This window comes from Argopecten irradians, chromosome 15, assembly GCF_041381155.1.
Source record: "Argopecten irradians isolate NY chromosome 15, Ai_NY, whole genome shotgun sequence".
Classification (NCBI taxonomy): domain Eukaryota; kingdom Metazoa; phylum Mollusca; class Bivalvia; order Pectinida; family Pectinidae; genus Argopecten; species Argopecten irradians.
In genome coordinates, this window is record NC_091148.1 from 956,438 (window position 1) to 1,028,526 (window position 72,089).

The 72,089-nt window shown below is 35.1% G+C and overlaps 1 protein-coding gene across 1 annotated transcript; it reads right to left on the reverse strand.

The window, feature by feature from the left end:
• Positions 1 to 23,944: 23,944 nt before the first annotated feature.
• On the reverse strand, positions 23,945 to 39,499 carry LOC138309511 (uncharacterized). Its single transcript, XM_069250733.1, has 8 exons — positions 38,764 to 39,499; positions 37,829 to 38,094; positions 37,320 to 37,478; positions 36,191 to 36,464; positions 29,457 to 29,624; positions 27,653 to 27,751; positions 26,790 to 26,881; positions 23,945 to 25,491 (listed from the first exon to the last, which is right to left on the reverse strand). The coding sequence occupies exons 1-8, from the start codon at positions 39,497 to 39,499 to the stop codon at positions 25,393 to 25,395; spliced, it is 1,893 nt and encodes a 630-aa protein (XP_069106834.1). The 3' UTR covers positions 23,945 to 25,392.
• Positions 39,500 to 72,089: the final 32,590 nt, after the last annotated feature.

Genomic DNA, 72,089 nt, shown 5'->3' on the forward strand with positions numbered 1-72,089 from the left:
GACTGTTACCTGTAACAACATAACAAGAACTCTGTGATTGGTGTGACAATCTCCCGCCGCGCAATTCCATTCGAAACGAACCCTTTCTGTTTCCGCAGGGTGTAATTCATTGTATTTGATTAATTCTTGTGAAATCTTTAACATAGTGTCTTACATCTATTAATCCTTTGATGTTTATAGGTGTGTTAATTACGATGCTAATTAAACCTTGGGTTGTAGGTTACGTTTCAGGGCAATGGATATAGTTAATGAGCTCACCCGTCTGAGAGCACTGACCATTCAAATCACTTTGTATATCCATCGTGTCGTGTCAAAATTCGATACCTACTGTGGGCGACTTCGAAATATATAATCTACAACTCGGAATGAACGAGTCGATTTCACATACCAGAAACATAACAAAATATAACAATAGTAAGATTAAGTAGATGACAATGATATGTTCAAACACGAACAATAATGTTTCTTTAAAGCCACATTATATGTAACTATTAACAAAAATTCAAGTTAAATTCGACTACGATATTGTTAGTATTTGAAGATGAAGTTGAAATTAAGATATATTAAAGAATATTTATAATGTTTTTTCTAAATAACTTTGGTACAGCAGTTGTTGAAAATCGATACATGTAAACATGCCTTCATTTTAAACTGGTCGCCATAGAAGTTACGATTATTGCCGAACGGAAATCGGAAAGTTCATGACCCGTTTTCGGAAAAGTCCGCACAGACGTTACGTAGTTACGGTAGTCACATGACGTTCTCGGCAACGACGTTACAATGTCGGCTAACTTCGGCTTGTTTGACTAAGTGGGACCCACCTAGTGATATTTAATATTTATTTGATTTTTATCAAAATATTCCGAATCATAATCGCTCATCTTGACTTCGATTTAGTCCTGTCTCTGCATGATTTACAACAGGATTTTTTTTCGACATTCTTCTCAAATCATGAAAAAAAATAAGAAAGATACGGATATTGGGCCTTTAAGACAATTGTACACGAAAAGAAAAGGCATACTTCAACTCTACCACTGACTATCGATCTCTGATTTGTAATTTTGGTTGGCTAATATATGTGACATTCTACCACTAACTCTAGATCTCTGATTTGTAATTTTGGTTGTCTAATATGACTGACATTCTACCACTAACTTTAGATCTCTGATTTGTAATTTTGGTTGGCTAATATGTCTGACATTCTACCACTAACTCTCGATCTCTGATTTGTAATTTTGGTTGGCTAATATGTCTGACATTCTACCACTAACTCTAGATCTCTGATTTGTAATTTTGGTTGGCTAATATGTCTGACATTCTACCACTAACTCTAGATCTCTGATTTGTAATTTTGGTTGGCTAATGTGTCTGACATTCTACCACTAACTCTCTATCTCTGATTTGTAATTTAGGTTGGCTAATGTGTCTGACATTCTACCACTAACTCTAGATCTCTGATTTGTAATTTTGGTTGGCTAATATGTCTGATATTCTACCACTAACTATCGACCTCTGATTTGTAATTTTGGTTGGCTAATGTGTCTGACATTCTACCGCTAACTCTCGACCTCTGATTTGTAATTTTGGTTGGCTAATGTGTCTGACATTCTACCGCTAACTCTAGATCTCTGATTTGTAATTTTGGTTGGCTAATGTGTCTGACATTCTACCACTAACTCTAGATCTCTGATTTGTAATTTTGGTTGGCTAATGTGTCTGACATTCTACCACTAACTCTCGATCTCTGATTTGTAATTTTGGTTGGCTAATGTGTCTCACATTCTACCACTAACTCTAGATCTCTGATTTGTAATTTTGGCTGGCTAATGTGTCTGACATTCTACCACTAATCTTCGATCTCTGATTTGTAATTTTGATTGCCTAATATGTCTGACATTCTACCACTAATCCTCGATCTCTGATTTGTAATTTTGGTTGGCTAATGTGTCTCACATTCTACCACTAACTCTAGATCTCTGATTTGTAATTTTGGCTGGCTAATGTGTCTGACATTCTACCACTAATCTTCGATCTCTGATTTGTAATTTTGATTGCCTAATATATCTGACATTCTACCACTAAATCTCTATCTCTGATTTGTAATTTAGGTTGGCTAATGTGTCTGACATTCTACCACTAACTCTAGATCTCTGATTTGTAATTTTGGTTGGCTAATATGTCTGATTTTCTACCACTAACTATCGACCTCTGATTTGTAATTTTGGTTGGCTAATGTGTCTGACATTCTACCACTAACTCTCGACCTCTGATTTGTAATTTTGGTTGGCTAATGTGTCTGATATTCTACCACTAACTCTAGATCTCTGATTTGTAATTTTGGTTGGCTAATATGTCTGATATTCTACCACTAACTCTCGACCTCTGATTTGTAATTTTGGTTGGCTAATGTGTCTCACATTCTACCACTAACTCTAGATCTCTGATTTGTAATTTTGGTTGCCTAATGTGTCTGACATTCTACCACTAATCTTCGATCTCTGATTTGTAATTTTGGTTGGCTAATGTGTCTGACATTCTACCACTAATCTTCGATCTCTGATTTGTAATTTTGGTTGGCTAATGTGTCTGACATTCTACCACTAACTCTGGACCTCTGATTTGTAATTTTTGTTGACTAATATATCTGACATTCTACCACTAACTCTAGATCTCTTATTTGTAATTTTGGCTGGCTAATGTGTCTGACATTCTACCACTAATCTTCGATCTCTGATTTGTAATTTTGATTGCCTAATATGTCTGATATTCTACCACTAACTCTAGATCTCTGATTTGTAATTTTGGTTGGCTAATGTGTCTGACATTCTACCACTAACTCTAGATCTCTGATTTGTAATTTTGGTTGGCTAATATGTCTGACATTCTACCACTAACTCTCGATCTCTGATTTGTAATTTTGGTTGGCTAATATGTCTGACATTCTACCACTAACTCTAGATCTCTGATTCGTAATTTTGGTTGGCTAATATGTCTGACATTCTACCACTAACTCTAGATCTCTGATTTGTAATTTTGGTTGGCTAATATGTCTGACATTCTACCACTAACTCTAGATCTCTGATTTGTAATTTTGGTTGGCTAATGTGTCTGACATTCTACCACTAACTCTAGATCTCTGATTTGTAATTTTGGTTGGCTAATATGTCTGACATTCTACCACTAACTCTAGATCTCTGATTTGTAATTTTGGTTGGCTAATGTGTCTGACATTCTACCACTAACTCTAGATCTCTGATTTGTAATTTTGGTTGGCTAATGTGTCTGACATTCTACCACTAACTCTCGATCTCTGATTTGTAATTTTGGTTGGCTAATGTGTCTGACATTCTACCACTAACTCTAGATCTCTGATTTGTAATTTTGGTTGGCTAATGTGTCTGACATTCTACCACTAACTCTCGATCTCTGATTCGTAATTTTGGTTGCCTAATGTGTCTGACATTCTACCACTAATCTTCGATCTCTGATTTGTAATTTTGGTTGGCTAATGTGTCTGACATTCTACCACTATTCCTCGATCTCTGATTTGTAATTAAGGTTGCCTAATGTGTCTGACATTCTACCACTAACTCTAGATCTCTGATTTGTAATTTTGGTTGGCTAATATGTCTGACATTCTACCACTAATCTTCGATCTCTGATTTGTAATTTTGGTTGGCTAATGTGTCTGACATTCTACAACTAATCTTCGATCTCTGATTTATAAAGTTTTTATTTGCTAATGTGTCTGACATTCTACCACTATTCCTCGATCTCTGATTCGTTATTTTGATTGCCTAATGTGTCTGACATTCTACCACTAACTCTCGATTTCTGATTCGTAATTTTGGTTGGCTAATATGTCTGACATTCTACCACTATTCCTCGATCTCTGATTCGTAATTTTGGTTGGCTAATATGTCTGACATTCTACCACTATTCCTCGATCTCTGATCCGTAATTTTGGTTGCCTAATGTGTCTGACATTCTACCACTAACTCTAGATCTCTAATTTGTAATTTTGGTTGGCTAATGTGTCTGACATTCTACCACTAACTCTAGATCTCTGATTCGTAATTTTGATTGGCTAATGTGTCTGACATTCTACCACTAACTCTCGATCTCTGATTCGTAATTTTGGTTGGCTAATGTGTCTGACATTCTACCACTAACTCTCGATCTCTGATTCGTAATTTTGATTGGCTAATATGTCTGACATTCTACCACTAATCTTCAACGCTGATTTATAACGCTTTAAAAGTTTGTTTGTGTGTAACATTCTACCATTTCAATCTATTCGCGGATATTTGGGTTCGCAAAAAACAATTTGAAGGTGAATATAGGGAAGTTCAATATCCCGTGAATTATACAATCAGCGTTAGTCGGTATACAAGATTATAGCCTAAAAGTATATATCGTTTCGCTGCAATCAGAAATATCCGCTTCTTATCACAGATCATCTCCTATATCTCAATGCAAAACATGAATTGCTGTATCGATTTTCTCGGCTAGCTAGCCTTATCAAAAACAGGGAAATCAACACTATAGTAATGGGTTGTTAAAAATGACAGAATTTAAACGAAACGATTGAGAAAAAAATATCAAAGAAAATAATTTACTACCCGAAATCGTGAAATATCTTCTTTTTTTTTTTACATTATCTTTTTTTTTTTACATTATCGGAAGTTGGGGAAAACATAATTTATTAACAAAGTGTCCTACTTCTTTTACGTAAATGTGGTTTTTTTTTGTTATCGTAAGGTGACGTTATATGTGCTTCTCTCCCGGTAAGTCATTAAAATTGAAAATCAGATCGATCTCGGGTGACAGACAAGGCAGCAACTAAGATTACTGTCAATTTGGTAACTGGAGAATAGACAGGATTAAATATCGGTATTAATGGCTTTATTGATCATACATACAGGAAAGTGTATTCAGGGGATTTTCTGGTCTCCAGACGGATTAATGTCGACTGGGTAGACAGGCTATTAAAAGTGTCCCTTATCTATTAAATCGTGTTCAGGAGTAATAATTATTTCGTTTCTTCTGCGACAAAGTCATTGTTTAAGAATAGATGTAACACTACATTATGGCACATGCGTACTTAAAAGTTCGATAACTCTATTGTTTACACGGCTCAACATCTAATGTCATTACTGGGCGGTATCAAATCTTATTGATAGAAATGATGAACTTGAACTTGAGGGATGTCTGTGTGACGTGTAGAAAGTTGCGGTATAATCTTTTTACTTTGACCCATCACATGCACTAACGATCATATCGATATTGATATTAATGCGGATTCGTTAACACTAACAAACATTTCTTCTATCGTTGATGAACATAATGTGTTTACGTTATACGTGCTATCTGACCAGTATCAAGGCCTGCATAGACTTTCTGTGAAGACTACTGAGAGGGACGCCTAACTTCAAAGCCACACAGTCAACCACGATGTACCGTTATAATATTCTGTTGATGTATAGCGAAGGAACAAATAACCTATTATGTTCTGTTGCCTCCAGTTTTACTATGATATAGTCCAGGGGTTGATATAACGGCAGTGATAGTAACCCCTGGAGTATCGAGGTCAGATGACACGGATGTATGCACTGTGATGTAGTTTTTTTGTCCTTGGTGCATGTCAAAGCTGAGAAAGGTTATCATGATATTCCTCGAGGCCGAAGGCCGAGGGAAATATTACCATTCAAAGGTATAACAATTCCTCGTATCAAACTATACAAAAAGCCAATAATTGTTTTGTTATATGAGACGATACAATGATACAAGTTTTGCTACTTGGAACAATTTTAAAGCAAGGACAGCGCAATGATTAGTTAATAAAAAAATCAAGAAAATCTTCATCCACGTATCATCAGTAAGTTCTTTTAATACTTCTGCTGTACTTCTTCACAATATCACTTTCGAACATATAGCTATATTTAAAAATGTGTAAAAGCATCTTTCCTAATCCTACTTCACTGTTGTCTGCCATCTTGGATTTGGCTATTGCCCGATGATCGGCAATGCTCTATTTTGATTGGTCAAAAATGTGGAAGAGACAGGGAATTCCCTGTATCTATTTATAGCCAGGTTACCGGATTTGCAATGTCAACCTCTGAACTGGTGTTCATCGGTCTCAGGTTGACATTGCATTTTGTCAAGACCTGTCCGAGCGGTCTAGACCAATCAGAAAACGGCAAAACTCACAGTCATATAACACCACCATTTATACCATATGTGAGATAATAGTTATGAAACTAATTTACTTAATATCTTAATTTCTGATGAGTTCTACAACTGTAAATCGGCGAAGGCTAGGCGACATTATATGCCCACTGATTTTGCGAACTGCGAAAAGCAAATGTTTGCGGATTCGTGTTTCGTCCACTCTAATAAAACAATTCAATGAAAAATATTAGTCACAAATTAGAAAAACGCGAAATCTTCACGAAAAATATGACTCTTTTATGCATTCTTACTGCTTAGGAACTTACTTCGCCATATAGTTTGATCATGGTTTATTGGGGTTAAGATCTTGTTACATATGTAAGGACGCATGCAGACTCCTTGTATAACATCTAACGAAAATGTAAAAGAATACAGATAACATAACAGCGTTCGATGATAGGTTTATGTCTTTTTTACCCAATCATCTTAAGATATCGTCTTGCATTGAATCTTTCAGAAATAATCCTTATTTTCGTATAGAATATTGTGTGTAGAAATTATCAAGTTATTGCCATAAATGTCCGATAGCCTCCGGTGTACTTCGTAAGACGTCCGCGAAAATCCTTTCTTCCATCCAAATAACTTGTCATTTTATTATGTCTATGCAATCAATCATTCTTTCAAGACGCAGTATCATCTTCATTATCTCTCATCTTTATTATCTCTCCCTTGATATTGCCTCACTTCCAACAGTGGTATGTTAAAGCACCTGTCCCAATCAGGAGATGAAATCAAAACTTTTGTTCGCTTGAATGTTGTTTTCTTTAAAATACTACATCAAAATGTTGCCTTCGGTATTAGTGAAAGCTCCGGAGAGCCAAACAAAACATTTGCGGCACAGCTTTGTGCAGCAGATCATTGAAGCGTATACAAAAACAACACAGTTCAAAGTGCATCGTTCGTGTCATGGCCGTGCGCTACATAAGACATCATATCACGTGTCAGCATTCCATGGCCTCCATGGTAACGTAAACAAAACAACACAGATCAGAATATATAGGCGATTTTAATTATATGATCGCCTCCAAGACCTGCGTGGTAAAGGTGTTAAACAAATATTAAAAATCCCAAGGACACTGCCCTCGGCTCCATTTTATTTGAATATCGAAATCACTACTAGTTGCTCCTCTGAAATTAAACTACTTTTTTCTTTTCATTTGTGATTTTAAAAACGATAATGAAGTCTTCGTGTTCATTTACATTAAAACTACTAGTCTTGTACAAACATGCCCTGTGCTATCCTTTGATGAGTACTCTAGATTTTGTATTCATATGATTTGAGTGTATCGTATATTTGTTATGGGAGCCATTTCTCTTTTAGATTTCCACCAGAAAATGTAGTTTGCAATAACTTTTTTTTTTATCTTTATTTTCTTTTTAATTTTTACAAAATAATAACACTTTTGGGAAGAAAAGAAAACAAAAAAAAGCTATTTGTCATTTATTTTCACTCTTTTAAAAGATGTGTCCACAATTTTACCCTGCATTAATACTCTCATGATATTGTCGTCTATATATCAATTTCTTTCAAAATTGTACATTTCCAGTTTAAGATTCAAGTGGCCAATTTATATTATAATTAGTGTATATAATAGTAGTTAACAGGGATGCTGTATATAATGGTAACCCTTTCGAAACTGTTGGTTGGCAAAACAGAACAAGAGACCCAATGGCCTTAACGGTCATCTGACTACCTCGGCAATAGTCAAATAAATCATGTATGGTGTCATGGTAGCCGCCTTCAATTTGGGATCAAATATATCATGTCAGGATCATTTTATGCAACATTCAGCTGGTAGAACTTGTGAAAAAAGTCAAAATGTGTTTTCAAGATGGCGGTTGTGACGGCCATCTTCGATTCCAAATTGACCCGAAAAATAACAACACTTTGTCAGGACCATGTCAGGATCATTTCATACCAGTTTCAGCTAAATCCCACCAGTAGAACTCGAGAACAAGTTCAAAATGTGAAAAGTTAACGCATGTCACACAGCGGAAGATGACGGGCGAAACATGATGACTTTAGGTCATCCTGACCCTGCGGGTCAGATGAATTAAAAATAGTATATAAGGGTTATGAAGTATGCTCAATAACACGCGAAGAGTTATACGTATGCATAAATAGCACAATTGCAGTGTTGTACGTTTTTTTTATTAGAAATTGCTAAACTAGGTGTTTACTCGGAAATGTTTAGTAACGTATACGAAAAAATGTTCAAATACATATTCGGAACATATTCCTGTCATCAAATAGTCATGTTTACTGGTATCAATAAAAGGAACAAAGGGCGTCTGTTTGATCAGATTCGGAAAAGTCCCATTTGACCTTGGCATGCATATGGCGGTTGTAACATTTAGGGTACTAGATAAAGTAGTACATTATGGCTTTACATCGATTAACTGATTCATGTACCATGTAATTCAATTAAGATATAGCCTTATGAGTTGAAACAAACACGTCACATGGAAATGTGTATAGCTAAGTGAAAAATGGATAGTTTATAAAATGTGTGGTAAGTGATCGCTTGCACCTATAGGGAGCGATACGATATCATTGCTACTCTATGGTTATTACTTTCGGTGTAAAAGGTGTATATGGTTGATTTTTGTCGCCTTAATAGTAGTAAAAGTTTTTAAGTTGAACAGATGCCGATGTTAGGACTTTTGATCTGTAAATGATTTTACTATTTCATGGCGGCCTCCAAACATGGTCGACATATTCTTCTGGTTCCAATGATTTTGCCTTTTTACTCAGCTCTCTTTCCGTTTCTCTATCGAATTCAATTAGATCATTTTATATTTGCACAGAGGAAGATTAATGATGATCCATCGGTTTCTTAATGTTTCTGAATTTTTTTATCTAGGCTTTGTTTGTTTGATTAATAAAGTCCTATTAACAACCAGGGTCATGTAAGGACGGCCTCCCATGTATGCGGTGTGTTGCGTGTATGTGTGCGAGATGCGTGTTTTAGGAGACTGTGGTATATTCGTGTTGTATCTTCTTGTATAGTGGAACATCACTGAAGCATGCCGCCGAAAACACCAAGCGACATACCCCACCCGGTCACATTATACTGACAACGGGCGAACCAGTCGTCCCGCTCCCGTTATGCTGAGCGCTAAGCAGGAGTAGAAACTAACACTTTTATAGACTTTGGTGTGTCTCGGCCAGGGGACAGAACCCAGAGCCTTCCTCACAGGGGCGAACGCTCAACTCCAGGCCAAAAGTGAGGCGGTGCCAAGGGAGGCATTAGGAAACATAAAGTCAGTTAGGAAGAAGAGAAAAAATAAGATCCTAAATTTAGTCGCCTTTTACGATCATGCAATAGGGGCAGCAGGTACAATTCTAACGCCCTACCTGCAGGGCCATTTATCTAGACAGTCTAGACAAACAACAAACATGCATCAATGTATATATATATTTTTTAACAATTTCTCGTTCCGAAGAATATGTATATATATGTAATGTATGTTGGCATCAAACTTCAAGCTGCAACATTTCTAAATGATTCGTCATGACTGGCCACTCTGATTTCCACTTGCTATGTTTGCGTACGTTTGTATAAATTACAATTTATTTTGAAATCATTACAACATCATATCGACGATTAAGAAATAAAGCAGTAGCGCAAAGCCTTCAAAGACAAAATACCAATAATCTCTCGTCAACATAGCTACACAGGGGAGAACCTCCTCAAATGGTCATAGTCGCTATCAAATAATTTATGTTTGTTTGATCTTCAATATCAAGTTTGATAAGACCATATGATGTCTAATTTGTAAGTTATACACTGCACTTTAATGAAATCATTGACTTGGTGGTCTATACGCCTTGCGATAACGACAAACCCACGACTAAATAAGATACGGAAAACAGACAGAAAGCTTCATTAAGAAACAAAGAATATCCCGCAAAGAAAAAAATACAATGTATGCATGTAGGTTTTAAGAATCCGAAAAAACCTCCTGTTCTTGGTATATGAACCCTGGATGACTTTGTGAAAGCCGTGTAAGGGGCCGTACGACAAACTAAATACATGTGATTACCTTTTTTATATATCCTTCTACTTTTCAGGTCTGATTTCTGAATTCTGTCAATTACAATACCATAATATCAGCTTTGACACTGCCTCTTTTCCAGCCGTAGTTTTTAAGCGCCCGCTCTAGCTAGGAATAACATCTTTTATCCCCGGGGTGTATTATTTGTTGAATGCGTCGTCAAAATGAAACCATCACGTGCTATGTAAAGTTTTGAGTAGATCCGCAAAACACTTTGTAACGTACAGATATGAGCAGAAGACAATAATGCATCATTAAAAAACATTACACTTCAAAATACATCGTTGGCTTTATAGTCACGTGCTGTATAAGAGATCAGATCAAACAATGATCATTTCACGGCCGCCTTCAAGGTAAACGTTCTCTTGTACATTTCAACATCAAACAGGAAGACAACAATGAAAATATCTTAATTTACGATTAAACAAAGTCTTTAAAAGGATATATGCTGAAAGGTAGACGAACATTAGACAATGTCGAATGTCTTTTGTAACGAGTAAACAAGGTCAACCAAGGAAGACTGCAAGAACAACAGATGAATCCTAAGTGATATATAATGTATCTGTAATGCTTAGGTTTACTCCAGGGGTTAAAACATCTGTGTTAAATGATCTGACGTTAGAGTGCGCGATTTTTTTAACCGCCACTACAATTTAAATTGTAATTGCTTTCGGTATAAAAAGTGTATACGTTAGTTAGTTTCACCTTGATTACAGTAAAAGCTTTCACAAAATTTGTCGATGGCCAGCATTTACACAGCTATAAGGAATGTTTACATGTACTGTGTCAGTATCTGGACGTAAAGCCATATAGAACTAACTTCAAATATTTCAATGGAAGGTTTCCTGAACATGGCCGAAATATCCCCCCCCCCCCCCCCCTTCATAGTGAGACCAGGCTCCGATTTCTCGAAACAAAGTCATATTTTTTCTTAAAAGTTAAAGAAGGCTAAAAAATTAAGTTTTGACTGAAGTCTTTATTTTTGTTTGGATAAATCGGCACCTGCTACCTAAGATACCTAACACCCTGCTCCGCTCGACAACGTTTCCCTACCAATGAATGTTTGTGTTGGAAACAACAAATGTGTTAACTTTGCGTTTCGTGACACTTTTTATTTCTTGCTGCTGTTTGGCACACTCAAATTCATTACACCAGTTATTATAGTAGTGTCGCACTCAAGGGACATGGCCTAATTTACCGCATTTTTTTCTAGAAATTGACAGATATATTATCGTGATAATGGTGTTTATACTTTTATCCTAACGAGCAACTAAATGCACTCATATGCCGCGCTCCTTTGATAGTTTTAATGCATCCTATAATAGCCCAATCAGGAATTGAAGAAACAAAAAAAAAAACAAAAAAAATATTTGATATCGATGAATATTATGACGCCTAAAGATATCAGGTAATGTAGATAAATTGTCATCTAGACCAGAACACGATTTCAGGGAGATCACAAAACATATACAAGAAATGTACATGATTAGCATTAACAAAGCTTTGATCGAGTTTTCTGTTCCACGCAATCCCTCAGGACACACAAGTTGACCGCTTTCATACTTAGCTTTTTTACTGATGCTGTGAAAATTGTTAAATGTCCATGATGCACTAACTACATGGCCGAAATCTACCACCATATTTACCTATCAGTCCTAACATTGTAAGGGTCATTCAGGGAGGTTTCTGTAGTATTTGGGGGCACGGGTGTTGAGATGAGAACCATGCTTTTGGAAAGATTTCGACCATGTCGTAAAGTGCGTCATGACGATTAAACAATTTCCACAATATCTGTAAAACAACCTAAGCGTGTTTCGTGCTGCTCATCACTGTAATGAAACATTGTTTACATTAGAACATACTTATCACAGATGTATCTTTAATGTATATTAGCTAGCACACAAAACCCGGACCCAGTTGTTCAAAACGTGATCAATCTGATAACAGTTTAAACACATTCAGCTCGCATTTTAAACTTATTAGCTCGTTAACTAAATTAACAACCATTTCAAAGCGCTACTTATAATTTATATTTGCTTATCATGTAATTGAGCTAGCTTTTTCCTATGTCAATTCCATTGATACAAGGCGAACAAGGCTAATGCATCATGAAATATACATGTACTTAAGTATGTTTTGATTTTACCCAATCACAGACGACGTTATGTAGAGATGGGTCTAAAATTGTCTCATGTCCCTGATGCCAGGGGCCAGTTGTTCAAAATCTTATTAGCTTGATCAGTTTTCTTTTCACATTTGTTGCACAAACCTGGTCAAATTTTCTCTAAAATCAACAAGGAGGTAAAAAATCGAGTTCCTGAAAACCTTTAAATATTCGGTAAACTTATTATCATCAGAAATCATTTCATCTTATTTGAATATTATCGTTAAGCTGTGATTATCGTAATAAACTTTTTAACAATCGGGCCCTAATATTTACAGATTGAAGCGAGATCGTTGCAATCAAGAAATTTTGAGTATGTTATAATCACTTTAGATTTGCACTCAATGAAACAAAGCTCAGGTTGACAGCCTCGAACATGCGACAATTTGCGTGTGTTCAGCAGAGCAGCAAATATGCGTCAGATAATGCAGAATGCACATCACACTGTTCATCACATTAATGAAGCACTTATTGAAATCATGATAATGTCACCAGATTCTAACAGGTCTATTTGTGCAATCATTTGTTCGAACATGTAAACGTGTTGTTTGCTGTCTAACTGCCTTTGTACCCGAACGGTGGATTGGTGTCTGTTAGTTAATTAGGTTTAATGTTTTATCAACAAACAAGTTCATTTAAGGACTTCTTCGTGATGCGTTTGTGCATGTCTGTTTTATAATTTGAAGGCTGTGGCTTATTGTAAACTAACTTTTTTCGTGGCCACTAAATTTTGCGATTTCCATTTCTAACCATTTTTGCGGAGATGAAATTTCGCGATTTTTGAAAACTGAATTGAGATATTTTTGAGTTTAATTATGCAAGAATAGTCTAAAATATTATTTCGCGGAAAGAAATTTTAGCGAATTTATCTTGATTGCGAAATTTGCGAAAATAAATCGTACGCGAAAGAACGTTACAGTATTCATGTTATGTCTCGTTTTGATAGCGCGACTCGTACCTTTTTATAGTGCTACCTCATCGATGTTGCCGTCAAAGACACCAAACAACACCCAGCCGATCGCATTATACTGAACAGGTAAACCAGTCGCCCCACTTTCTTTATACTAAAAGCTGAATAGAATCTGAAACACCACTTTTATAGACTATGATGTGTATTGGTCATGGGACAGAACAAAGAACGTCATTACAAGGGCGGTTGCTCAACTGAAGTAATGTATTGTAAAGGGAAACGTTAAGAGGAAAATCAGTTAGGAAGAAGAGAAAAGATAAGATCCTATATTTAGTTGTCTACCGCGCTGTCTGAAGGACTATTGAATTGTCACTAACCTCTTCTATAGTTGCCATTTCGAAACCCGTACGGTGAGGTAGCCAAGTAGAAAAGAATTGTTCATGTTTTCCCCGGATCTGGCGGTACTTGGCTAATAATAAGACTTGAAACAAAATGTTCCCATATCTTGATACATTAGGAATTAGGAAACTAGGCATTAGGAAACTACAGTTATAATGGAAAATTCCATTCTAGATTAGCTTTGGGATCAGGAACATTCGGTATAAATCGAATATTTTTTCTTTCTTTCCCAATTTACTTGAAACATAAGATATTGAACCAAAAAATAAAAAAATTAAGATGACAATTAATCAGCCATGCAGTTTTCCGATCAGATCTAAACTCATTATGAAGCACAAATGGGGATTTCCCGCAATATTTGAGAAGTATCTCTGGAGTGTTTCTATCGACAACAAGTCTATACACAAATGCTTTTCGCTCAAAATATACAGACAAGCATCACATACAATGCCTTCTTAACATGGCATTAAGCTTTATCAACAAACCGACTTCTCGTTGCCTGGATGCTGAACTCTAGTCAGGAACAGGAAGAAATTTGCCACATAGAATTTTTTTGTGTTATGAACTTTGTGTCTGTTTAGATCATTATCACAATTTCGTATTCAATGAAGTCGGTAGTTGTTTTGTCATACACAACCAACAGCTGTAGATGTATAGACTTGTGTGGATTCAGTGCTTTATATCGGGGTCGGCAAATGTTTTTTAACTTACATTTTCGGATAATATGACTGAAGACACATGCAGATGTTAAGTAACCATTTAAAAGTATACAATGTAAAAAAAACTAATTTTTATGGCAATAACGGAGCCGACTTTCTGTTTTCTATTCGTGTATCAACACCCTATATCTTTCTCTTCTCCCAGTGTGACTCAAAGTGAACTGTTTTCTATTCGTGTATCCATACCCTATATCCCTCTCTTCTCCCAATGTGACTCAAAGTGAACTACTGTAAACAAAGTCTCTTTTGCGAGCGATTTATTTCCCGCAAATTTCGCCATAAAGTTAATTCGCGAAAGTTCATCTCTGCAAATTGTTACCCTCTACACTTCTTGTACAACTAATTCCCATTCAAATATTGCCTTGAAACTTAATCTCCGCGAACATGTTTTGAAACGGCAATCGCAAAATTTAGTAACCTCGACAAAAAATGTCTGATTATTATTATTATTCTCAGCCTCCAAAAACATCCAGACATTCACACAGGCAACACTTCAGCCTCAAAAAACATCTAGACATTCACATAGGCAACATTGCAGCCTCCAAAAACACCCAGACATTCATACACGCAACACCAAAGACCCCAAAAACATCCAGACATTCATACACGCAACACTGCAGCATCCAAAAACATCCAGACATTCATACACGCAACACCAAAGACCCCAAAAACATCCAGACATTCATACACGCAACACTGCAGCATCCAAAAACATTCAGACATTCATACACGCAACACCAAAAACTTCAAAAACATCCAGAAATTCATACACGCAACACTGCAGCATCCAAAAACATTCAGACATTCATACACGCAACACCAAAAACTTCAAAAACATCCAGACATTCATACACGCAACACTGCAGCATCCAAAAACATCCAGACATTCACACACGAATCACCGTGGACTCCAAAAAAACTCAGACATTCACACACGCAACACCACAGACTCCACAAACATTGAGACATTCATACACGCAACATCAAATACTTCAAAAACATCCAGACATTCATACACGCAACACTGCAGCATCCAAAACATCCAGACATTCACACACGAAACACCACAGACTCAAAAAACATTAAGACATTCACACACGCAACACCACAGACTCAAAACATCCAGACATTCATGCACGCAACACTGCAGCATCCAAAAACATCCAGACATTCATACACGCAACACCAAAGACCCCAAAAACATCCAGACATTCATACACGCAACACTACAGCATCCAAAAACATCCAGACATTCATGCACGCAACACCAAAGACTTCAAAAACATCCAGACATTCATACACGCAACACTGCAGCATCCAAAAACATCTAGACATTCACACACGAAACACCACAGACTCCAAAAACATTCAGACATTAACACACGCAACACTACAGACTGCAAAAACATTTAGACATTCATACACGAAACACCACAGACTCCAAAAACATTCAGACATTAACACAGGCAACACTTCAGCCTCCAAAAACATTCAGTCATTCACACAGGCAACACCAAAGCATCCAAAAACATCCAGACATTCATACACGCAACACAGCAGCCTTCAAAACATCCAGACATTCATATACACAAAAAACAGCCTTCAAAACATCCAGACATTCATACATGCAACACAGCATCATCCAAAAATATTCAGACATTCATACACACAGCATTGCAGCCACCAGAAACACCCAGACATTCACACACGCAACACCACAGACTCCAAAAACATCCAGACATTCATACACGCAACACTACAGACTCCAAAAACATCTAGACATTCAAACACGCAACACCACAGACTCCAAAAACATCCAGACATTCATACACACAAAACAGCAACTTTCAAAACATCCAGACATTCATACATGCAACACAGCAGCATCCAAAAACATCCTGACATTCATGCACGCAACACTGCAACCAGATATTCACTCATGCAGCACCGCAGCCTCCAGAAACATCAAGACATTTTAACACACACAGCACATCGCATACAGGAGGGGACCGACCTTAAATGACCTTGACAGTTAACGATGCGTTAGATCTCATGAACCAAACCAGGCGAATCATTCCTGATTACTAATGGTCAGAATCCAGAGCAGAATAAATAGGTCATGCGGCACATTTCATATGAATACCGATATCATAAATATGGTGAATGATATCTTCATTACATTTCAAAATACTTATCAAATCAAAACATTCAATTTTGCATCGAACAGCAGGCAAAGCCTATATACGCCCTCTCCACACTGTATGTCGAATGACATCGTCTTGGCACCAAATGAAGACATAAATCTGTCTTGGACATGACAGTTTATGTACAATATGTTTCTTACTCGTTTACACCAACATGACCATCCATATCGGAGTGTAACCTTTTTGTACCCGATAACGTTAACTAATTAGTAACAGACGTTTACAGCCGTTCACTGGCACTGACACTGACATTTGCAATTTACTGAAACAGATTTAATTTCTGGCTAGGCATGCAGTGTGCGCAGCAATCGGAACAAGGCCATTAGTGCAGATCGAATCAACACGATTTATTTGTATGTTCGTCGTTTTGTGTTAAGTACAGTGCCCTCAAAAGATCTTGCTGCATTATAACATCCTTATTAAAATGTCCATCATCTTGTGACGTAGACGTAACTGTATAGAAGTAATTAAGTTCTGGATAAAGATTATTTACATGGCGTCTATTTCCATTCCATGTTTTGTTGCAGGCGAATATATTGTAAGTTACATTGTATGTTTTGTTTGGTTGGTTTTACCTCCTATTGACATCAAAGAGTTAGATAAACATCCGAATTTACGGAGATAAACCATCGCCCAACGATCAGTATATCGCACCTGATCCAAGTGAGATTTGAACTCGCCACAAAGAGTTGGACAGGCTGTGATAATATGTCAGAACATCTTAATCTCAGCAGCCATATATATCTGTAAACTTTTCATGAAGATTGATGGCTATCAAATTTCAGTACCATATGAATTGAGTTTGAAAACTTAAGATGCGTATACAATATACACCATGTGGAGCAGTCTAACACGTTGCCGTTGGATGTTTTTTTTTCAATTCACTGTTAAAGTAATATTTTCACGCTATATAGACACACGTGCATTGACCTCTCCAACGTTATCTGTAAATTATGTTTAAAGTTATATGTGCTGTAACTGGGCAAAAATTTTGACATGTTAATCTTTCTTAATGAATCTTTTGAAAACCATAAAGCTTGATGATTTAACCTGTGGAAGCAAATTGCTTCCGATGCCTTATAAACATTAGTGACACACCAGAAATTATTTACTTTCATTGTTTTTCCTTATGCATGTTTATATGAAAGCACACCTGCAAAAATCACTTGAAAATTACTAATAACACTGTGAAAATGTGAATTGAAATTGTAGACTACAATTTGGTTTGATAGTCTGACCGTATGTTCTTAATTTACTTCAATATAGGGTAAATAGAATGATTTTGGCAGTATTGTCAAAAATCATTTTCAGTCCTTTTTGTACTTTTAAAATTAAAACGTATGCATTGAAAGTACTGAAATTCTAAAAATAATTGGTAACTTTTACCGATGAATAATATACATGTATTAAAAACTCGTATTAATGAGTGAGTATGAAATATGCGGCACATTTTTTAATCGTGTACTAGTGGCAATTTAGTGAGATATCCACTATGTTTTAAACACCATTTACTATATGCTGAGGAAAGTGGTTCCTGGAATCAAACAATATTTTAAGTCCTTTGCCAAGCGGCTTTAGAAACCGCAGGGGAACGGTAGACCACTTAGTCAGACTAGAAACATTTATACGAGAAGCTTTTGTCAAGAAAGAACATCTTGTGGTCGTATCCTTTGACCTTGAAAAGGCATACGACACAACTTGGCAATATGGAATCATGAACGATCTCCTTGATTTCAGTCTACGTGGTAATTTGCCAAAATTTTATATCTGACAGGCATTTCAAAGTTCGAACGGGTTCAACTTATTAAGAAACAAAAAATAGGAGATGGGTGTCCCTCAGGGTGATATCCTGTCTGTCACACTTTTTGGATTAAAAATTAACATTATAACCAAATGTCTCGGCCAATCTACAGAAGGGTCTCCATTTGTGGATGATTTCTTGATCTGCTACAGATCAAGGAACATGCACACTATAGAACGACAACTTCAACAATGTTTAGCCAAATTACAAAATTGGGCTGATGAAAATGGCTTTAGATTTTCTAGATAAAAAACTGTCTGTATGATTTTCTGTCAAAAACGAAAACCACACAATGATCCAGACATCACACTCAATGAATGGAGTTCCAGTAATTGAACAAACTTAATTTCTTGGACTAATATTTGATTCGAAACTGCCCTTTGTTCCACATATCAAACATCTGAAGGATAAGTGCTCAAAGGCGCCGAACATCCTACGAGTTCTTTCCCATTCTGATTGGGGTGCAGACCGTGAAATGCTTCTGCGTATCTACCGGGCACTTTTTAGATCTAAAGTTGACTACGGCTCGATTGTCTATGGATCGGCTCGCAGCTCCTATCTACAGATGCTTGACCCTATCCAGAATCAGGGACTGCGTCTCGCACTTGGAGCTTTTCGAACAACTCCTGTGAAGAGTCTCCATGTGGAAGCTAATGAGCCATCTCTAGACGATCGACGAAAGAAATTATCCTTACAGTTTGCTGCTTAACTCAAATTTAATCCTAAAAACCCCGCATTTAATCTTGTTTTTAACCCACAACATCAAGAAATATTTACACAAAATCAAAAGCTCATACCAACATTTGGCATCAGAATTTCAACATTTTTGCAGGAACTAAATATAAATTTCGACACCATTGATGAGAACACCGTATTGGATGTACCACCATGGCTCATTCAGACACCTGATATCAATTTATCTCTACATGAGAGGGCAAGGTCCAGTGCATTACCCGAAGAACACAAATCCTCCTTTCGGGAGTGCATTAGGGCTTTCCCTGACCATGTTAAGATCTACACTGACGGCTCAAAAGATGGCGATAGTGCTGCAGCAGCATGCTGTACATCTATTAACTGTTCCTGTATCCGACTCCCGGATGTTGCCTCCATTTTCTTTGCGAAAGCATGTGCTATCGGTCTGGCGCTTGACCATATCAAGGAACACCGCATTGAAAAGTCAATCATCAGTTCCGTCTCTCTTGAGGTCCTTCAGGCTTTGAAATCAAGAAACCCAAAGAACACAATAATTCAAAATCTTTTGATCCGAACATTTCGATTATCTTCTAAAACTCAAATTACTTATCTCTGGATTCCCAGCAATGTTGGTATAAAGGGGAATGAAAAGGCCGATAAAGCAGCTAAGACTGCTCTTCGCCTAGCACAAACAGATTTGAAACTACCTTACACCGACATCAAACCTTCAATTCAGTCAGCCATTAAACACCATTGGCAACAAAGGTGGTCTACCGAAACAAACAACAAACTGTTTAAAATACAACATACCTTAATCTTAAAATTTCCAGTCGGAGAGACCGCAGAGAGGAAGTTGTTCTCTCTCCGCTCCGAACTGGACACACATATTTTACACATTCCTATCTATTAAGAGGGGAGGATCCTCCTACATGCCATGCATGTGATTCTCCTCTTACAGTGGGGCATGTTATATTGCATTGTATTGATTTTAAACACATACGAGATATTAAGTAATATGATGTCTCCGATATGTACACTTTGTTCCATGTCGTGAGACATAATCGTATTTTTAACTACAATGTATCTCAAAGAGATCGGAATTTTTAACAAATTTTGTACGTTTTCTCATCTTATCTTATCATCGTATCAACGCAACGCTCATCGTTTCATCAAAATTGTGCATGAGTTTTCTCATGTGGTTTAGCCAAAACTATTTTATGCTATGCAACTATTTTTATTAAATCAACATTTACAATTTTCTTTTAGTTTTACTTGCCTTTTTCTTATCCTGATCTTTTAGATACAGTCCTTGTTTATATCCTAATACTTGCCTTGTAGTTTGGCCCTAAATGACCTTAGTTGTCGATGGGCCGTAAAACTCAAACAAACAAACCATGTAAATCCAATCTGTAACGTTAAAACTATTTAAACAAATTTATAAAAAACAGATTTAATATTATTTTGCTGATGTTGCACGTGAACGTCTCGGTGGCCTAAATACGTATCTGTCTATATCACGGCTTCGTCAATCCATCAGTGATTGTCAGGTGTCTTAGCCGAACTTAGTCACCTTGATGTTCCACTGAACCAAACACGTGTAGATTCCTGGGGATTCCTAATAGGGTATTTAGCTAATAAGAATTAAATGTGTTATTTAAAGATGCTCAACCGCCGACACAGCATAAACGACACTCATCATTTGAACAATACTTGGTGTTTAATCGTATGTATATATATGTCTAATTAACACAAAAAATGATATAAGATGATTAATTTTGCTTTTGCTGTATGTACAATCAGCGATTCATTCCATACAGAATAAAGTGCCACGGATTTATTCGGAATGCAATTAATTATTTTTGAAATTTTTATCTTGAATTTAAATGAGAAGCTTAAACTTTTTAAACTTTTGTAACTGAAGAAAAATACTAATTCGTCTTCTGTTGTTGCTAGAGAAAAAATACCATTTGTCAGCGGTGTAGCATCTTTAAGGAATACATGAAGATGTAAAATGTACAATGAAATTCTGTTTCAAATGTTTTTTTTGTCAGGAAAGGATAATCATAAGTGAATTTTGTTGAAACTATTGGATATTTGTGATGTGAAATGCAGTACAAGATGACAGTACCACGTACAATTAGTACAAGATGATAGATCTAAAAACAAATATCCGCAGGTGTATGAGATGACGTTCAGAATCAACACCACTAAACCGGACATGAAAACGACAATTATATATATGTTCCTGATAGTGACAGACGTTAAAGACCCACTACCTTTTCGGAGCAAAATTTAAATGTTTCTAAAAATCATAAATAACATGGAAAATATATATAGATGGCCTAAGATATCCTGTGTAATATATTTATATGATAACAATTGGGTTTCATTTCGCTGTTTTGACTTTTAGCACCGTGCGGTTTTTCGGACGACGGCGGGAAATATAAAACGACCCGCGTTATGGAAATTAACATTTTATTTATTTGAATTGAATTGTTCAGAATGTGATGATATGTGTAGTATTAACGGTAAGCTCATAACTTTTGTGACTCTACAAAATTATCAATCTCGTTTTATATTCCCATTTTAAAAATCAAAAGCCGTTTCGGAAAGGTAGTAGGCCTTTAATATAGGTGTCTATGGAAAAATCATTTATTCTACGATCTTTTTATGCGGATGCAGAAATCACCTGTTAATTGTTATTGTATTTTTTAAAACTATATATCCTTATTTTGAGTTTAATTTAAATTTCTGCAAAACTTGTGAAAAAGCACGGTTTAGATTAAAATCCATGAAATTCAATTAAACACTAATATTGACTGCCAATCCAGGTACTGACTGGTGACTCATTATCGTGAAAAAATGCAGATTCTTTTTTTCATTTATTCTGAAACATTGTATTTAATTGTTTTTACATTTAATGTCGGACTTTTAGGGTTCTTGACATCTTTAGCACACAACTGTTCATTGTAATTATCAAGATATTAAGAGTTTTGGTGGTGAATGATTTTGTAAACAATGAAATAACAAACAAAATCAACATACTGATCTACAGATCTTAAAATAATAAGTTTCTAGGATGTGACGGCGAGAGATTGCAAGCCTCTGAAGAATGCATGTTTTGCCATGTTATGTTTGAAACTTGAGTTTATCACATATTGATTTATGATAGGAAAAGCAGTGTGATAGCAATCTAATTAAAAAACATATCCTTATTATCACAACGTTTGATAAGACGATCTGTCAACATAACATTAGATGACCTTTGGAAATGGCCAATCAAATTGCTACCTTCAGAATCTTGAAAATTATTTTTGCATACATAGTCATCTCGCCCAATGTGATCAATAAAGCTAAATGTTTATGAATACTTCGATGAAATGGCGGTTTCAATTGATGTAGCAATGTGTAGAAAATGCATTTGATCTGAAGTCCACGTGGTATAAAGGTCACCCGAACATGACCCCTGATGGGATGTTGTCAGATCCTCTATTTAACGGAGTGGTTATAAAGATATGTATTTCAATCAGATTGGTAAAATTATTGAAGAATTAAAACCAGTTCGATGCTAACAACTGCTTTCTTATCATATAGCAATAATGAGCTTGTAGCCACGACCCAAATATTTTGTTATCAATATTTTGATTCGTTATACATATAGTGTACGTACAGTTTGGGAGAAACTAATGACGAAACGAAGAAAGGCATATGATGTTTCAGAGGACCTACGATGATTTTCTAAAGATGGCAACAGTGATAATAAATCTTGACCAAATAACTTTGCAACTAAATTGGTTATTCTTTGACTGTCTATTTGAGTATTTGGTATGTGGAGTGTCATTCAAATTAGTTCAGAATTTCTAATGAATCATTAAGTAGGATTAAACAATAGATGAAATGCTTAGTGATTTTAGCTATACTGCGGTTTTAATTTGTTGTTGAGGTGTCAAGCAGAAGTCATTCACAATCCGTTACATTATTTACTGACATTTATCCATGATTTACCATCCCTGGAATATCCCATAGCAATACTGAATGCAGTTCATTAGAAGGATTCTGAAACACAGGCCTGCCTTTGAAGATTACAAAGTGAGCGACGCCCAACTTCAAAGCCACACAGTCAACCACAGAGTATTGTTATGCGACTCTTTTGATGTACATCAAAGGACTAAATTATCTAGTCTGTTCTGTTGCTTCCAGTTTTTATATGAAAGTCCAGGGGTGGATATAACGTCAGCGATAGTAACCACTGGAGTATCGAGGATGACTGACATTATACAGTGTATCAACCAAATTTAGTAATCCTACCTCAAGCTGTTGCATCTATAACTTTGACCCGAAACCCGATCTCACTGTGACAAGAGAGCGACGCTCAACTTCAAAGCCATAATGTCAACCACAATATACTGATATTCGATTCTTTTTTGTACATCAAAGGACTAAATTAATTGCTTATTATTGTCGTGGACAGAACCTTCAATTTTGCTGTTAGACAGTCGAAGAGTAGATATTACGACAGTAATAGTAACCCCCTGGAGAGTTGTGGATGCTCGTCACCTAGCATTGTATGAAGTTTTGAACATCTGTCAACTTTCAGAATGGAGAATGTATTTAACATCGGTAGTCTTTAGATTTGCGTTGACACATCATGCACTACGAATATTCACGCATCAATTGTAAAATATAACAGGAAGACATGTTGAAGTAATTATATTGTTTATTTCATACAGATAATTTCCATCACGAAAAAGATGACATCACTTACAAATTATCATAATTCAACAGAAGGATATGACTTCATGACTAGAGCTAAATAGCTTGTTTGTTGACAGTTAACATATTCATAATATTACAAAAATTAACTACCTTGTGTCCACCTTGTTCATGCGATCATAAAGCGACAGTTGAGATCAGTTGTCAACGACAAAAAGTATAAAATAGCAAACAAAATAACAAACGACAAACTGCAATAGTGTTAACACGACTTAAATACTCCAGAGTTGCACTAAAACAGATTAGCTACTTGGACCAATAGTACCACATTAAGTTGAACATAGAAGTTCCCCAACATGTGACTGTTGCTTAGTCTAGTTACGTAATATTCAAATGTGAATAGACACGAGCTATAGCTATCAACTAACGAACTAATGATAGTGTTGATAAGCATGATAGGTATAATAGACTCGTTGGGAACTTATTCATCCCATAACTTTACCTCTATATAGTTAAACCGTGGTGATCAGTCGTTTTTCGTTTAACTACCGATAATTCAGATATACATGATAAATATCAGTCACATACTGGGGAACCTGTTTATCCCATTTTAAACCTATGTCTATATACCGCGTTGCTCCGTTGTTTTTCGTCACACTCACATACAAATTTATCATCCTGCCTTTTAATATATTGTATTAATAGAGAGAAAACACTCGTTGGTGATACTGTTTGAAGTCTATGCAACCACACATACCATGAGAATCGTTTAAGGGTCACTGACTCATAATCAGACAAATAAAGAAAAAACCCAGAAAACTCATACTAGGCCTCATATTTCTCCATCAAAGTAGGATATCATTGTCAATTAACTTCGTTATAACGATCATCACCTTTAACTAAGTAGATACCAAATAACATAAAACGGCAAAACGTGATGTTAGCATGATCTCCCTATGATAAAATCGTGTATTTTAGGTTTTTTTCCCTTAGCGACCATTTCTTCATAAAGACAACTTAATGCAGCATTCACCTTTCTTGTAATCTCAAATGGTGTATGCAATACGATTGGAAATAAGTACATGACCAAGCGCGTTATAATGTATGTAGTCTTGATATTGTGAACGTCAGAGTTCATCAATAGATAGATAATGTCAATCACTATGTTCATTATTCTGTTTGCGATTTATGGGGAAATCTTCGCCTGATTTATATTGGGAAACTGACGAACATTTCACTCCAACTGAAGGCCTTAATTATCATTACCTATACACCACTAAAACAACACATGATTTATTTGTGCTTTTTTTCCCAAGAGTCACCTCTAAAGCAACATTGAACTGTATTCATCATCGTGACATCTAGTCCATCGGATTCGTGCAGAAATTTAGCAGAATCGTGCATTTGTAAAAGCATAAAACTTGGCACACGTAATCAACATAACCATAGAATGTTTAAGGTCAATTTCCAAGAAAAGTGTATGACGTCATGGCGGCCATTCATTGTATAACAACTGCTGGTGTTGTTAGCGGCGACTGGTACATCAAGTTGAATTCCTCAGATCTCTCAAGCCAGTATGTAACCATTTTTCCTTTTCCCTGAAAAACACACAACAATGAGAATCAATTCTAAGACAACCGAAAAGGCTCGAAGTTTCTTAGAGGGTATCATGGTTAAATTACAGACTGAAAAATTCACCATGATTCATCTTTGGACTAACCAAAGTCTATAAAGTTGAGTATACATGTTAATTGATGAAACGTTTAGACAAGCGATATAATAAATTATTAATAAACACTATTGGTCAGAGTTCTAGAGTAAAATAGTTTACACGCGCTAACGTTTGGAACCGGACGCACGCGCATGTCATGAAATTCATGTAGAGGACCCATGTCATTCTATTTTGTGGGTGAAAAGAAGCATTCACTACTTCGTGGATGCGATAGCGGAATTGCAGCTGTCAGTGAGAATTAATGGATTTCCAATCCTTGGCCAGCCTTGTTTTAGATGTATATGTACTACTTACATGTGACGTCTACTAGGCCATATCAAATATGTGATATGTATGACGTCACTGATGGTAAGATGGAAACTTGAAATGATCACCAACAAAATGGTTGTTCCTTTGTATGTCTTGAATCACCGTTAAGAAATTGTCGTGTTGGTTTGACATCAAGTTTCTAAATTATTTTGCTATGGCATGAAGGCTGGATGTTTTCATGATAATATCATAAATCTCCAGCACGCAATATGAAGGTTGTTTGCAATGCACTGGCATCTATTTAGATGATAAAATGATAATTAAAAGACAATTTATTGCTTAGTGAGAAAGGCCTCGAAGTATTGATTATTTATTGCTTAGTGAGAAAGGCCTCGAAGTATTGATTATATTGACTACTCCATATAATTGAAGGTGTTAGACATTTACCATGTTAACGTAAGAGGGAAAAACACATATACGTTATCCGTTTTGTTGTCAACATGAAGCTAACACGCAGTGGTTTTACTAATGGCTTAATGGTACTCATCTCGATACGGACTTCCTCAATACTCCAGAGGTTACTATCATTGTCGATATATCATTCTCTGGATTATCTCATAGTAAAACTGGAGACAGCAGAACAAAACATCTTTGAAGTGTCTGTCTTTGTAGTCTTCAAAAGAAGTCTTTGCTGGCCTGTGATTGGTCAGATTTTTTCATCTGAACTGCTTACAGTTTTACTATGATATAGTCCGGTTACTATAATTGACGTTAAATCCATCCCTTGAGTATTGAGGATAGCAACGGACGACACACGGCCAACCAAGGATAACGCATTACCAAACACGAAAGCAGAAAAAATTATAATGTGCAGGGAATTTGAAAAACAACGCACAGATGATCAGTGATACCTACCTTTACCTCAACCAATCCTCGCTTTCTAGTTTGAAAACAGTCGTACTTTGTCAAAGCAAGCGCCGTGGCCTCAGAAATTTGAATTCTAAGAGCTACAAGAAACATATAGATAAAGATTTAGACATTAAATGTCTGAAATTATTTGGAATTTATATCTCGAATGGAAATGTAGGATTAACTTCTCAAATCTGTTATGATACTCAATGCTTAATGGCTAGATTAAGTGACGTGTGCCAGAGATATGTCTTAAATATTAATTAATTAATTAATTGACGTGTGCCAGAGATATGTCTTAAATATGAATTAATTAATTAATTAATTAATTAAACAAGTATTAAAAAAATGTAGGACGACAAAATGATTTCTGTTAATAGTGTGGTTCATTCAGGACATTATAATTAATTTTATTTATTTTCTTACTAAATCCGAATTTCTGATTCTTTTTTTCATATAACATGAAGGTAAATTCCGAGAATGGCGCGAAAACCCGACCCGACAGGACAACATAATAGAAAATAATCCATTGGAAATCAATGGGATCGTACGTTTAAAATTTTATTTTATATTGTCAAGAAGTCTGAAAAATTAATTAGAAGCATTGATGAAATAAATTTTGTTTGTAAACTTATGTGATAATTCACTACGCGGATTCACAAAGTTTGCAAACAAAATTTCTTTCATACCCTGATGAAGTTAAAAAATAGTGACACCAAAAATAAATCGATCACGTGCTCTTTATAGTTATATTGCGAAATTTATGTTCATTACAATTTGATTTTCCAGTTTTAAGTCAGAATAGCGAAATGTTTGACCTGCGAAAAAAATCGGCTCTACAGTATGACAGACTATAGCTATGTACGTACGCTTCCCAGTCGATTCCATCCGTGACGCTACATTCACTGTGTCCCCAAATAAACAATACCTCGGCATCTTTATCCCGACAATACCAGACACCACTGGACCTTGGAGAAAGGAGGAAAAGTAAATGTCAGAACCGTGTATCCAAGAGGTATATACACGCATATATTTCTTAGAGAGGAAAGATATAATCCTAGAGTTGGATATATATCTGTACATCAGTCCTTCTTATTAATATCCTCATTAACCAGCCTTGTTTTCTTTTAAATAAATATCATACGTACTTATGTATCACAATAAAACAATTTCGAGTCACTTTTAGTGTGCATTACTTATGTTTACATGTGCATTACTTATGTTTACATGTGCATAACTTATGCTAACATGTGTATTTCTTATGTTTACATGTGCATTACTTATGTTTACATTTGCATTACTTATGTTCACATGTGCATTACTTATGTTTACATGTGAATTATGTATGTTCACATGTGCATTACTTATGTTTACATGTGCATTACTTATGCTAACATGTGTATTTCTTATGTTTACATGTGCATTACTTATGTCTACATGTTCATGACTTATGTTTACATGTGCACTACTTATGTTCACATGTACATGACTTATGTTCACCTTTGCATTATTTGCGTATGTTCATATGTGCATTACTTATTTCACGGAAGATACCAACTCGCAAAATTAAATCGCCCAAAACAGTTTCAGATTTCAGGTGAAGTAAGTATCGATCGCAATTTTTTTTCTCATTGAAAATAAAAGAATCTTAGGCGTGAAACTGAAAAATTAAGAATTATAGATGTATATCAATCCCATATATATAAGAACAGAAAACATTTATTAAAAGACAAATTAGATTGTCCTTGACAAGTACATTGATTCATTTTAATGACTATAAATCCAGAAATTAAGTCAGACAATAAAATTAAGCAATCGCAAACCAGTTTAAAATAGGTAAGTCATTTGTGGTGTTACGCAATTGGAATTTATCGATATTTACGCCTGGTCTAATTCTAAGCTGCATAAGTTCAGGCTATTATAGACATAAGATGAAGTGATTTATGTGGATTGTCAATCAACGTATATCACAGTAGGATTTCATTCCTTTGTATATAAAATGTTAAATCTAAGATTGTGTAATGGTCAAATTGTGGCATGGTCAGTTTGTGTCATGGTCAGTTTTCGTATGGTCAGTTTATGTCATGGTCTGTTTGTGTCATGGTCAGTTTGTGTCATGATCAGTTTGTGTCATGGTCAGTTTGTATCGTGGTCAGCTTGTGTCATGGTCAGCTTGTGTCATAGTCAGTTTGTGTCATAGTCAGTTTGTTACATGGTCAGTTTGTGTCATGGTCAGTTTGTGTCATAGTCAGTTTGTATTAGAGTCAGTTTGTGGCATGGTCAGTATGTGGCATGGCCAGTTTGTGTCATGTTCAGTTTGTGTCATGGTTAGTTTGTGTTATGGTCAGTTTGTGTCATGGTCAGTTTGTGTCATGGTCATCTTGTGTCATGGTCAGTTTGTGTCATGGTCAGTTTGTGTCATGGTCAGTTTGTGTCTTGGTCAGTTTGTGTCATGGTCATCTTGTGTCATGGTCAGTTTGTGTCTTGGTCAGTTTGTGTCATAGTCATCTTGTGTCATGGTCAGTTTGTGTCTTGGTCAGTTTGTGTCATAGTCATCTTGTGTCATGGTCAGTTTGTGTCTTGGTCAGTTTGTGTCATAGTCATCTTGTGTCATAGTCAGTATGTGTCATAATCAGCTCGTATTATGGTCAGCTTGTGTCATTGTAAGCTTACCAGTATTGATTCCTATTCGGACTTGTACTCCTATACTCTCGCGCGGCACGTGAGGGACGCCTAACTTAGAGGACACGTCCAGTAAGGTCAAGGCCATGGACGATATCTCCTTCACATGTAGATCTCCATTTACTTCTGGTATCCCCGATACCACCATGTAGGCATCACCTAGGCAACAAAAAGGTTATAGGGTCATTTACAGTGACGCTCATTGGTTAGATCAATTGCTTAGACCACGCCCACTGATGGTCTCAATAGGCGTAGGTGGGTAGGGGTAATGAGTGAAAGAAATATACCGGTCAGTCGTAACAATATAGGGTTTTTTGTTGTTGTTTGTTTGTGTACGCACCAACGACAACTGTCATTTATTCTTTGACCACAACTCCTTCCGATTAGGCTAAAAATGTACTCCCGACATCATATTTAGACATTTCAGGCCGGCCACAAGTCAATAGTATAGGAAACTATTGACTGTGAAAATGTTATTATCACTGGAAAGGGAATTACTCTTAAAGTATTGTCATAAGGAGGAAATCGACAGTTAGAAATACAAAGCTAAACCACGAGTGGGCCAATTCGTAGACATAGGTTTTAAGATAGATGATATTTGAAATGCTGTGTTGTTTTCCTTGCACTATCTACTCTTTTTACATCCCGTCCGTGTCTAATGTTTATAGAAGTTACCGTTTTCCTAGAAATTACCTGTACCTGCGTAGTTAATCCTTTCCTTCTTTTGTATTGACTCTCTAACGTTTAGGAATATATATCACTCACTTCTGTTTCTGTTCTAGTAGCCAGTGTTTTCGTGGGTCAAATTGTCTAGACTTTGTATGAAAGTGACAACGTACATATAAAATGTTCACTGGTTTTGATACCATTACATATATCTGGTTAGGTAATCAAGGTAAAACATAAATGTCCAAGATAGAATTAATAATTTTAGCTAATTAGTGTTGTTACTAACACCTACCCTAATTAAGAGTTATTAAAAAAGCTAACAGTAAGTTGCGAGCAACACACGTCCACTACCGTCAATTACATTTTCTAACCTATGTCAAGTTATTTGCATATTTCTTAGTTATGCTACATTGTATCAATGTATGAAGTTATGTTGAAGCTCCAGGGGACAATACTTTCAAAATGATCCCCAACGTTTGTCAGTGTTATAAGACACATTACGGTAATTAATATTTACACATAATTAAATTGGCCAGTACTTAAGCCACATGGACTGCCAAATAAACAAACCGAGAATATTGTTATTTCGTCTATTACTGTATTTCTATGAATGATCATATTTAATAGGCAATCAGTGATCACAGAGGAATTAATGACATACTTACACATGTATTACAAATCTGGTATTGAATTTATACATGATTAGCAGTATCAAATTCGAGAACACCGGTACCAACGACTTTTCATTCGGTTTCTTTTAACTCTTTGTTTTTCTCCGCCCTCTATTATTCCGTAAACAAATACCCCATCTCGTGTTATCAATGAAATAACATTTCCATCTATCCACAGCCCTTATTTGTTTGTGTAGATGGGTCAAGTGATCATGGACTCGAGTTTGTTACGAATAAAAGAAAAAAACAACAATTTGCGTTCGATATGGTTTAGTATTCAGCACTTCTAATACAGTGAACACAACGCAACAAAGCAAAACAGAAAATTATCCAGAAATTGCAAAACATTCTTAAGCTACAAGGTCAAGAGTTTGAGATGTAGAATTCATCAGAAGAACTATACTGTTTGGTTAATAAGTTTCGCGGGTGCAAAATTTCACGATTTATTGCTTGCATATTGTTTTCGGGGTTTTTAATTTTCGTAAATCACTCTGTAATCTTTGAACGAGTCGTTTGTTATGTCACGGTGTGTTATGTTAATCCATAGACTTTGGAAAAAATCCCCGAGGATCCACAAATTTAGCGCAATTAAAAACACCGCAAATATTACCAACCATACAATACCCTATCACTATCGAATCATCGTAGCTATGTGATGTTTACTATCAAGTATTTGTCTGTCCACCTTAGCATCTCATGGTCACTCATGTTCTTGCGAAAAAAAGATCCTTCGGGTGACGTCGAATGGTTGACATGTGTTGTTTCTGGTTCTACTCCTATCTCGCCAAACATTGAAATAATCGTGAAAACTGATACATCAAAGCCAGTAAAAACTAATTAGAAAGGTCTCGTCTCTTGTAACCAACAACACACATGTCGCATATCTCAATGCGCTCAGTGACTTCAGATGTTTCTCATATATTTAGAAAATGATAAGAGGAAACAAAATTATACCAAGGGCTCAACTGTTCAATAGACAATTAGCTTTATAACTTAATAAGTGAACTTTTGTGTTTCTTATTTGTTGCAAAAGGTGTGGTTAGTATATTCTCTAAAATGGTTATAAGAAAACAAACAAAAAACATAATACTTCACAACTAATATAAGTTTGTCGCTAGATATAAATCTTTATTAAAGTAATCAACTTTTGAACAATAGAAGACCGATTGTTAGATATTATCACGAGTTCCTATGATATATGAAGCCGTTACAATGGTAAGGAGACAAAACGTAAATACAATGTGGACTCGGTTGCTGAGAGGGTTATGTAACCAGTTCAAAAGGATTTCTGACTTTATTATAAGAGACGAAGTTATCGGTATAGCGTACACATCAGCTATCAGCTATACAGCCAGATATTTCAAAGGTGTTAAAAAACATTGCGGATTTATGACGATCAAGCCCCCCACCCCCCAAAAATATATATATGGTATATATGTTATGCTTTATTTTTCATAAAGAATATAGAACAATATTTAATGTAATAATTTGCTTCGTTTTTATGTGTGAAAATATGGTTGAAATAAAATATAATTTAATACTTATATTTACATACCGTTATTTTATTTTACGGTTTGTTGTGAGGTGGGGTTGAGGTGGCAGTGGCGGCTTTTCAATTTTGTAATATTTATCTATAAATTGTTTCATTTACGTTTTGCTGTGGGGTAATGGTGCGGCGGGGGTTTGACCTTTTCAACTGTTTAATATGTTTTATTTCATTGGTGATAACAGCCATTTTTACATTTTGACATTTTCCTATGTTGACGTTACGTTACACTAATCGGGAGGCTGAAGTTGGTTCCGAGTTCCGAGTTCCGTTTAATCTAAACCGAACTCGGAACAGTTCCGAGTTCCGTTTAAGGATTTTGTTTTTTAAATTTTGAATATTCAGTTTATGTTATTTTAACATATTACAAATGTTCTCTGTTGTGTTTTGTCACGGATAATTTGTGATAGAGCTAGTTTAAATACGTTTTCAAATAACATCCATTTCCGTTTATGTAAAACGGAACTCGGAACCAGTTCCGAGTTCCGTTTAAGGAAATTCTCTATCATTTTAGATGAAAACAGTCAATGTGCTTTGGACATATTAGAAATGTTGCCTGTTGATTTTTTAATGGATTAAAATTGGTAAATCCACTTTAATTTAGTTTTCGATCAACTCCCATTTCCGAGTTCCGTTTAGCTTAAACGGAACTCGGAACTCGGAACTCACACTAATCACATTTGTTGACAAACCTAAATTCAGTTTGCCGACTATAGCGTGACAGAAACAGGTTATTGCGAGTATTCTTTACAATAGCTATAGATGTTGACAGAGGGGTTGGCATTGTTTTATCGTCAGGAAACTCAAAATTCCAACAAACAGTCCTGAAATTTATGTTTTCTAAAACGTTTTGTCGTAATCGCAATATGAGAAATAGTATTCATCAGCAGAATACAATTAGTCTTAACTATCACTATCGTATAATGCCAACCTCGTCCGGCTTAATCAACCCGGTTTCTATGGTCCATACACTACTTTATCTTACTTCTTAGGATCATCTTTACAGAAAGTTCTGACAGTAAGTCTAGTAACCGTCTATAATTTCAATTTGATTGTAATGAGCATTTTCATTGGTTTAAATATATACTATATAGACCAATTAAGGAAACTAGATATATGTCTGTTAGACATTATTAATAAGTACTCCCTGACTACTTCCTAAAACCTTAATTTCCTGTACAATATGCATCTATATGGCCCCTGTTCTGGGATATTTTGTAAGTGTGCCAAATTATGAATAATTAACCCCCATATCATCCTAGGCAAAAGGTGGACATAGCACTATCGCTCAATATCGCCTTGGACTATAGCAAGGAGCATGGTTTATGTCATTGATGTATTGTAATAAAAAATTCCCTTTACTTCATCATAACTTTACATGTGAAATTACTGTGAACTTTGTTAATTATATTCTTTGTTACATAGAATATTCAAAATAGTCGTCCGCTACAGCGCTGTCAAGTCACTACACTTGGTGACTTAATTATTGCATGGTTGAATGCCTATCTGGGCCCGGTACCATAACATTTCTCATACAGATTTTTTACTCAGGTCTATGTACAATCATACACTTGAGTAAAAAAATCTGTCTGAGATGAGTTTTATGGTGCCGGGCCCTGGTGTACATCAGATCTAAAGCTCAGGCACCCAGACTGATATTGTATAATATCTTTATTCTTTTTTTCTCTTACGCAATGCTGAGCAATTCTATAAATATTAAATTAGAACCGAAGCACATACGGTCTATGGTAACAGGGGTTAGTAAACGATAGTGCAACGTACACCTGGGACCTAGGATGATGTGAAATAAATTAAGTATATGTAAATGTCTTTGACCGGTACTAAAAGTTATCCGTTTTGTCTCTTTCTTTCAGTGACTATATAAACCTGATTTGCATTGTATTGTTCCGGAAGTCTCCAAAGTCGGTCAGATGCTTAGAATATCGTGACCGTGGCAAGAGTTTTATGATAGCACGGTCTCATTTGACTGTTGTTGATTTATAGTAGAACATCGCTGACAGGTATCTCTTAGTATATGTTTTGAAAATGTTGGTGTCATTAAATCACGGCCAAATCTATGAAACGATATAAGACAGTGACTTCCGGGACGCGTGCGCAGTTGAAATCTGCGCATAGCAGATGTACACACACTCCATAATCGACAAGGGAATCAATAGTACGAGAGTGCGCTCGCACTAAAAATAGCATCGCCATTTGTAACGTCGCTTCGGATTGGGTGATGTAACGGCGTTATGATTTCATAGAAAAATGAGCTTTAAAGTTAATTTGGAATTTCGGATCGCTGTAAACCCGACCACGTCGGAGAAGAAGACGGTCGCGTTCTTGTACAACATGGGCTCAACCTTCTGGTTTGCGATCAGTTTCCTGGCAACTGTGACCGGAAGCATCTCACAAAGAAGTGCCTCGCTCTTTTTTCTTTCCATTCTTAGCAGTGATGTCTAAGCCTTTAAGTAAAAAACACAACATGTTGTGTTTGTTACTACCAGCATAATCATGGAAATGACAAAAATAAAAAAAAAAACAAAAAAAATAAAAACATTTGGAATTTTGGATAGATTTACTGGTAAATTAGATTATCAGGATAATTTGAATATATTGTTTATGTTATGGAGATAGATTTCACACAAAAATCTAAGTGTTTATTTCATAGTTTATTTTGAAAACACGTGCACTCTGATTTTTGTGTTATGTCTCCATAGAATGAAAAAATAGTTTCTAATTACTCCTTAAGTAACCACGCGATGGATTATATTATGTATCCCCAAGACGGTATCTAGAAGACAACAGCTTTTCCTTAAATACGATCCTAACAGTTGTGACTTCGACGGACTCGCGATGGAAGATTGCAAAATTGGAAGAAAGAAAGCAGATTACAAAATGGTTAACGACATATTGATCGAATGATGTGTTGTGGTCATTATATCTATAAACATAACAATAAGGTTAGCATAATAGAAAAAATTCATTTCGGAATCAATTCCGCCAGTATCACTAAACCTGAGATTAGCAGCTTCATCTCGTTTATTATACACAAACTAATTAATTTTCGTATTAAGGGCTAAATAAAAAAACACAAAACATGATTAGGATTTTTTGTCTCCAGACACATTGTATAAGAAGTTGTTATCTTAAGTTGCTGACCGGTCAAAAATTGATGTCTAATTAAAACGTGTCTATGTACTAAGTATTTAAAGAATCTGATTATTTGTGTATGTATACCTCAGCGTGCTTCTTACCTAAGATTTGTCCTTAACTTCTGTAATGCTTTTCTCCCCATGGAGAATTTTAAGTAAAGGAATTCCTTAAAGTTAAAGATGCTCAACCGCTAACAAATGGTATTTTTCACTATCAAAAACAGCAGCAGACGATTTAGCATTTTTCTTCAGTTACAAAAATTACTTACTTTACACCATTACCGCGTTGGAAAGTTTGAGCGTCTAATTTTACTTCAAGTTAGAAATATAAAAAAGTAATTAATTACATCCCGAAAAAATTTCGTGTCACTATATCTTATATGGAATGAAGTACTGATTGCGCATAACCCAAAGGCAAAATAAATTATTGTATATTATTTTTTTGTTTTAATTAGACTTATGTATACACGTTTAAACACTAAATATTGTTCAAATGATGAATATCATTTATGCTCTGTCAGCAGTGGAGCATCTTTAAGGAATGTCAATGAAATTGTGCACAGATCATGACACCTAATGGAATATCGCCAGGTCCTCTATGACAAGAAGTGGTTGTAAAGATATTATTTTAATCAGAATAATGGGGGGTATCTTATTATTATAAAAATAAAACTACTACAATACCTATAGTTTCAACTTTGTAGACGTCATATTCCTCCAATGTAGAATCAAATGTGTTGTAGAGCAGATTCAGGAAGTCGACCACCTCAAAGGGTGTACATGCAGCGCAGATCGTCGTAAACCCGACCACGTCGGAGAAGAAGACGGTCGCGCTCTTGTACAACATGGGCTCAACCTTTTGGTTTGCGATCAGTTTCTTGGCAACTGTGACCGGAAGCATCTCACATAGAAGTGCCTCGCTCTTTTTTCTTTCCTTTCTTAGCAGTGATGTCTGGGCCTTTAAGTAAAAACCACAACATGTTGTGTTCGATACTACCAGAATAATCATGGAAATGACAAAAATATAAAGCAAGCAAACAAAATAACATAACTAATTGTGCGGTAAATTTCTATCCGGATATCGTAATGAATTATCGCCATGTTAACAAAGCTCCATAAACGTATTCCAATTATCTGTTTCAGCAGAAACAGTTATGTACAAATGGCAAAGATAATTCCGGTTTAAAAACTACATTTTTGTCTTGTTTACCTTTATCCATTTTTAAATCTACTAATAGACTGGGGGCATATTGGATTTTGAATAAAATGCTTTACAGTGGTTTTGTTAATTTTACAATTCTTTTTAGTTTATATTAAATTATATTTAAGCTATCTACAAATATTCATCATTTATTATATAATAATTAATTTTCTCTTTGTTTCTGGCTTTCTGATTTTTCATTATTTTTTCATTCCACCATGAAAAAAAATCCGAGAATGGCGCGGAAACCCGACGTTATCGTGACGTCAAAATAGAAACATTGATGTTGCGTATTGATTTGGAAAAGATAATCTCTTGGAAAAAATCAATGGAATCGTACGTGTAACGGACATTTTATAAAGTAGCCTGGAAAATTAATTATAAGCATTGAAGTCACTATTTTTTAATTTCATCGGGGTATGAAAAAAATTTTGTTTGCAAACTTTTGTGAGAATCCGCTCGCGGATTCACACAGTTTGCAAACAAAATTTCTTTCATACCGATGACATATAGTGACTTCAATGCTAAATGTATAAATCCTTAATGATGCGCAGGTTGTGAATCAGAAGAATAAAACACCACACTTACATTCAATGAGTTCGCCACACTTACATTCAATGAGTTCGCCACACGTTGTATTTTGCTGGTGAGTTTGAAGACTACCACCAGAATCAGTGGATAGAGAAAAACAGCTCCAGCCATCAATCCTATACTGATGTAGAAGTCTGTGTTATCGGCATCCAGCTCCAACTCAAGGGCGGCAAGAATGTTCTGCAAAAAAAGTTTACTTTTTAAATAATTGTTTATTCAAACAGATTATTTTTTCAAAGTAAATTACCCTGTCAAAGTAAAATTGCTGAGTGAATTTGCGACCCCAAATTTTGGTCTTATTCTTACAGTAAATTGTACTACATATTTTACATTGCAAAATGAAAAGATATTCACCAAACTTTGCTGTAAGATAAGGATCAAAATGCGTGTCAAAAACTTACTCAGCAATTTTATTTTGACAGGATATATTTTTTAAAGCATTTGTTTTTGTATTTTAACCAAAAATCGAAAACAATAGCATGACCGTGTATAAACCAAACTTTATTCCCCGCACATAAAAAAGTACCCACCGTCCCCATCGTATCCTGAATGTCCTTCAAAATATTGATGTACGACGTCATATTGGAAAACCATTTCAGCGAAGAGTTGGAAGAAATGTCACCTTCTAAGATTTCTCTTCTCATCTCTGTGATGATTACCCTTAAGTCGGAATTCATATACATGTCTTCTATCATGGAGTGGGCCAGTGAGGAATATGTCATCACTATATCTGTGTACAGACTTGCCATCGATTTCCTCTCAATGTACATCACCAATTCATCACGGCTGAAATTCCCTGAAATAGTTATATCAGATCTTAATGTCTATTTTATATAGGATGTCATGAAACAAGTCTCAGAGTTAGCTCCCTTGCGGGTAGGTATCGATTGTTACGTCATTATTTTGTGAGCGCAATTCACGTCGTTTTCTCCGAAAAGTATCACGTTACGCTCCTAAACACATGACGTCACAATCAATACCTACCTGCAAGTGCAGATAACTCTGTAATGTGCAAATTCGGAATAGGATGTCATGAAACAAGTCTCAGAAGTTTGCATTTTGCGAGCCTTGACAAGCAACTTAGAAACGAGTTTCATAACATTTTAAATGAAATAAAACAAAAATCTGATACTTTTTATCACATAACTTCAACCACTTACATTTTGAAGAATTTCAACAACTAAATAAGCTTCAAAAGTCCAGCAGATGAAGACAGTTTATCCTCAAATTCTGTGCCTAACGCACAAGGCGCTCCGTAGCACCTTTGCGATTCTGTCTCGTCTTTTGGCTTTAACGGATTCTATTCAATATACATGTTAATTGCATTAGCCTACACTCAGTCTTATGTACCTTTGCGTAGAAGGTACCATTGTCCTTTCAATATTGTCTCTTTTTTAGTTTAACTAGTACAGTACATGTAAATTGAAGTACTTACTACGAGGTTTATATACATGTAATTACGAACCTTTTGCGTAGAATGCGCTCCCCAGTGCTCTCTCGATCCCCGTCTCGTCTTTGGCTAACAGCAGCATGTGATATGAATACTTGGACCTCGACAGATGTCCGGACACAACAAGGCCAATCACCTCAGAAATCCAGTCGATGACGACAACATTGAGATCTGTGTACAGTTGAAGGATCTCATTTCGAGACACAGAATTATTTCCAACTAAAAAACGATAATACTTTATTCTCTCCATGAATGTTACTTTGGACTTGTAATAATCAGGAAGTTTGCTACTTTTCGGCCATGCATCAACATCAGCGATGGCCTGGTCTGTTTCTTCATATGCCGACAGCATTACAGTGCAGATCAGTGAATCTCCGTTTGAGCTCAGGTACGTCACACTGAGGCCTCTCTCTATCTGGATTTGGTGGGTGACTGTCCCTATATCTAAACTGGTGTGTATGCCTTCTTTTATTGCAGCTTTCACTGCGTAGTCCGGAGTACTTTCTATAATACCCCCGAGTGTTATACCTGTCAGAACAATGATCGGGATGAGCGTCAGGGATAGTATTTTGATCATCTGACATCGCTGGCCCTTCTTTGATAAAATGTCGAGATCTTTTTGGTAACAACATCCTGTTGACACTGTGACCATGTCATTCTCTTTCTCGGGATATTTGGTGGCGAATGGCGAGGTAAGCGGTGATCTATCTAGGGAAGACTTTTTACTGGACAGTCCTAACATTGAAGACATTTTGTCCTGACAAGGTTTACAAGAGGCCAAGGTCGCTTCACTTCTTTGGGATTAGCGCTATAAAACGAAAAAAGATAACACATTTATGTTACATGAATTAAAGGAAATTAAATACATTCTTTTAACAATAGATATTATGTATTTGCATATTACTGAGATATTTGCCCTTGCGGGTAGGAATTGATTGTGACGTCATGTGTTTGCGAGCGTAACGCCATCTTTTCGGAGAAAACGACGTGAATCGAACCGACAAAATAATAACAATGGATACCTAACCGCAAGGGAGCTAACTCTGTCATGTACAAAGACAAATACATATTTCAACTGACATGGCACGTTATGTATTCTAGTAGGAGAGAGTTACATTGTGGTTTTTATCAAAGTTTAGCACGCGCATGGATCACGAGTTGGGGTCAAATATGATATGGATTGTCCACTTGGAATTACGTTTTACAACTTTCGATAAATCACGCGAATACATTCTACGCGTGCATGCTGTCTTGCCATGGATAAGACAGAAATCTTATCCTTACCGGAAGTGCAGATATCTCTGTCCGTCAGGGTAGAAAATCATATCAGTCGATTTAAATTTTCGAGATTCGATCTAAAAAGAAGAAAATCAAATTAAAGCTGTTTCCAAGTTTAACGATTTGGCCTTCAGAGCATATTTGATTTAACATTTTTTTCTAAAATTTGCGCATTAAACTGTCAGAACATATCAATGACGGTAACAATACGATGACTTACGGTATTGTGTTAATGCTCTGTTAGTGGAAAGAAGTCCACTATCAAAATGAGACCTAACACGTGATTACGTCAGTCATGTAACGGTGGTTGGGTTTGAATGGGCTGATTGAGTGATGCAATGTGTAGCAGCGCATCAGCTGTCGTGGACCTATAGAGCCTAATGAAGTAATTGATTCACATCAAACCCTAACTCCAATTGCAGACAACTATTCATCAAAAAGAAAGCTAACATCATTAGATGTCTTTTAGATAAGGTAATCGGGTAGAAACATCGAGTTATTTCTCATAGTGTTGATTTTGATGTTTTATTCATTTCTTGGATACCTTGTTATGACCGAGTGACCTAAATTAGATATGGCAATTTGGGGTAAACATCTAGTTGTGTTCTTACATGACTGATGCTAATGTTTTCGTCCATTTCTCGGACACCTTTCTATCACCTAATAACCTGAGTGTACTCCCTGTTACTATATGTATTACCTGCTCATTTACATAATTGCTTTGTTATATTATATTCCATTGTCCATTTTCCCCCTATTACCAAGTACATCGAACAGCTTTTTTTTAAACGTAACAAAAGTGTTAGGATTATTGTACAGATCATAGTAGCTCTTGTAGCTAATTGAGCTACATGTACCTTCTATCAATAAAAGTATTATAATAATTATTATTGTTATATGACTGTGAGTTTTGCCGTTTTCTGATTGGTCTAGACCGCTCGGACAGGTCTTGACAAAATGCAATGTCAACCTGAGACCGATGAACACCTGTTCAGAGGTTGACATTGCAAATCCGGTAACCTGGCTATAAATAGACACAGGGAATTCCCTGTCTCTTCCACATTTTTGACCAATCAAAATAGAGCATTGCCAATCATCGGACAATATTTAGCCAAAGCTAACATGGCAGACAAAAGTGAGGTAGGATTAGAAAAGATAACACATTTTAAATGAAGTGATACATGTCTGTTTGAAAGTTATATTGTGAAAAAGTACAACAGAAGTACTAAAAGTACCTACTGAGGATACGTGGATGAAGATTTTTTTTAAATATTTTTTGTTTAATAGTCATTGCGCTGTCCATGCTTCAAAATTGATTCAAGTAGCAAAATTTGTAACATTGTATCGTTTCATACACAGGCGTCTGCATCTGGTTTATGAAAAATAAAATATCCTACCCGTACTATATAAAGTAGGGGTAGGTTATTATACTTTTATCAAACCAGAAGCAGACGCCTGTGTTTCATACAACAAAACAATTGTTGACTTTTTGTGGGTTAATACGAGGAATTGTTAAACCTTTGAAGGGTGATATTTCCCTTGGCCTTCGGCCTCGGGGAATATCACCTTTCTCAGATTTAACAATTCCTCGTATTAACCTACAAAAAGTCAATATTTGTATGTTATGATAATATAACTGTCGTTTATGGGCTATATATTTAGGTTAGGGTAGTCATAAGCCAGGTGACAAAATATAATTAGCCTTGCTCGTTAGCCTAATTAGGTGATAGTACCGACTGTCGTCAGCTAAATAAACAAGGTCATCCAACGGCTGTGTAGATGGAATGTGTTGAAATATATACCATTAACATAATTAGGAAGTGGTGCTCTTTATACAGAGGCAGGTGGAAATGTACTTTGAAATATCAAAAGCCAAATAGAAATTGCCCATAGTTGTTTAAACCTATCAACCAAAAGCACTAATTTTGTACTTATTTAGGGACTGCGGTAGCCGAGTGGTTAAGGTGTGTCGACATATTACCACTAGCCCTCCACCTCAGGGTCGGGAGTTCGAATCCCATGTGGGGCAATCGCCAGGTTCTGACTGCTGTCGTTGGGTTTTCTCTGGGTCCTTTAACAACAAATCTGGCACGTCTTTACTTGACACTGGCTGTTAATAGAACATTAAGCTATCAAAATCCAAACCCAAAAACCTAACCCAAAACCAAACCCGAAAACCAAACCCAAAACTCAAACCCAAACCCAAAAACCTAACCCGTACTAGTTACATTGTATATGTTGAATATCAACAGTTCTACATTATACTAGTTATTTAATCTTTGAATTTCAAATTTGAAAACGATGTAAAATGTTTTAATGTCAAAAGTACATATGTTTTTTTAATTGTTTGTTTGATTAAACGAAATTAACAGTCAGGGTCTTATAGTGAGTGTTTTGGGAGCCTGTGGTATATTCGCGTTATATGGAACCGTTGTCCTTTTTATAGTGCTATATCACTGAAGATTCAAAGCAACACAACCACATCCGGCCACATTATACGTACAACGGGCGAACCAGTCGTCCCACTTCCAGTATACTGAGCAATAAGCAGGTGGAAAAACTACTCATCGGTGTGTCTCGGCCAGGGGACAGAACCCAGAGCCTTCCTCAAAGGGGCAAACGCTCAACAAGATGCCAAAAGTTAGGGGATGTCACGGGTGACGTTAGAAAATATAAAGTTAGTTAGGAAGAATATAGAAGGTAATATTCAAAAATTAGTCGTCTGTTACGACATGCAAAATAAATACAGTAGTTACAATGATAACGCCCTAACTGCAGTGCAATATTTGTATTTTTTGTATAAACATTGAATATCAAAAGTGCAACATTTGTCGGTTTTCTTTTATGTTATGCTATATATTCTGGTAATTTTCACTCCTTGCTATCATGGCATATATGCATATATGGTAGTCATACCACTTTTAAATGGTGGTAATTGTGTAAAGTAAGTAACTTTTGTAACTGAGGAAAAATATACTTAATCGTCTGCTCCTGTTTTTGATAATGAAACAATACCATCTTTAACGCTGACTGGGAAACATATTTAGTGTTTATTTGTTCATGTAGCTAATGGTGTAGTAATTATGTATCATTGATTTATGAAACAAGTATCTTTTTATAGGACTATCCGGAATGGACTGATGCATTTTCGGTTACCCACGCAATCAGCCTGCTAACCTCAATGGACTGATGTCAGGTTACCCACGCTATCAGCCTGCTACGTATCCTCAATGGACTGATGCGATAGAAATATTACTGTCTGTGATATATAGTATTTATGTAACATGTATTTTTGCTAACCATAGAATGTTTTACTAATCTTTCAGGGCCTTGCGGTAGATTAGATTTATACAAGATATTTAATTTTTTAATAGTTAAAGTGAATAGTCGGGCAAAGAAAACCAGTCTAAATGCGTTCATTGGCCTTCCAAAAGTTCTCACATATTAATACGACGGTCAAGTTCTGCTTAGTTTCCCAGTTCTGACCATTAAAGTAAAGAAAAGTTGAAAGCGAGGCTGCGTGAAAATGTAACCCACGGACATAGTGAGCCGGAGGACGTTTTAGAATTCCCATACTTTAATTAATTTCTTCGTACGCAGACAGATTTTTACGAGAGATTTTATTTTTCCATTTCATAAGAAATTATACTGGATACATTCACACATTTTTACCGACTTTAGCCATCCTTGCCCGACTGTTCACTTTAAGCACTACTACATGTAACTGTCCCTCCAAAATAAACGTATTTGTTTCTTTTTTGTGATTTTTTGAGAAAGGCCTGACATCTACGTGGTCGCTACCTGAGCACATACACAATCAAACCACCTTTGTTAAAAAGTTTTAAAACATTTTTATTCATATTTCAATTGAATAGATCTCATCTTTCATATTTAAGCCGTCAAACCCTAATCAGACACAATGATAACACAGTAATTGACTATAGTCTCTAACGAGCAGACGAAATATTACACAATGACTGCATGATTAGATCAAGAGCGACCTTACGTAATACAATTATATACTAACAATATATATCTGAGGGTTATTGTGCTCAAAAGAAATTTTTTTCAACTTTACTTAAGCATATTGATGTCACTATCTTTTAACTTCATCGGGGTAGGAAAGAAATTTTGTTTGCAAACTGTGCGAATCCGTGTAGCGGCTTCTCACAAAAGTTTGACAACAAAATTTATATCATACCCCGATGAAATAAAAAAAAAATAGTAACATCAATGCTTATAATTATTTTTCTGACTACTTGATAACACAAAATACGTTCAAACGTACAATTCTTTTGATTTTCCAATGGATTATTTTTTTCTAAATCAATACGCAACATCGAAGTCGCTATTGTGACGCCATGATTACGTCCGGATTTTCGCGACATTCTCAGATTTTTTCTTCATAGTATATGAAGAAAAAGAATCTGCCAATCGGAGTTTTGGATTTACAATGAAAACAAATAAAAATTAATTATATAGATTTGGTTACTGTGTTTAAGCTGTCGATAGTTGCTATATTACTGATTTTCAGTTATTGTGACCAAGATTTATGTCACGGATTAACAGTATCTATATCGAGGCTCAAATCACATTACCAGAACTATTCTAACACATTTATACTAACATTTACTTAAATCAATACTAATACGCTCTTTCGGTGTGATTGATAGAATTTATTTCGATATAACATATGAAGGGCACAGGATGCATCACAACACATCGGTCAAGGCTGCGGGTTACGATTAGTATATCTGCTGTAAATACCTCTTCGTGTACAGTAAATACTTGTAAACATTACTAATAGCTTAGGTCATTTAGGGCTTCCCGTTTGTTTTAATCCGTAAAGCATGCAAAAAAATATCATGAATTTTCCTTTCGCTGAAGGACTCTGACTTTACTTTCAATATTTGATGTATTCTAATTTTGAACACATAATGTATTTAGAATAAGTCTCACTTTAGTAAAACAAATATGCAGGGTTTACACTTTTTCACAACCCATTCATTTAGTTACCATTGCAAATATAAATTTGATTTTGAACACTTTTAAAGTGAAATGTGGTTTTAGGTAAAAATAATACTTAGAACGCTATTAAAATAAGACTTTGTTAAAACTCTTTCAAAATAAAATTCATTTTAAACTGGTCTTTTATCACATTACTTGTTGGTTATTTTTTACCTTATTGAAGGATGTTAGTAAAGACACTCAAAAGCACACCTCGATCAGTCACATTATACTGACAACTTAACAGGTAAACTAGTCGTCCCAATCTCTTCATGCTGAAGGCTGAGTAGGACACTTTCAGTTTTGTATTTATGGTGGCTTTAGACAGAGATCATTTTCATAATTGTCTACAGTACGTTAGCTTTGTAATTTAGCCTCAAAGTATTATCGAAAAGTGGATGTGAAATATTTTTTGCTAAGGGAGCCCGAACAAAGTACAAAATATCTCTAAGGTAACACATATGTGAAAATATACCAATACCCCATTCTTCAACATTCAGGCCTACACACGAGGGGAAATTTTCGGTGGTCATTTTGGATTCATATAGGGATTGGATTTCGCTTTTATGTTAACCACGCTTGTATGGAGCAATTCCTCTAGGAATATATTATATGGGGCGCGAATCAAAACGCAACTTGTGACGTCACGATAACGTCGGAGTTTCGCGCCATTCTTTTGGTATGGTATGAGGAAAAAAGTTATGACTTTTCAGAAAGTCAGATTTGGTATGAAAAAAAAATTATTGTATGTTAAATAGAAACAAAACGTACAATGCTGTGGAATGCGATATAAAATTACAACCAAATGCTTTCCTGCTTGGTTTCATCGCTATACGAGTATTGCACAAAAGTGGTTAAACAAGTCATATTTGTCAATGGGTTTTTAACAAAATTGATATAACTGATGATGTATGCCGGGGGCAGCATTTTTTCTTATCATGTTTGAAAAAATCCCCATTATTCCAATAACATTTTAGCAGGAATTAATTAGTTTTTCACAATATTGATAAAACTGATGGTGTTTGCCAAGGGGCAGCATTTCATCTCATCATGTTTACAAAAATAACAATAATCCAATACCCAGAATCATCAATAAGCAGAGAATCAATAATGCAGTCATTTAATATAGCAATACATGTACCTGTCGCTCTAAATTTTTACATTAAATAATATGAAAACATGTAAAGCTGACCCCGAGCTCAATTTCAAAATGATAAGTTTCACGTGTACGATGTAATTGAAAGATGGTTGTATATTGACTCGTTTTGACCGGTATATGAAACCACAAAATTGGACTTCTTAAAATTAAACGGTAAAGTAAGGTCGTCACCTAGTTTTCGCACGAATATTGTTTTGTCTATATCGTGGTCCACATTTCTTAATATGCAGCTAAAGGAATATGTATAAAAATAATTCTATTCTCAGACAGATTTTTTTACTCAAGTAGGCTTGAGTAAAAAATCTGTCTAAGAAAGTTTTATGGTGCCGGGCCCGGGTATTGCTGACGAATAACATGTTTTCTCGATCAAAAACAGGAGCAGATGAATTAGTATTTTTCTTCAGTTACAAAAGTTACTTACTTTACACCATTACCACCATTGAAAAGTTTTAGCTTCTTATTTTACTTCAAGATGAAAATACAAAAAAAAAAAAAAAAAAAAAAAAATTGCGTCTAGAAAAAACTACGCGACATTATGAATAAAGTACTGATTGCGTATGTACCAAAAGCAAAATAACTCATTTTATATTATTTTTTGTGTTGATTAGACAATTATATACATGATTAAATATCAATTATTGTTCAAATGATGAGTATCGTTTCTGCTCTGTCGGCGATGGAGCATCTTTAAATATTACTGATTCGTGGAAATGTTGAAATAGAATATAAACCCTCTACCATTTTGCCACCTGAAAATTCGAAAAGCGGTCTCTGCCCTGATAAAACTATCATATCTTTTAGGGAAATGCAAACAATGAAAGCGAGTGAAAATGACCCACTTCCTTTCGCGTGTGATTTATATTCACAATGATTAAAATTCACGGAAATAGATCGTCGTTAAATAAATTAATCTTTATAACACTTAATTATACGCAGGCATAATGTCTAGATGTAAATTCAGGTCAATTTCTGGTGAAATCTTTCAGGTCAAATATATGAAAAGAGCAAAAACAGTTATTTCATGTCAAGTCCTGAATTTCACATAAAATGTTTTTTGCATGTGAAATTGACCCGAAATTGACATAAAATTCATATGAAGATTTTGAAATGAATTCGCAAGAGGATTTATTTCCAGGCGAAGTTGACTTGAAGCTTGAAATTGACCAAAGTTTCGGGTGAAATTGACCTGTAGATATTTTGTCTGTGTAATAATAGCGTCACAGTTGTAAATTGCGAAATTAAACCGCCGTAAAAACGTCGCTAGACAGAAAAAAAACCGCGCCAAAGTAGGTCACAGCGAGTTGGTTCAGAGTAGTATATTCGGTACAGTTATGACAGTTATTTTTACGGACAAAATTGAGAGATTGTTTTTTACAGCAGGACAATTATATATAATTAATGTTATTAAGAAAGTTTTGATCTGGAAACAGCTGTAGAGGATAATCACATCACGTCATTTTTAAAGAGTTTTGCAAACAAAAATGTCACTGTCCAGATAATATCGTCTCACGAATATTACCAGTGACAAAGTATCTTTAAACATTAATACGTGATCTTTATAGGTTCATACCGTTTCCATTAATGTATAAATATATTATTGTCTAGGTCTGTCGTGAATATTTTAAAAATATTAATAAAATATATCCTTACTTGGCAACAATGGAAACTCCGTGTAGGTAATTCTTGAATTGACACTCCTTTTCGCTGTATAGGTATTCTCACTGTGTGAGGATGTCTGTCCTTTTCACTGTCACCGACGACACCCTGCACCCCGTATCGATTTTCTCACGTTGCATTAGCTGATTCCACAGGTAGAGATAGGTAAGAATAATGGCACATTCTCGCGTGCACGACCAGGTATTCCGATACCTGGGTATCAACGATTGGCCATAGTGCACGTGGGCGGAGTCCTAGACAAGAATCAGCAACAATAAAATTTCTAGAGAATCCCTAAAAGTTCTGTAATTTGGTATTTTAGATGTGATTAAACGTGATATTGGATCTAGACTAAAGAGCACGCTTATCTTCGGATTACGTAGCCTAGAGTGTAAGATTTTATTTATCACATAACATTGACTCTATAATGAGGTTTCTTAGGGGAATTCAATAATTTGGTATGTTATATATGGATTATGTAAGAATATACGGTTTTATTTATTACATAACTAGCACCTCAATGAAAAAAATATGCATAACTTTGAATTCTGTAGCTATGTTCATGTAAGACGATCGAAATCGTCATGTATGTCGAATTCATACCATCGAGACAATAATGCATTCAATGATGACGTCAGTTATTACACATGCGTCTTGCAATATTTATATATATTTATTCATATGACATAGCTGATTCAATTATGTGATAAAATTACATTATGCGTGATATTGTAAATGCCTTCTGTGTTGGATTTTAATTGCACATGAATAGAAAACATAATTGCAAAACATAATTGCAACCTGTGTTGCCATGGTAACAACATAAAACTTTAAATGTAGCGGTTTATTTCCTTTAGTGCAAATTACCATCTATTCACATGACAACCTTTTTTTTTCTTCTTTTGATGGTTAATGGCTTACTGCACGAATTATCGTCAGTCGCGAGTTAAATTCCGTATTAATCTCTTGAAGTAAGGGAGCTAACTCTAACTGGATAAGAAGACGAAGATTGGGCAAGCCAAGTCAGATACAACTGGTATTACTATATATATATGCCTAGACTACCACATAACCGAAAACGTATACTATCCTCTTTAACACCCTCGCTCACTCCCACACACCCTCACTCATTTCCACTCTCTCCCCCTCTCACTCACTCACTCCCTCACTCCCACTCACTTCCTCATTCTCTCTCACCCCTTCTCTCCCTCCCTCTCTCCCTTCAAAGTTCACCAACTTATCGCAATATGTAAACATATACATACATATTAATTATTATTTTGTTATCATGATTGATCATAATGGCATTAGAATAAAAAAAATTATTCAGTAGTTGCAGTTTTTTTAAAGCAAAAATATAATTTATTTAGCAAGTAAAATTAATAAATAATAAATATTATAATTAATTATTTATTATTCATTAGTTTTACTTAGCTAATGTTGAGCCATCTTTCCTTTGTACATGTATTATACACAATTTTAAGCATATTGCTGAAACGTCATCCGCGTAACTTAGATATCTTTTTAACAAAAATCTGGTTACGCCCTCTCCTCCATCATAAAATTACATAATAAGACACAAGGAAAAGGTAGGTAATTCATCCTGTACTTGAAATGTACATATACCTATTTATATTGACGACACGAATTACAGTTAATCCGCTTACAGTATGTATGACAATCTGATTAAAATGTAGATCTTTGTAACCACTCCGTTCAATAGAGGATCTGACAACATCCCATAAGGGGTCATGTTTGGATGACCTTTGTACCACGTGTACTTCAGATCCAATACATTTTCTACACATTGCTACGTCAATTAAAAACGATATTTCGTCCCAGTATACCTACACAATAAGCTTTGTACGGACTGTTTACCCAATGGTACCGACTACCATGTCATATACCGCTCTAAACTGAATTGGTATTTTATACTTTTCTATTCATTTTCTGTGTTCTATAGTTTTCAAGAAGTCCTCAATATAGTTAAGTACAAGTATGTCATATTATGTGTTTAGTTTTTGTATAAATCGACGGGTCGGCACCTTGTCGAATGCTTTCAAAAAGTGCTTCTAACACAGTTAGTAATTACACGTATACTTATTTCGACCTTCCTTGCATAAAGCCAAAAAGTATATTACTGAACAAGTCATCGATGTTAATAAGATTTACAATTCTGTCTCGAATCAATTTTTCTATGGTGTCTTGCATTTACACTCTCAAACTTACAGGCCTATAACTACTTGTATCAAATTAAGAATTTTTCAAACCTGATATTGCTGTTAAATTAGCTTCCTTACATTGATGTAGTACTTTCTTAGAAGATTCAAAATCCACGAAGACTTCGACAAAAGTACAGATATATATATTTTGTACAGCTCACTTCAGTACCTTGGGTTTAATATATATGGAAAGCAAAGTCAACCTGGTTCATATCTTACAGTACATCAACCCCTGAACATGCTGCGAATGGTTAAAAGGGAGACAACTCTTACATAATCGTCTGCACATCAGACTTTTCATAGTGGATATGAAGGATAGGGATATTCTACCCGAGGGTCACAAAATGTAGTAAAACCCGAGGCTTGCCGAGGGTTTTGCAACATTTTGTGATCCCATAGAATATCCCTATCCTTCATATCCACTTATGAAAGAGTATTTTTCTTTCATGCCTCGACGTTTTATTGCAATGTTACAACTATAATATTCCCCCATTTTGATAAAAATTCGAAGAAATTCACGACTGGAAGTCAATTTTCCATATATGAAAAATTACGTGATATTTTCAACAAAAAACCCATTGTTTGCATCTTTTCTAGTTAAACCAGACAAATTTGTGAAAAAAAATGTTAAAGTTTTACCGTGGAAATAGAAATTTTGTTGACGCCGTGACGTCACGAGGCTTTATTGCATGGGTAGCCATGCAATACAGCCTCAGGCGACATCAGTGTATTGCCTAGACCAGCCAGTTAAAATAAAAAAAAAAAAAAAAAAAAAAAAAACTAAAATAACTTAGTTTGCTTTTGGTGCATGCATAATCAGTACTTTATTCCATATAGGACATAGTGCCATGAATTTTTGTCAGGATGCAATTAATTATTTTCAATATTTTTATCTAAAAGTAAAGTGAGAAGCTCAAACTTTTCATGGTGGTAACGGTGTAAAGTAAGAAACTTTTGTAACTGATACTAATTCGTCTGCTCGTGGTTTTTTTATTGAGAGAAAGTACTATTTGTCAGCGGTGGAGCATATTTAAACATTCATTGAAGAACAAGGAAATAAAAAATACTTCTCAATGAAGAGGCTGTCGAATATAAATTTACTACATGAGTTTCTTGTTGAGAGGTGCATATGTCAGAACCTTATAAACGGAGATGAATTTGAGGAATGCTCTCTAGCTATGAAATTTATTTGAAAAGAAAAAAAAAATTAAACTACCTGTACATCTTTTGTATTTATTTATTATTCCTTGAACCCCGGCAATGCCGGGTTATATACAGTTTACACGGTGTCCATTATCATTATACCCTCATAACCTCAACAAAATAAAAAATATATTCATTATATTTACAGTTTTTCAAGCAAATGAATATTCTCTATTATCGAAACAGTTGCATATTTTCTTTAATAGCCAAAAGTGGGGTCATGACCCCACGTATCCCACAGCATAGCTACGCCATTGGCCAGTAACAACTGAATCGCCGCACGTGTTATACTATCATTATACACTGATAATGATAATACTAAAATGCATGGTTATTGAGTCCATGTCTTCTTCTTCTTCTTTTTTTTTTTTTTTTGAATTTCACGTTTATTGCATTAATTTGTTATATATTTTATGACTGTTTTACATTTATACGTACAATCACGAAAGAAGTCTGATTTGATATACTTCAGTTTTAACACTTGCGTGACAATTTGCTATACTATTGAGTCCATGTCAGTGCAAACTGTAAATATATAGGGATGTCCTGCATACGTATCACTTCGTATAGTTCACGCGTACGAGCACATGGTTTTTTTAACTCATGAGTAGTCTTTGCGGTAAAAACCAAAACAAAGTCATTATACACACAACATTATATACACTTCCATACACTGTCTCAGAGATTTGAATGTGAAACATATTATTTTTCCTTTTTGTCGTTTTGCATGCATACAAAAATGTCCATCGCAGTAGGACTGTGTTACATCTGATAACAAATATGCAAGGAATGCATGGTTGGTTAACAGAAACGTTCCTCTAGCTATTTGGTTACAGAATGCATTTAAGTCTACCCTAGCAATGCAATACTGGTTTATGTTTTCCCGAGGGTAGTATCATAATGTCAGTTTCTCGTCAAAGTCTGCACTACTGCCAACATATTTGTAGATGACCAGCTATTTTCGTGTGGATTGTCATGTTTTCATGATATCGCGGGACATTGATATGGAAACAAAGATAAATAATTGAGAATAGCAAGAAGACCAGATCCCAAATTGGATTTGATTGTTTGATCCCAAATAGTCAAAACTGCTGAAATTGACATCACGACTTCGAATGACAGTCTTTCACTTAACGCATCCCGTTCCAAAGTTCTTGAATTTCAAGTAATAACTAGTCTCAATGTCTGTGGTAGAGATGTTGTACAATCTGTGAAAAGACAAATGACTCCAATGCAACTGAAGTAGAATAAATAGCCTGTTTCGAACCTGTAATCAAGGCATTTGTTCAAAACTCTATCCAGACAAGTTCATATGTTTAACTTTTTTTTTATTATCCAAACCAAAACTGCATGCATATTATGTATATATTCATATCCAAACCACAAGTGCTTGCAGATTATTTATATTCAAAGCTGCTGTAAAAGTATAACGGAATATGGCTATTTATTCCTTCTTTGCATGTTACAGAGTTAGCTCCCTTGCAGGTAGGTATCGATTGTTACGTCATTATTTTGTGAGCGCAATTCACGTCGTTTTCTCAGAAAAGTATGACGTTACGCTCATAAACACATGACGTCACAATCAATACGTACCCTAAAGGGTAGATAACTCTGTAATATAAAAATACAGAATAGACCATTAGACTTGTTAAAGGAACTTTATATAATAACCTGCAAGTGCCTGTGGTACAAACTGGAGTAAAATGTCACGAACAACGGCGATATAAATACATGTACTTATCTAGTACATCTTATTTACTTAAAAATAAATCAATCTTAATTCGTTACATCTTAAATAAACAACATATCTATTGTCATATATAACGTTACTGTTATCAAATGTGTATAAATATGTATGTGATATCAAAAATAACATTTTCCCGTCGGTAAATCCTGCTACGTGTATTGACATACTCCCTAACACTCTACGTTCTATTGCGCTGCGCTGCCTCAGATTTCTCCGATTCGTGTGAGTTACTCCTAAGCTAGGAAATGTTGGTTGATCGAGGGTAGGGTGTCGGTGTGAAATTAATGGCCTGTCGCAATCACTCGCAGTGTCCATTTATAAAAAGGTAATTAAGCTTTCCAAAATAATTTATTCCCCTTAAGAAAACATATATTTCTTGCTGCTATGAAATAGATTTTCCGTTGCAGTATTAAGCAACTCAGCGATGTGTTCCATGATTGTCCAGTCTTGAGAGATATGAGCATTTATGAGAGAACTGACCAGTGGAATACGATGAGCTTTATTATTGTTTAGGAAATGGTTCACGTTTACAGGATCGATTGCATCCTCGATACATCAGGGGTTTCGATCACTTATGATATCTACACCCCTGGACTTTCTCATAGTAAACATGAAGACAGCCCAGGGGAAAAAAGTCTGAATCACAGGTTCGGAAAGATTTCTTTTAAGACTACAGAGAGAGCGACGCCCAACTTCAAAGCAACACAGTCCACCAACAGTATACCGTTACAAAACTCTGTTGATGTACATCAAAGGACTAAATTACCTGTTCTGTTCTGTTGCCTCCAGTTTTATCGGAACCTCTGGAGTGTCGAGGATCGATTGATTGATCCCCCATTTAAGGACGGCATATTCTGTATGCGATAATTTGAGCATGTGTTATTGAAATATAATTTGGGAGGCTGTGGTATATTGTATAGTGGAACTGTTGCCCTTTTTATAGTGCTATATCACTGAAGCATGCCGCCGAAGACACCCAACAACACAACCCACCCGGTCACATTATACTGACAACGGGTAACCCAGTCGTTCCATTTCCTGTATGTTGAGCGTTAAACAGGGACAGAAACTTCCACTTGTATAGCTATGGTATATCTCGGCCAAGGAACAGGACCTAGAACCTTCCTCATAGGGGCCGCTCAACCGGAAGCCAAAAGTGAAGCGGTGTCAATAGGCCATGGGCTAGGAGGGTCACAAATGCACCCCTTCCCAAAACCTCCGAACCAATATTGTTTCTGAACCCTTATGACCCACTGATCACAAATCAAAATGTTAACATTGTATAAGTTGGGATGAACTTGCGGTTATGACATCATCAAGATGGTCATCAGTCTCGAATTTCACTAAAAGTGAAAAAATATAAGTGATAACATTGACATTTTTAAACCGAAGTAGACAATTGAGGTATCAAAATGACCACAATAGAACAACAAGTACACATAAGGACCACATAATCCAATATATTTAGTGATTTCTACGCAGGAAATGAAAAAATAGGATTTTAAGTTCAAAAACAGTAATTTTTTAGCAAATTTTTCATATTTGGCTTCACGCAGCAAAAGTGTTCCCCAACAACAACCTTTTATTTCTAATCAGTTATTTGACCTCTTATCAATCAGTAAAAACAACAATAACAAACAAAAAACAATGTTAACATTGCATAGTGTTTGGTTATGACGTCATCAAGAGGACTGCCATCTCGAATTTCACTAAAAAGTGAACAAATAGTCATAATACTGACATTTTTCAACCGAAGTAGACAATTGAGGTATCAAAATGACCACAATAGAACAACAAATAAATATTAGGACCAAATAATGCAAAATATGCAAAGATTTGTACGCAGGGAATGAAAAAATATGTGAAACTAAAAAATGGTTATCTTTTTAGGAAATTTTTCATATTTGACTTCACGCCTCGAACATGTTTCCCCAACAACAACCTATTATTCGTAATCAGTAATTTGACCTCTTATCAATCATTAAAAACAACGACAACAACAAAAATATATAGAGATGCAAAAGAGAATCATTGTTATACCATCATTTGTTTTACAAAATATCACCGGGTGCGTATACTTGGTGTATGAATGTTATTTTGTTCCAAACCGCTGACATTACAGTTTCTTGTTGTCTTAGAATTCCCTGAATATAACATTGGCTATTGACGATTTATATCTTTAACAAATTTGAATTCAAAGTTGGCTGAATATCTAAGTGGGCATCTCAAAAAATTGAAGACTACAGTGGTTACAATTTTGAATCTCGCAACATATCTTAACTAAAAACTCCTTTCTGTTCAAAGTTAAATTGCTAGACAATCCTTGTTGTAATCTGTGTAACTCAGAGAGAGAATCTATTATACAATCATTTTGGGAATGTGATCAAGTTAAAAACCTTCTTCAACGATTCGACAGATTATTGGATGCTTTATTTATTCTATGTAGACTAAATAAAAAACACCATGTTTTTGGAAATCTAAATGATTTTAATAGTTCAGCCATTAAAATTGATAACGAAATTATTCTTCTTAAAAAATATTTATATAAGGATGTAGATACCAACACATATCATCAAATATTAATTCTCTACTATATTGCATTTATATTAAAATCAAAAAAATATCATCATCAATTACACAGGGGAAAAAGAAAAAACTAAATTCTTAGCTGAATGGAATAAATTAATACAGATTCTTGACTAAGCATTTGAAGGCAATGTGTGTATATATATAAAAAATTAATATTTTCCCCATTCGAATGTGTACATGCAAACTTTTTCATGAAATTTAAATAAAATTCTTGTGTAAACCCCAGTTTCTGACATAGCTACATATATAATTATTAGTTTAATTACGAAGAGAAGTAATAAAATTTGACTAAAATATAGTTATATATGGTTTTATAATAAACATATTGCTAGTTTATCATCCGCCCAGTTCTTGATAATTACACAACTTTTTGAATTAGTTTTAGCTTAATGAAATAATTTTATACTTGTATTGCATATTGTCATATCTCATCTTCTTCTTTTCCTCCTTTTTTTCCTTCTTCTGCTTCTTATCTGTTTATGTGTGTTTGGTGTGTGTGATTATGAAAGTTTGTGTGAGTGTATGTACATTATGTATGTGTCTCGGAATGGATGCTCTTTTTGTATATATCCTTGTCCTCAAAGTATTTTATATACATGTACATGTCTTCTAAGGTATTTTCTTTTCTTTTTCTTTTTCTTTTCTTTTTTATCTTAAACCTAGTATGATAGAGTGAGAGAATGTCACAGTGAGTAAATTGAATTAGTAATTATTACAGAATTACAGAAAATGTTGGTGAGGAAGTATGTATGATTGCGTGTAATTATTATATATTTATTTACTGTATTGATGAAATGACACTTTGGAAAAATAAAAGAATAACAAAAAAAGAATATCTAAGTGGGACTTCAAAATTTCCTAACATAATCCATTTTCATGTTCAAAATTTTCCTACGATATATTGGATTATGTACTTGTTGTTCTATTGTGGTCATTTTGATACCTCATTTGTCTAATTCGGTTGAAAATGGCAATGTTATGACTATTTTTCACTTTTTAGTGAAATTCGAGATGGCGGCCATCTTGATGACGTCATAATCGGAAGTTTATCCAAAATTATGCAATTAAACACTTTGATTTGTGATCAGTGGGTCATAAGGCTTCAGAAAAATATTGGTTTGGTGGTTGGGGGGGGGATTGCATGTGGGACTCTCCTAGCCTATGGCCAACAAGGGAAAACACTGTTTTAAGGTATGGTAAGATTTAGCTAAACACCCCTAAATAAGCCTTCAAGAAGCGAATACACAACACAAGGCTTTATAGTGAGGCGATATATTTGTACTTTGAAATGTTATGTAGTATAGTATCGTTATAGAAATATTTTCAAACTTCATCTAGGTTAAATACACAACACAAACTAATTTTCGAATTAATTCGTGTGTCCAAGCCCACTGGCCTTTTCATTTGTGGTTCTATTTCAAATATACATGTACACGACACATTGTTACACCAATCAATTCTCGTGCTTTCTCCCGAAATACGCGAAACATAATTACACGTAAAACTACCGTGGTAAATTACAAAAAATTAATTATACAAAGACATTCAAGATGGTTAAAATGATATTAATTTCAAAACATAATTATAAAAAAAGGAGAGAAAAAATGGCATTCTTTGTAGGAAAAAACTCGTTTGCGATGAAACCAAATTCAAATTCTTTACTTCAAACTGTGATTTGCTGTTGTACGATGATTATCAGAGTTTCAAATATGACAGCTACATTGCTGAAGTTAAATGAATTTACTATCATTTGATACCGAGCTTATAATTGGCAGCCAGACATAAAAACATGTTCTGAGAAAATGTATACAGATAGATGGTGTTGGTCTTTTACGAAGCCTGCTGTAAAAGTAATCTATCAATATCCTTTTGGCACAGACTGATTACAATTTCGTTGTGAAGTTAAAGAAACATTGAACATTTTATTGATTTGAAGCTATGATATTAAGTTGCTGAGGATTTTGTTTGTTGTGGAAGCAGATAGAGAATATTTTGTTGACTATAAAACCATCATTTATGCATTCCTCTTTCTCAAGTTGGAATCGTTAACAATGGGAGTGAAAGCGAATCCATCCAATGTCGATTCGTCTACACATCGCTAATTCCATACTGTTGCTTTATGTCAATAATGTGACACACACCAATATGAAAAACTGAAGTTCAGATTAATTTATTGCTAACAGATACTCAGAAAAAACCACAATGACAATTTATTAGATTAAAAGAACATTTAGCATATTGACAACTTGTTTTTTTAATTACAAATGTTATTTCATCAGGTTAGAAAATATACGAAACTTCAACTTTAGAGGAGAAGGTCCTTAAAGAATTTCAATAATTTCAAAAATGCAATGTCAGCTTATTCTTCGTTATGTTATGCATGGTCGATTGGACTGGACGTTATGAAAGGATCTGAACTTTTGAAATACTGTATAATCCTTATCCAACAATACATCAATCATCAACTGCAACTCCATAAAACGTGAAAGAACAAAAGGTCCGAAATAGGTCTGTAATGAGAGAGGCTCACTGGCCTTAGAATACCCATCACAGCTATGAAACCTCTGGCATGACTACGTAAACCTATTATTGAGCTTCCACTGGCAGGACGAACAGACGATATACGAGCAGACGACAACCCAAACTGACATCGAACCACTATAAATTACTGCGAGGAAATGAGGTGAGCACAATAACAAATGGATCCGTAAGCGGTAATTTTGTTTCCGTCATTGACCGCTTTGTAAGAGTACGACTGGAAATAAGTAACTGTTGACTATACGGTACATCAGTGTGGTCGATAACAATACAGTGTATGGATTTCTATCATGTTTTAAGTATGATACATGTCGGTAAATTGAAGATGCTTCCAATATACGCTAGAAAGATAAAGAGGTTTCACATGAACATGCTAGCAAAACTTTATTCGGTGATAAATTCGGATATTCGTAAATTGTTTATCAGTTAAAGGCAAATGTTGTAAAATTTAATTTTCTCACATAACGTGATGTAAAATAAGTGGTGTTACCATCTAAATTGTTGCATTGATATATGAACAAGGTAATCTAACAAATCAGTCATTTCAAAGATGATATATTTCGAACACACCATGGTTTTCATTAGACATTCGTGTTTGTTCTTCATATTTCAATTTTCATCTACCTTTATCCATACACAATTTGCCATTGTGTAACATATCCGGCATGTCAATAAAAAAAAAAAAAAATCAAAAAAAAATCATCATCCCTTCAAATGATTCAAACCTTTAAGTTTGGTAGTATAAAAAATTCTTAAAAATTCCTTTTATATATAGTTATATTAAAAAACAAAGCTGTTTTTAATCTAATGCCCAGACTGAAAGAAATAATCAAATTAATCAATAAGCATATACCCATGTTTATTATTTTGATATGAGTTACTATGTTTGAAGCGCCCCAGAATCGCTTTCACTAGAAATATTCAGGAGGCCACTGATCAGGCATACAGAAATTCAATTAGCCTTGAAATTCAAACTTAAATGCAAAACTGTGGTGAGTTTTGTGAGGAGGATTTTGATTGCTAGATTGTTTACCAACTTTTTAGCCGGGTACTAAGTTTTGCGAGTTCCATTTCAAAACAAGCTAGCTAGTGAACGTTCGTGGGTTTAAAAAAATAGATGAAGTCATATTAACAAGAAAGAGAGACAGAATTGGAACTCAGGGAAGAGGCTAAGCAGAAAACGATCAAAGAGTCGGGGGAATTGATCTATCGAGTTCGGGGCCCACCGTGGAACTGAAAAATAATATAAATGAAAAACAAGGAAATGAAAACCTAGAATTAATAAACACACCCAATCCAGCCTAAAATGTTCCTACACTGATATTGACAGTCTTCCAAACAAACATTAAATTGAGAATTATGGGAGATACTCACAGCGATACCATTGCTATCTCTGAATTATACCCTAAAAACTGTAGGTTTCTGCCCAGCGAAGCTGAATTTATAATATAGGGATATGATCTATTTATCAACGATAATGGAAACCGCCACAGAGGAGTTGGGTTATATATAAAGTCAGAATACAATGGAACAGAAGTAAACAATGACAGCAATTTCAAGGAGAGTGTATGGATCAAGATAAAACTTTCAGGGAATAATTGTTTATTAATTGGATGTTTATATAGAAGTCTAAATTCCAGAATTGAAAACACAGAGGTTATACAAGATTTATTACGATCAGTATCGTCAGATAAAAATTACAAATTTACTTATAATGGGCGACTTCGACCTACCTTAAATTGAGTGGGAATCGTGGTCTACAACAAATGATAGGGAAAGAAGAATGTTTATTGGATGTCTAAAGATAACTACTTATATCAGCACGTGGATAAAGTCACCAGATGTAGGAGAGGAAATGAGCCAAGTGTATTGGACCTCGTGATAACTAACGAAGAGGAAATGATAAGAGAAATCCACTATAATGAAGCTATTGGTAGTAGTGATCATCTGTTACTGAACTATAATTCTTACTGTGGAAAAAATACAACTGCCAAAAGGGAATCACGACTGACGGACAACAAAGGAATTAATGACAAAATGAGGGAATCTATACCTAAGGAATGGGAAAAATATCTTAATGGAAGTGTAACTAATATGAATAAAAACTTCACAGATATTATCAAATGTCTGGAAGAGACATACATCAAAGAGTAAATCATCGGGGGACAGGAGACACCAACTACCGCTGAATTAAAGCACTATAGAGAAGATCCACAAAAGACGTCGAGCGTGGCAAATGTACAAGGAAACGAGGAGCAAGGCCAAACATAAAGAGTATGCTAAAATTAGAAATCAAGTAAAATGGGAACTGCAAAAAGCCGTGAAGGGAAAGGAACAAAGTATAGCAGAAAATATCAAATTGCATCCAAATCGATTTTGGCAGTATGTAAACTCGAAAAGAAAACTGAGAACAGGGATATCTGATTTTTTAAAACGCGGATGATCAACAGATGGCGGTTAAGGATAGTGACAAAGCCGAGATTTAAGCAAAAATTTTCAGCAGTGTGTTTTACAGGAGCCATCTGGAGACCTACCAGAATTCAAGTCGAGTGCTATCGAACACCCCTTTGAGAAAATGATCTGCAACCCACAAATCGTAGAAAAGCTTGTATCAAATTTGAACGAAAACGAATCACAGGGACCAGACAAAATGCACCCTAGAGTATTAAAGGAACTAAGACAATTTATCAGTAAACCCCTAGCGGATATATTCAATCGTTCACTGCAAGAAGGGAAACTACCACAAGAATGGAAAGAAGCCAACATAACTGCTATATTTAAGAAAGGTTCAAAATCAGAACCAGGAAATTATAGACCTGTTAGTCTCACAAGCGTTATTGTCAAAACCCTAGAAAAATTAGTTAGGAATAGTATAGTTAAGCACATGGACAATAATAATCTCTTAAGTGCGAAACAATTTGGATTCGTCTCGGGACGATCCACGTAACTGCAACTATTAACCGTTCTAGAGAATTGGACAGAAATTGTAGATAAATGTGGGGAATTAGACGTTATATACATGGATTTCATCACGGCTTTTCATAAAGACCCACATAAACGCCTTTTAAAAAAGCTTTTAGGGTACGGTATGAGCAAAATTGTTGTCAACTGGATAGGAGAATTTTTAAGTAACAGATGCCACGTGTAATTGTTTATGGCGATACGTCAAAAACCTATCCTGTGATTAGCGGCATCCCACAGGGAAGTGTGTTGGGTCTGATTTTTTTTCGTTATGTATATAAATGATCTCCCAGACATCACCATTGCCACTATTTGCAGACGACACGAAGCTATATAGGCAAATTAAAACAAATGAAGGTGAAAGAATCCTCCAGTAGGACTCAGATAAACTAAACGATTGGTCAAATACACGGTTACTTAAATTCTATCCAACAAATGTAAAGTTCTGTCAATTAAAATTTTCAATGAAGGGTATTATTTTATGGAAGGACAAAACGGAGAGAGAATTCAACTTGAAAATATCACACAAGAAAAAGATATAGGAGTAACCTTAATTTCAAATCAAGGCAAACAGCATAGTTGGTCTGATACGAAGGTCATTTATATATCTTAACGAATCTTTGTTTAAATTGATATTTAAAACACTAGTTAGGCCACATTTAGAATATGCAGCTAGCGTATGGAATCCATATCGGAGAGCAGATATCAATCTAATTGAAAAAGTACAAAGAAAGGCGTCAAAACTGATCCTAGGGTTAAAAAACTTAACTTACGACGAAAGACTAGAGAGGCTGAACCTGAGGGGACATCATTAATGTGTCCAAAATTGTTAAAAAATAATTATGATCTTCGAGTCACCAAGGACTTCTTCCTGATGGACAGTTATAGCAGAACCAGAGGCCACTGTGGGAAAATTTATAAAACACGTTGCAAGTTGGAAGTTTGAATTACTGTTATAATTTAAGACCTTTGAATTATTGTTATTATTCAAAACCTTTGAGTTGCTGTTATAATTTAAGACATTTGAGTTACTGTTATAAGACATTTGAGCTACTGTTATTATGTCCCCCAAACGAAGTAGGGGGACATATTGTTTTTGCTCCGTTTCTTCTTCTTCTTCTTCTTCTTCTTATTATTATTATTATTATTGTTATTTTTATTCTTATTTCTTCTGGTTTCTTCCGCCGCGCGGGTTTCCGCAGCTTTTCTCAGAAACTACTGGGCCGATTATCACGAAACTTCATATACGTATTCATTAGGGTGTGGGATTGTGCATAAAGGGGATTTTTCCCCAACCGGAAGTCCAAGATGGCCGCCAGGGCCCATTTCCTGTTTTCAGGTCTCGGTCTCCGATCTCGATGAATATTGGTCTATGGGGGTTTTAAGGGATGGCAAACATCAAGATAAAATTTTCGTGAAGATTTTTGGTATTCCAAGATGGCTGCTGCCCCACTTCCTGTTTTCAGGTTTCGGTCTCCCATCTCAAAGAAAATTGGTATGTAGGGGTTTTAAGGGATTGCAAACAACATGCAAACATTTTCGTAAAGATTTTAGTATTCCAAGATGGCTGCTGGCCCACTTCCTGTTTTCAGGTTTCGGTCTTCTATCTCAATGAAATTAGTATATAGGGGTTTTAAGGGATGGCGAACAACATGCAAAGGTTTTCGTAAAGATTTTGCTATTCCAAGATGGCCGCTGGCTCATTTCCTGTTCTTCAGGTTTCGATCTCCGATCTCCGATCAATTTTAAAAGATTGTTGCTGGGCAAACTTTGGCAAACTTCCTGTTTTCAATTTTTCGTCAGCAATTAATTGAAAATTGGTAAATGTGGGTTTTAACTTTAAATTATAAGGGATGCCATACAATCATGATAACTGCCAAATCAATTTCTCTGAAAATAGCCTTGTATTACCGTATTTTTGCGCGTATAGTGCACACTTTTTCAGATTTGTTGCAATTGGGGGTGCGTTTGGGGGACTATGTAATGGTGTCCATTACAATGAGTACTTGGTAGACATATGAGTTACTGTTATAAGACAGTTGAGTTACTGTTATAAGACATTTGAGTTACTCGATCAGCTCCTCACAACATTTACTCTTCGATCCGCGTTCAAGGTCAGATCGCTTATCAGAATCACCAGGAGAGACAATTGTCAAATGGTGGATTCATTCAGACGGACAATCACGCTGTGCATGACATATCGGAACAGAGTAATTCACAGCAGCCTTGGGAGAGTGATTTATCCGCGGGCACGTATCAAGTTGATGGAAGGGCTCTCGTAGAACTAGTGTTTCTCTCAGATTAATCGGCTAACCGAAACAAAGGGAATGGCGGTTAAGTGATTAACGACTTTCCAATTAAGGGAATAGGTAAGTTAGATATAATTAATGGTGATTAATTAGTGGTGTTATTACAAGACTTGTAGTACTTATATTTCTTGGTTTGCTGAAAATCTTGTATGCTTGAACTCTTATTTGCTTTAACGAAGGAAAAGTGTCCGATTGATCTCTCCGGTGACTATGCCGATACGTTTTATTTATTTCATTAGTTGATAAAGAAAAAACTTATAATCATAACGAACTTATTGTCATAACGTAGAAAGATCATTCTTCTACTCTCTAATATATATACGTACATTTATGTACATGTAAGTGTATTACTAACGACGCTTATAACGACGAGATTTCGTTGCCCACCCGGTTAACTGAAGGTCAGCATTGACCATTTCGAGTTATAATGGAGTAGCTTCCAATATTTAATCAAGTTTTTCCCAACTTTTCCTATATCTGTGAAAAGCATTAATTGCTGTTTATTTATTTGGTTCGATGCATTTAACTGTGATAGACACGAAATGGTCCAAATTGGAATATCTCCTTTCCATTTTGCTTTATCTGTCCAATATACAAATGTGATGTAATATATAATTGTGTGTAATATTTGTGACACTATAATAAAATGTATATTATCTGATGTTATCAGAGTATAATGGCTAAAATTTAGAAGGGTGTATTTTTATTTTCTAGAAGGGTGAACTCCCATACAGGGCAAACCTTACTATTGATCCATTAGGACATTGACATTAAATGTATCTTTGATTCCGTGGTATTTTGGTCTTACTGACCCAGATTTCTTGAACCAAAAATATAACATAAAAAGTGTCTAGGGTACATGATAATAGCAATGAGAACACTAAAAATGAAACACTTCGAAGACGTTTACTTTCTGTGATAATCAATATATCTTATTCATCAGATCCACGTGTCTATCATCCAAAACACTTCATCATTATAAATATATTTTGATCACTTCACGCCGTTCTTTTGTACATGATTGTGCCGACAGAATATAATGTGTCAGAATCCGTTTTCTAAAACAACCAAAATTTCATATCTTGAATCGGATAGGGATATACATTTTTACTTTACCTTTTATTTTGTTAGCTAAGCTACTGAAGGTACAATGAATGTATGGTATATATCATCACTCTTCATATGTGCAGTCAATCCTCTAAACTCCATTGGCGCCATTTCATTACCACATTTGCGTTACTCTGTTTAACACGCTCCGTTAAATTTGAAGAGAATGCGTCATGCCATTAGGAACTTGTTTTATCCATTGATGTCAATGCGTTTCTTACTTTGATGTTTAACGAACGAAGGCCATTGTTATAGATTGTCTACAAAATAAATGTAAAAGTAAACACGCCATCCGTTTACTTGTTTTTCTGCTAAACACTAAAATACAGCCACAAGAAATTCTGCCTTTATCAGGCTTAAGTATATTTGAAATCCGGATGAAGTTGAGCTAATGGAGCGACAAAAACGTTCGCTAAGTGACAATAACTTACATGTTGGGTGAAAATAAAATTTATCTGCGCAATGACGTCTTCATGTCTAATAATTAGAAACAGCACTAATGAGTCATTTAAGTTTCAGCTCTAGCTGGGAAATATCTGTTTAGTGTTGTGCGCTGTTAATGACAATTAGAAAAACCGCTAATGTGCCATCTTATTGCTGGGAAGTATTTATCTAATGTTGGGCGCTATTGATGGTTTAAGACATATTTTACTGATGTATCTCACAGCGTTTTAACTTTAGATAATTCCTCTGCAGTCCATGGATATCTCTATTCATCAGTTTTATTCTCTGTTGATATCTTTTAGAACGATTTATTTTTAATACGTCCTCGTTAGCGTATTTTTGCGTGAAAGTTAATGACATCTTTAAACAAAGAAAAATAATGACTTCTAGTTTTAATGACAATATCGTTATGTCCATTGACAATTAGTACTGAAACCAGTGTTTAATCAAACATGTAATTACGCCATTTACCTACTTATCCTTACAACAAAATCACCTGATCATACTTTTTCCAGAAAAAAATATCCTATACGTATAGAGGAATATTCTATTTATTACATTGGTTTTCTCATTTCCATTTACAGAAGACCATCACTACAAGTTCCGCCAAAATTATCCCGTCATTGTATTTAATAGAGTTATTTTCCCTAGATTATTTCGCCTAATTTTTGTGAGCATATCGTCATATTTCTACACAAAAATATGACATCATTTTGCTCACAAAATAATGATGTAACAATCAAAATGATATTTTCACTGTCAATGCTGCATTCCGATTGGTCGAAAGAAATTGAAATACATTAATAAATTACGTATACAGTTATTAACCTGGTGGTAGGGTAGTATGATTATGTGTTTACCCAAGGCAGTCAATATTTACCGTGGCCAAATTTCGTTGGCCATTTATAGTCATAAGAACACCTCGGAGAGTTCCGTTACAAGGCCGACAACTCTTTATCTGAACATAAATGAGACACAACCTGATATTTTGGTATGATGTTCTCTAAACTTTGTCGTCTCGATATATGACGTCATAAGAACACCCCAGAGAGTTCCGTTACAAGGGCGACAACTCTTTGTCGTCCCGATATATGGCGTCCGTTTACCATTGGATGATACTATTTATCATTGATACGTACTGTAAACATGGACATATTCGTGTGGGTTTAGTTTTGTGATGTGCATATGTCAATCTTTCAAAAAATTATCTTTAAAAACAGACGCCGTACGATTACCGCACGCTCTCCTTTTTATGTAAATGATGTGTGACAATGGTTTTGACCGGTGTCGTCCAGTGTAAGAAAAATGGCTAAAACCACCGATGTACTCCCGATTAACCCCTATCTCGGATATCGGTCGATCATTGTGACCAAAGCATTAAGCTTATATCTTCAAACTTTGAACAACACCTACATAATATACGCGTAGGGAAACTTTTTTACAGAGTAAACGTATGTGTGGCAATTTTAAATATTTAATTGTTTTCTCGATAGTACATTCCAGATATAAAACAATTTTTTCCTATCATCCAGGATCCACATTACTGAGAAATGCCATCTTTGAAAACCAATAGTAATTTTTGAGATTTTAATTGCTATTTACTGAGACTAAGTATTGCACAAAGTATCCAAGAAGCTGAAATTTTCAAATAGGCTTAAAAGATGTAAAAGCATATCGTCTGGTTATATTAGGAAATATCAGGACCGCAGGTTCTGATTTTAAATTGATAAAAAACCCACTTTGATTGAGTCACATTTGTTATTTAGGTCAAGCCAATATACATGTAATGTACAACTGGTTGTCATTCATATTGAGGGGAGATATCGTAAAAAATATGACATGATTGTCTGTTGGACTGTCTCAGAATAACCACCTAAAATGCCATGTACAAAACGGAAAAAAAGATACCATAAATATGTATATTGTGGTCTGAAGTTTGTTGTTTTGTCTAAGGCCGGCGGTGTTGAAAAAAAATAAACGAGTATCAGCACGCAAACATTTCCTGAGAAGACACATTATTTACTTTAGCACAAATATTTTTATTGGTTTTTAGATTTTTTCTGGATAAGCCTCCATTTTAAAGACTTTTACTTCACACATACCCGATTAGGTAATTTATTTTCATTGTTTTCAGATTATATTGGTTTCCATGGTGAAATTTTATTTAATAGTTCATCAGCTAATTTCAATTAAAGGTTAAACATCAGTGACATGGTTAGTTATTGTGACACTGTACATGACTGTTTAAGTGGACATTGGTCGATTTACAATGTATATTCCGTCTCTTAATGTGCACACCCTTTTATGAAGTGAATGTACGTTTTGTGACACCGTGCCATTTCCTTGCCTAGTGTTTGTTGTGACAGCAGACGCAAATTCGTTTTAGTGTCTTATTGGGAGACCGTAATACATTGTAATGTCTCCTTGTGCTAGCGTGTTCATCGTTTTATGGTACAGGTTTAGGGATACTCTAGTATTTTGTGTTGTGATAGCGAGTGGAGACTTCCGTGTTGTAATCAGTGCTTGTAAACGTTGTGTATACTGTCTTAGATCCGTCTTGTGTCTCCTTGTCAGAGACACCATCGTTAGTGCGCAATTTTACATTAAATAACTTTGTTATGATTGTACTTCTAATTCTGAATATGAATCTACGCTTAATGGTCATTAAACATTTGACATTTGTCTTGTGTATGTCGTCGATTCAGTTTAATTTTTCTTTTATGATCGAGACTGAACACTTTATGTATACCGCCATTTTATAAGAGATTAGCCAGTCAAATGTGAGGGGAAAGCCCAATAAAACTAACGCACTTCCTGCTTGTTCTAATTTCAAGACACGATCGATAGACAAAGCGTAACATTCATATGTATTTTGCTGAAACAAAAACTATATTCTTGTGGCTTTATCAGTTATAAACACTTCAATTTAAGTGATAAATATTCCGCTAACTTTTTATCGAAACCCTTTTTGATGCAAAATAGGAATGAGCACGGAAGCTTCCCACAATTCTTATTTTATATAAGTCTAATATCATACATTATACGATAACTGCCGGCGTATTTTCTAAAGCTATTTTCCTTCACTAACATATGCTGCACCTAACGTAAAGAATATGTAGAAGTTTCAAGCAATAGATAAGAAAATAATTTGTCGGGAAGGTGATTTGGTAATACGTCCAACACGTCTTTTTCATCAAAATTATCGTCAGAATGATAAGTGCTTGGTCATTTATATATGGATACGGTTTTAAAAGGCCACTGAACGTGTGGTAAAGTTACACATTTGAACTTAACCAAAAAAAATTATTCGTTCATATTGTGCACTCATTAAAGGGAGCGGAACGATTGTTTTACCGATTGCCAGGTATAATTTGACCTGGTGCGGTGTGTTGTTTTGTGTCCTGAGTGATATATAACTCTCAGACCATACAGACATTCTCAAAAATTCACAGAATAAATTGTATAACTGTTTGTTGGACGTTACACTCAATGAACCAACAATCTTCTTCAATTTTCGAACTACGCTTGATGTATACATTGTATTTCAATTGTTAAAAGTTCAACGTTTTCAATTAGGATGTTATCAGTGTAAAGTAAGTAACATTTATTACTGAAGAGAAATACTAATTCATCTGCTACTATTTTAATATAAGATAAAATTAGCATTCGTCAGCCATGTACATGTATATGACATATGGAACCAATATAATTGAATTTGTTTCCATAATGTTGTTATCAATATTTAAGATTCGATAAGGTCAGACTTCGAGTTGAACCAAACCACCAAGGTCAGACTTCGAGTTGAACCAAACCACCTGAAGCCTAACCAGTTCTAGAAATGGTGTATTTATACAGGTTAGTCATTAGCAGTGGAGCGGTTAATTTATAAAATTAATTAAACAAACTTTATTTCAAGGCTGTTGGAATTTAAGACTCTGCAATATGATCCTTATGTGGCATGGTTGTCAATTAAAATGACTCTCAAAGGGGTACTATAGCAAACATCTGTGTGATATTGTCAAGTTGTATAAGGAACTCGAGTATCGAAAGGGACACTGATCAAACAGCAAATTTAGTCGACTCCGGTATCCTTTTTCCGTGATCATATTAATGATTTTAGCCTGAAGAGGTTTGGTTCAAACAATCAAGCAGAAGAAGACATTGTATTAAGGATACCGTGTGACAGACTTAGGGTATCGATAAATAACAAAAAATAAATTTAAAAAAATCAAAGATATCCAAAGTTATTGATAAGCAGATCTAGATTAAATAAAAAAAAATCAGCAATTGAAGAAAGGTTTTAGAAGAAGAATTTTCGATTCTATATATGTTCGATACTATATATTTCTATTTATAAAATTTCGACTGCCGCCAAAAGGTGCTCTGACAATGTGTTCCACTAAAAAGAACTCTTACTTGTGGTGTAATATAAGTTACCTTTTTATAGATTCTTACAAGTAATTAATCAATGTTAACTAATTCACTAACATATTTATTAACCTACATACATCATTTTCTATCGACGATCCAGTCTACGGTTTCAGTTTTACGTCATATACCAGAATGGATGTTATAGTGATGACGCGACGTTTTGATTATTTATTTTTATTTTCTTCTTTTAGTCAATACTAAACTGCTTTTGAAATCTTACACTAAATGAATTCGTTATATTTGCTTTTATTATCCGTATAATGGTACAGGAGCCCTTATATGTTTTGAAAATTAAAAACAATATATGTATAAATATTGAAAGGCAATTGTAGAAGATTTCCATATACATATGCACATGCATATCAGTGTTCTTGGAAAAAAATACTGAAATGACTCCTGCTGCAGAAAATGTACATTGCACATCATCTCATGTTGTTGATGAAATCATCTTGACAAACGAATCAAAAAGGAAATTTAACTACAGTGTAGTAAATTATCAAAAATTCGTAATCCATATCTTTCATTGCCATTACAACAGCTAAGAAATCTGGAAAACATCATCTGGCACAAAAATAAGAAAAAAAAGTCAAAGAAAATTATCTGTAAAACAGTATTCGCGATAGAATCGCATGTGTAAACTTACTATATCAAATAAAAGATATGTAATAACACAGCTACTAGACAACTGGACCCATCAATCGGGCAGGGTTCGACAGAAACAGAATCAGCGCGGCAAACTTCCAGCATCTTTTATATCGTAAATACTAATGATATGGATTTTATCAATGACAAAACTTCTCAATGGATGCGCTTCGTGATGAAAAATATCAAAAAAGTCTATAAATAGGTCACAATGAGTGGTGGGCGGACACCGGAAACTGGTTCAAATCGATTCTAAACAAAACAATGCAGCTGTGTATATCGCATGTCCCGAGAACTCCAACTTTCCCTATCTTAAATCACGGACGCAGCCATTGAGCGAAACTTTTCGCCGACTGATCTGTATCCCTTAGGACTTGATTTGAAGGAAGTTTAGTAAATCATATCGGTTTTAATGTTCACGAAATGTCACTTACTATTGCAGTTTATCACTTTCCGTCAACAAGCATATTTCCTGCCAACAATGGGCCGACTATCAATTCCATTGATTTAATAATTTACACTAGTGTGTGTCATACTACGTCCGATCTGAGACACTCAATCGATAAGAACATCTAGAAATACTGTAAATAAATTCACTTTTGCATGCCTTAAATCCGCGTTTCCATACCTAATTCGCGGACGTTTAGTTTCGTGATTTAGAGTCAAAATGCTCTACTGTGTTTATGCCAAACACATTGCCCCGGGGTTTTCGCATTTTCTACGTTTCCACAAAATAATGCGAAAATTTATCGCACGCAAACAATAGTTAGTTTAAAGTAACCGTTTTCCTCCACAGAAACGTATTTTCGATTGAAGGACTTTCACAATCTTTTTTCAAAGTTAAAAAACAACAAAATTGGCAGATTAATCACATTAAAGCCTTCTGGAGTTTTGTTGCATTTTAATTTCTTTTCTGTGAACAAGACGTGTTTAATTTGTATGTACTAAATACATGGTTCATTTCATTTAAATAAATTTATAAAATTGCATAGAACACAGATCTAATATGCATGTTGCCTTTTTTTATATCATATTAATCTTCAACTCAAGTTAAGTGAAAGAGGGTGCTTTCCTTTCTATTAAACGGATGTGGATGTATGGTTTGTAATAAAAAGAGAGATGTAAGCTTGTATAAAAATAAAATTATGAAATATGGATATTGTGCGACGAAAGTCCTTCTACGAAAGGAATATATATTGATATTTACAATGAAGATTTGAATAAAAAAATATTGTGAAAAAAGAGATGGCGTAGATTTTCATAAAACAATATCTAAATGATAATTTAAATATAATGTAAGTGTTCATATTTTAAACAAAGGATGTAAATGTCAGTATTATAGAGAAACAAACACTAATACATTACTTTTATTTCAATTGTTCATGGCCTCCTGCTAGGGATACAGCTATGAATATAGTGAACGGACACTACGACCAAGGCTGCTACAATGTACTAACAACAGAGCCTGGTTGTTTAAAAGGTGATTAGCTTAAAGGCCCAATATCCGTATCTTTCTTATTTTTTTCATGATTTAGAAGAATGTTGAAAAAAATCCTGTTGTAAATTACGCAGAGACAGGACTAAATCAAAGTCAAGATGAACGATTATGATTCGGAATATTTTGATAAAAATCAAATAGATATTAAACATTGCTAGGTGGGTGTGGGTCCCACTTAGTCAAACAAGCCGAAGTTAGCCGACATTGTAACGTCATTGCCGAGAACGTCATGTGACTACCGTTACTACGCAACGTCTGTCCGAACTCCGAAAACGGGCCATGAACTTTCCAACTTCCGTTCGGCAATAATCGTAACTTCTATGGCGACCAGTTTAAAATGAAGGCATGTTTACATGTATCGACTTTCAACAACTGCTGTACCAAAGTTATTAAAAAAATATTTTAAACATTCTTTAATAAAGTTATTAAAAAAATATTTTAAACATTCTTTAATATATTTTAATTTCAACTACACCTACAAATGCTAACAATATCGGAGTTGAATTCAACTTGATTTTTTGTTGATAGTTACGTAAAGTGTGACTTCAAT

Coding starts and splice junctions, on each gene's coding strand:
- LOC138309511 (XM_069250733.1), bottom strand. CDS start 39,499: ATGTCTTCAATGTTAGGACTGTCCAGTAAAAAGTCTTCCCTAGATAGA. Junction 38,095..38,763: donor GAGCGCATTCTACGCAAAAG/GTTCGTAATTAC, acceptor TAACTATTTCAG/GGAATTTCAGCCGTGATGAA. Junction 37,479..37,828: donor TTCAGGATACGATGGGGACG/GTGGGTACTTTT, acceptor CTTTTTTTGCAG/AACATTCTTGCCGCCCTTGA.